Genomic DNA, 70,213 nt, shown 5'->3' on the forward strand with positions numbered 1-70,213 from the left:
TGATGAAGCACGGTCATAATAGGCCCATATTTATCAATGGTGAGGACACTCAAGATTTTTCTTACAACATCAGATGGTTGCATTTGAGTGAGTCCAAGCCCATTGACTTCCTCTACAAGAACATTCAAACGTGAGTATATCTCATTAGCACATTCTTTAGGAAGCATCTCAAAAGAGTTAAGCTTTTTCATGACAAGGTGATAACATTCCTCACGCTTACTCTTTGTTCCCTCATAGAACGCACAAACGTCCGACCATAGTCCATGGGCGTCCTTGTGGTTCCTCAACCTATTAAACACATCTTTGCAAAGGCCTCTAAAGATGGTGTTCCGAGCCTTTGCATTCCATTTCTCATAATTCATCTCATCGCCTTGTAGGTGTGTAGCATCCTGAGGTTTTGGGAAGCCTTGTGAGGCGGCTCTAAGTATTCTAACATCTAGAGCTTCTAAATACACCTCCATGCGGATTTTCCAATATGGAAAATCATCCCCCTCAAAGATAGGAGGGGGACCATCCCCGTGAGACATCTTTCTCTAGACGGTTAAGTCTAAAAACGTGAGCACGAGGCTCTGATATCAATTGAAAGGATCAAGATGCCCAAGAGAGGGGTGAATTGGGCTAATTTTAAATTCCTTTGCAATAATTAAGTACTACGGTTAGCCCAATTAACCTCTTGTGCCTAGAAAGTGTTTCTATTGATTTATCGCATAAAAGTTTAGCAACCTATGTTTCAATCCTACTCTAGCATAGTAATTCTATGAAAGTAAATGACAAGAATTGAATTGCTCAAAGTAAAGAGAGAAGGAAGAACGCGGTGATGTTTTGCCGAGGTATCGGAGAGTCGCCACTCCCCACTAGTCCTCGTTGGAGCACCTGCGTAAGGGTGTAGCTCCCCCTTGATCCGCGCAAGGATCAAGTGCTCTCTACGAGTTGATTCGTTGACACTCCATCGCGGTGAATCACCCACAACCGCTCACAACTTGAGTTGAGTCATCCACAAGCTCCGCCGGATGATCACCAAGCTCTCAATCACCACCAAGCCGTCTAGGTGATGGCGATCACCAAGAGTAACAAGCATGAACTCTCACTTGACCACAACAAGCCTAATGAGAAGGGTGGATGCACACTTTGCTACTCTTGCTTTCACTAATGAGGGCTCTCTTTGGGATTCTCAAATCTCAATCACCTCACTAGGACCTTGCTCTTCTTGGCACTCTCAAAGGTATTTCTCAGCTGTTGGAATGAGCAAAAGTACCCCCTCACACGAATGAAGGAAGTATTTATAACCTTGGTTGAAAAACAAACCGTTATGTGCCTCTGCGGGGTGACCGGACGCTCCGGTCATGTTGACCGGATGCTCCGGTCAGTTCTCCCTGATCTCTAGTGTTTAAGTTGTGACTGAACACTGGACAGCGTCCGGTCATGATTTTCCCTCTCTGGAACCTTACTGGAGTTGACCGGACGCTGGCACCCAGCGTCCGATCACTCACCTCTCAGCGTCCGATCGCGTCCAGACGATTTCACCTTGATCAAATGAACTGACTGGACTCTACGCCAGCGTCTGGTCAGTATTTGACCCTTCATTCACTTTCAACTCTCGATCATACGTGAATGAAGTTTGCTCCAATGGATCTAAGGGCTTTTTAGGAGCTATCTAGTGCTAGATTTAGCAAGTGTGCACCACACCTAACCCACTAGACTCACCTAGATCAAGCTACCCGTCCATACCCCCTTAATAGTATGGCCAAAGGAAAAACAAAGTCCTAAACTACTCTAAGTGTCTCTTCAACTCTAATCGATACTTAGAACTAGTCCATCCTTAACCTTGTCGTCCATCCTTTGAAAACCGAAGCGATTTCCATCGTAGGGGCATGACCACCATGATAACTCAATCGATCTCCATTACCGTGACCTAACTTAATTGCCTCTGCAAAACACACGTTAGTCACAATAATCACGTATTGTTATTAATCACCGAAACCCAACTAGGGGCCTAGATGCTTTCAAGTTGCATCGCCTATAAAAGCATCCAGGTTTCAGCCGATGCCCACCAATGCTATTTGGGGTGGCGAAGCCTCAAAGGGGGAGAAACCTCAAGAGGAAACAAGGAGATCTAAAGGAGGAGATCAAGGTCCCTACAGCCTAGCATATGATGAGGCAAAGCACTCAAATGAACTAGAGGACGACAGAGCAAGCCATTGACGGTGAGCACCTGACAACAAGCAGTGTGCACGAAAACCAAGGGGTAGGAGGGTAGTTAGACCGGTAACAGGATGGGGAAAGAGCAACCAGGGAGAGCATAAAGGACACGAACACGCCGAGCACGGACAGGAGTAGGTGTGGAGCAACTAGGGAGAGCACAAGGACAAGCCAGGCATGAACAGGAGCAGGTGTGATTGTATCGATGCCTTCAAGAAAGGAAGTGACGCCCACGGGCGCCACCATCGACGATCGGAGCAACAAGCTCGTAAGGGCTTTCGCCTCGAGACCTGCCTAGCAGATGCAGCTGGAAAGGCTTCCACGATAGCAGAAATTGAAATCTACAGCGACAACTCCAGAGAGGGATATGACGCCAAATTGCGCCATCGTCGCTGGCCTAGAGCAGCACCCGACATGGTTTTGACCCAGATTTCAAATGCGTGCGGGTCGTGAATCCGCGGGCTCTACCTCCAGCTGCAGGTGCGAGCCGCAGGGTCGTGCACACGTCGTCCAGCCTGCTGCGCGGAGGGGAGTCGAGGGGATGGCGAGGTGGCCCTTGGCCGTGACGCGCTGGTTGGACCGCCGGTCACCGCACCCGTACGGCTGCTGGCCCCGGTGGCGCTGGATCCGGGCCGGGGGACGCCGAATTTGGGCCCCGAGGACACAGATTCAGTGTGCCACCTCTACCTCCAGCTGCAGGGCCATGCACGCGTCGTCCAGCCTGCTGCGGGGAGGGGAGGCGAGGGGACGACGAGGTAGCTCTTGGCCGCGACGCACTGGTTGCCACTCCATTCGGGCCTAGAGGTCTCGGATTCGGTGCTACAGCTTGCCGCCAGCCATCCTGGTTGCCGGAATATTAGAGCTCTGGTAAGGAGGGGATGAGAGGAAGGGGGAGGAGGAGGTTGCTGCGGGTGGGCCTTTTGGTCACCACCGTTAGCCAGAGAGTGCGGTATCTCCACCCGAGTCGCCTGTAGACGACGCCGGTGTGTGTGCGCACGCGCAGAGTCTAATGAAACTTTTTTTTTGTTCATATATATAGAATCCAGTGAGTTCAATTGATGTAGCAATCCCTTTTTTTTTGCGCAAGGATGTAGCAACCCAACGAACTAGATAGAGGAAGTGCTAGATGCAGCAATTCTATTTCAGTTTCGAGTGGGCACAGGACAACTGAAGTGTCAAATGGAGGTAAAGCATCGAAACTAACTGGACATTTGCAAGACAAGGCGAGATTTAAAATACTCAGATTATACATTTTGGCATCTCTGGATTGAAATTCTTGTGTACGTCGCGAGGAACACAGAACTCCGTTGCGTTTGTGCTATCAGGCCTTACAGGCAGAGTGGACAACAAGAAAATGAGAAAAAGAATTATATATAGCAGGAGCACCGCACCAAGAAGGCCACCACACGGCACAGCTCGGCTCGCACAAGTCACAAGGGCTCGGGCTCAGGCTCAGGCGAGGGCTTCGGCACCGGCGACGATCTCGAGGATCTCCCCGGTGATCTTGGCCTGGCGCTGTCGGTTGTAGGCGATGGAGAGGTTCTTGGCGAGCTCGATGGCGTTGTCGGTGGCGCTGCTCATGGCGCTCATCCGGGCGGCGAGCTCGCTGGCGAGCGACTCCTGCAGGGCACGGAGGATCTGGCTGTTGAGGTAGAGCGGGAGCAGCGCGTCGAGGATCTGTACCGGGTCCTGCTCGAACTGCACCACGGGGGAGAAGGGCTGCGTCTCGATCTTCACCTTCTCGCGCTCCACGGTGAGCTTGCCCTCCTTCGTGGTGAGGCGGAAGAGCTCGTCTTCGGTGGCGTCCACGCAGACGCCGTTGATGTCGCAGATCTCGCCCTTGGGGGACATGGGGAGCAGCGTCTGGATGATGGGGTCGGAGCGCACGAGCGATACGAACTTGGAGTAGAGCAGCTCCACCTTGTCCACCTCCTCCGAGACGAAGAGCGAGTAGACGAGGTCGCAGATGGCCTGCGAGTCCTTGACGGTGGGCACGCCGTTCACCTCCAGGTCCCGCTCCAGCGGGATGTAGGGGCGGCGCTGGAAGTAGGCGTTGCCCTTCTTCCCCACGCTGATGACGCTGTACTGAAGACCCAGCTGCTTGAGCTCCTCGATGCGGGCCTCCGCCTTCTTGAGCACGTTGTTGTTGAAGCTCCCGCAGAGGCCGCGCTCGCCGGTCAGGACGACGAGCGCCACCTTCTTGACGGGGCGGGTGCGGGTGAGGGGCAGGTCGATGTCCTCCATCTGGATCTCCTGGTTCATGTTGTAGAGCACCTCCACCAGGGCCTCCGAGAAGGGGCGGGAGGAGACGACGGCCTCTTGCGCGCGCCGGACCTTGGCGGCGGCCACCAGCTTCATGGCCTCCGTGATCTTCTGCGTGTTCTTGACGGAGTCGATGCGGGTGCGGAGCTCGCGGAGGGAGCACCGCACCACGAGGCCCGAGCGCGGGGCGGAGCGCCCCCGGGTGGAGGAGGCGCTGCTGGCGAGCGCCGAGGAGGACCAGGCGGTGGAGAGGTGGGAGCACGACATGGCTGCTGCTGGTCCGCGGCGACGGGGATCACCAGCGTCGGCGCGCGGGGGGTGGAAGCGGAAGAGACAGGGGCGGGACGGGACGGGACGGGAGGGGAGGAAAATGGGTTTGGATGGATTGGGTTTGGGTGGAGAGCTGGCACGGTGGGGTATTCAAGCCGAGCTGAGTGGTGGAGGGGCAGTGACGGCGAGATGGGGAGGATCATGTGGCTCCGCCGAGCTGGCTGCACCCGCTTTGCAGCATGCCGCTGACGCTCCACACTTCATTTTTGGATTGTGGGGAATGAAAATCTGAATGAAAAACAAAAAATAATGCTCTGGCCTCTGGGGGGGAAAAAGGATAGTGGGATCCTGCTCAGGATATCCCACCGTAAACAACAGATACTCTACGACCACAGTTTGGAGGGAGGAGCTCTTGCCCATTTCTACAGGAAACGAATTGTTTCCAGTGAAATCCTGAATAATTTGTGTTCCAAAAGCAACCCAAGTTTAAGGCCTGTCCGGAACACATCAATTTCATCACAATTCCGAGTTAAAAACGGAACTTTGATGATTCAATCTGCTGAGTTGAAGTTCACTCGTATAAAAAACGGCTCACCTAAACTGATGCAAAATTCATGCCAAAAGAAGTAGAGAGATGAAACTGGTATTTCAAGATAAAGCAAGGTACTCGAACAAGCACACGGATTGAGAGATACATACAAGTACAAAATATCAGGTTTAAGGGGATGCAACCAATTCTGGGAAGTAAAACTTGAACCTCAGGGTACAACGACAGGAAAGGTACTGATGACATCCGCGTATAGCCTAATCCCTTGCAGATTGAGGATCTTTCCTTGGTGGCTTGTAGACACTGAAGTCACCGAAATCCCGCCGTCCACTGCACCACACAAGAGGACATACAGATAGCAGTAAATATCTAGTGATGAAAGGAAATCTGGACAAGAAACATCGCGACACAGAAAGATCTTTTAAGGTCACTGGTACGTGGCTAGAACTTCACATACAGCTTGGTGAATTCAAGAAAAGGCATATAATGAAAGGCAACTGACCTGTGGTTAATATTCCAGCCAGAAGGTAAATAACGGGGGTGAACAGCCTCAACAAAGATCTGCCTCCATCTTTGGCAAAAGTGGTTAATAGCTTCCTCCCCGTCATTGGAAAGCAAAAGTTCCACAACTTGTTTACCGTGATGCCCATGACCCAACAGGGAAATCTTCTTCTCAGCATTCTTGGAAATGACCTGGCTAGAATTGTCACGGATGGATAGTTCCCTGTCGAGATGGCTGTTTCCAGGAGTGCAGGCGCCTCTTGCTTGCTGATTGGTATCTGTCTCAAGTGTCGCAGTGTCATGATCAAAAGTGGTGTCCTCCATGCCGACTGGCAAACTTGAGCTTCCCTGGCTCAGGGTTAAATTCTCTAGCTGGTTTCGTTCCTCTGTCTCATCAAACTCTGGTTGACCATTACTCTCAGTTCCATCCTCAGAAAATCGCTCAGATAAGGCATGACAATTTTCTGATCCACGTCCACTGTCTTCTGAGATGGTATTGCTGCTGCTCTTTCTAATAATATTTTGAGCCTGAGCTCTAAACGAATAGCCCTTTTTCTTTTCAAGACGCCTTCGCTCATGAGGACTCATACCAACAAGTAATGCCATCTCGAGGTCTTCAGGAGTCACATCCCTACCACCATAGTATGATTTTACAATCTGCAAAGAATTGAATTGGTCCATAACAGAGATCTATAGCTAAGAACAAGTACATATTTAACAAGGAAAGCATATGGACGGATAGGATAAAACAGATATGTTAATACGTCAATGTCAGAGCTCCATAAACTGTTAAGTAGTCCATATTGAGCCAGAAATACAAAAAGGGTGTCATCACCTGCATTAGCTCTTCACATCTCTTCAACGGCATAGTGGATCCATGACGTAGAAGAGCCATGGCAGCAGTCCTCAGCTGCAATGGGGAGACACCTGTTCCATTCAATTTATCTTCAGATACTGATGTGTTGGTAATCAAACTTATATCACCCAAGTTCATTATCTTTTGCACAAAAAGGGGTATTCCAAATTCTTCTGCTATTCGCCTCTTGTATTTCTCAGCTGCTGAATGAGCTATTTCATGACAGTCTACACAAAGAAGTACAATATCATGTGAACGATGGCTCTTCAGATGTTCTGGAAAATGCATCCTGTAGCATGACGGTATTATTCTGTATCTAATATAATGGCTCTTTTCTCCACAGCCCACACAAATATTTTTCTTGCTCTGAATATAGAACTCATTATCTTCATCCTCTGGACGACCTTTAGGTTCAAAGAGAAGCATGATTGCTGGAGGACTATCTTCAATCAATTTCGCCAAATTACGTTGAACGTACCTGGGATAGAAAAGCTCATCAGTTTGACAAAATAATTCTTCATTCATGCTATATGCATGTAAATAGCTAATGGGAATATATTTAAGAAACAAACCATTCCAATTTTTGCGGTCACAGTAGCAAAGTAGTCTTCCATCACTAGCATAAATCCTGCAATTGTGATATACCGGGGACTTGCAGGAGAACTTTTTAATGAATAAATCCCGTGAAGCCTTTTTATTAGGCGGTGCTGTCAGCAACTTCTCTCCACTTGGAGCAAAGGAAAACATATTTGTTTGCTTCAAACTTAGGTGTGTTATAAAGTTGTAATTATAAACTGATAGTCGACATAATCCACTTGGATCTTTATACTTCTCTAGTAAACTTTTAAAGATGCCGCCCATGCTGGTAGTGATGTCATCCAGCAGATAACAGAGTTCTTTGACATGAGCCACAACAAGAGGTGACGGTGATGACAAGGAAGGGTACATACTTGAAATGCTTAGGTCAGTTTCTGCTATGACAGCAAACACCTCTGTTGGGCCTTTTGGAAGACTAACAGCAAGGGCAGCTATAGCTTGGTCAGACAGAACATATCGTAAGCTTTCATCATGCATCCGAGCCTGGAATGACCCAAAACCCAAGTTGTTAGGAGATATCAGAAAGGAAACAGACCCACCACAACTACATAACTGCAAATATGCATGATATCCTGGAAATGCATTTGCTTCAATGTGCCCATCGCTATACAACTTGCCCGAGTGACATCTGGTGATCACCCAGGATTCAAAGGTAGATAAAGAAGTTATACTACCTCCAGTCAAGAAAAGTTCATGTTTCGGACAAGGCACACTGTTAGCAATAGGCGCCCTAATGGGCTGTTATGGGCCGGTGCGGTTAAGCACCTTAGGGATTAAGATAGATTGATAAGGCAAGGATCACCGTTGATTGGGTGTTTCTATAAACCCTTAGGGATCCTTGCCTATATAATGTGCCCCTATACCCCTTTAATCAATCAATCAATCCCGAGGCTAATTGCTCTCATGGTATCACGCTTAGGTTTAGACTTCCGCTGCACCTTCCTCGCGCGCGCCGGCTGACTGCCGCGCCGCCCGCTTCCCCCCGCGCGCCGGCCCCTAGCCGCGCGCACCCTCGCGCGCCGGCCCTTGCTGCGCCGCACTGCCATGGCCTCTGCTCCGCCTTCTCCCAGAGACGACGCCACCGGCTCCGCCACCTCCCTCCAGGCCGATGAGGTGACCCGGCGGTTCGCCCAGGAGCAGGCGAATGAGGCCGCCGCCACCGCTCAGCGCCTGGAGCGCGAACGCATGGCCACGCGCGACGCCGCCCTGGCTCGCGCCCTTGAAGCCGAGCAGCAGGCCACGACCGCCGCCAAGGAGCGGGACGAGGCGGCACAGCGCGCCAGCGACGCCCTCGCGCGCGCCGCCATGGAGCGGGCAGCCGCCGACGCTGCCATCGCGCCCGAGTCTTCGGGAGGACCCACTGCGCCGCCTCCAGGAGGTCCTGCGCCGACCGACCTCCGCGCGGCCATGCTTCATCACGAGGCCGTGGCCCTGCTCCAACTCCACTCTCAGGCCGTCGCCGTCAGCAACATCCGGAACCACGTCACTACCATCCTTGACGTCGACTCCGGTAACTTCAAACGTTGGTGCGATCAGTTTCTACTCATCCTCGGCAAGTTTTCTCTCCAGAGCCATGTTCGCGAAGACCCTCCAGTCCCGATTTCTCCTGATTGGGCCCGGATGGACTGCGTCGTCAAGTCCTGGATCGTCACCACGCTCACGGATGATCTGGGCGAGATCATCAGTGCCCAGGGCTCCACAGCCCGGCACGCCTGGCTCGCTGTCGAGTCGCAGTTTCTCGGCAATCGGGAGGCTCGCTCCATTCAGCTAGAGACGCGGTTTCGCAACTTCGTCCAAGGCGACCTCTCCGTCACCGAGTACCGCCGCAAGCTGAAGAAGATGGCCGATGATCTCACGGCCCTCGGTGAGGTCATCACCGACCGCACCCTCGTCCTCAACGTCATCCGCGGCCTCAACGAGCGCTTCGCCCACGTCGGCACGCTTCTTCGCCGAGCCAAGCCCTTCCCCACGTTCCTCGAAGCCCGTGAGGACCTCATCCTTGAGGAACTCACCATGGCGAATCGCAAGGAGGCTCTCGCAGCTGCACTCACCGCCTTCACTACTCCCACCGCGGCACCTCCACCTTCTGCAGGCTCTGGAGGCGCTGGAGGGGGCTCCAAGGCTCCCAACAGCCGCCGCAGCAAGCGCGGTGGCGGCGGCAAAGGACAAGGCAGCAGCAGCGCTTCAGGACAGGGCTCCCGGCCCCCTGCCGACGCCACACAGCAGCAGCAAGCTGCTGGACAGCAGCAGCAGCCGGCTAGGGGGGGGGTGCCCTTGGCCCAGCTTCTACAATCCCTGGTCCGGCACTATCCAGATGTGGCCAGGAGCTCCTCGTCCGCCTCTGGCACCCATCCCGGTGCCCCCTCACCTCCAGGCACAGCAGTAGGCCCTGCTCGCTCAGCAGCAGCAGCAGGCGCTTGTTGCTCACCAGCAGCCCGCTGGACAGTGGGTCGCTCCGGGGTATTACAACCCTATGACCGGCCTCCCTTCCTGGGACCCGATGGATCTCGCCGACGCCTTCAGCACGACATCGCTGACCCCTCCTTCGACCAACGAGTGGTACTTCGACTCAGGTGCTACTTCACATATGACATCTCAGCCCTCCTCTCTTTCACATGTTCTTCTCCCGCGGTACCCTAACCCTTCATCTATTATTGTCGGTAATGGCTCCCTTATTCCTGTCACTGCCACTGGCTCCACAGAGTTATCATCCAATTTATGTCTTAATAATGTTCTTGTGTCGCCATAAATTATTAAGAATCTTATCTCTGTTCGCCAATTTACTATTGACAATAATTGCTCTGTTAAGTTTGACCCCGCTGGTTGTTCTGTGAAGGTTCTTCCATCTCGGAAAGAGATCGTCCGGTGTAATAGCTCCAGGCCATTGTACCCACTTCGCCTTCCACCAGCACTTTCCCTTGCCGCTCAGGGCTCCTCTCCACTGTGGCATCGGCGTCTTGGCCATCCTGGTCACGAGGCCTTGTCAAAGCTCGCGTCTAGTGTTTCATTCCCTATTCAGGATTGTTCCGATTTATGTCATGCTTGTCAGCTAGGGCGTCATGTTCGTCTACCCTTTCATGTGTCCACCTCTCGTGCGTCTAGCAAGTTTGATCTTATTCATTGTGATTTATGGACCTCTCTAGTTGTCAGCATTTCTGGTTATAAATACTATTTGGTCATTCTTGATGATTGCACTCACTATTTGTGGACATTTCCTTTACGACTTAAATCTGACACTTTCAGCACGCTTGCTCAATTCATCGCCCACGCCTCCACTCAATTTGGCGCCCGCGTCAAAGCCGTACAGTGTGACAACGGGAAAGAGTTTGACAACTCCAGCACCCGGCACTTCTTCCTCACCCAGGGCATTCACTTTCGCATGTCCTGCCCTTACACCTCGTCTCAGAACGGTAAAGCTGAACGCAGTATTCGCTCTATAAATAATGTTGCTCGCTCCCTGCTCTTTCAGGCGTCCATGCCTCCCTCCTACTGGGTGGAGGCTCTCTCCACGGCGACTGTCCTCCTCAACATATTGCCCACCAAGACTCTAGAGTTCTCCACACCTCATCTTGCCTTGTTTGGCAAGCCACCCACATATGATCATCTGCGAGTCTTCGGTTGCAAATGTTATCCCAACATGTCCGCCACTGCCATTCACAAGCTTGCCCCTAGGTCTGTCCTGTGCGTCTTCCTAGGCTATTCAGCTCATCATAAAGGGTACCGCTGCCTTGACCTATCATCCAATAGAGTCATCATCTCCCGGCACGTCATCTTCGATGAAACGGCCTTCCCTTTCGCTGAGCGTCATGGTCCTCGTACTCCAGCAGACCTCGAGTTTCTTGCCGATGACACTACTAATGCTGTGCCCGCTCCTATTGGACCGTCGCACAAGTGTTTGCCTGCAGGAACTCCTCCCAGTACCTCCGACGCCACCCGCGCCCCTGCCGGTCCCCGTGAGGCCGTGCCTGGGGCACCCCTGGAGCCTCCCGAGGATGCTGAGGATCCTCCGACGCCCGCGCTCTACGTCCCCCCTGCGCTGCGGGTGTCGGGGACATCCACCGCGCCACGCGCAGCCACCAGGAATCTCTCTTCCGCGCCACACGCGGCCCTGGAGCTGCCCGACGCGCTGCGTGCCGGCGCGCCATCCCCTGCGTCGTTCCCGGGCTCCCCAGCACCCCTGCAGGCGCCCCGCGGGCCACCACCAAGGTTCCCACCTCTCCGGCCAGCTCGCGACTTCACGTACGTCTACACGCGTCGACCGCGCGAGCCGCGCGAGCCACTGACCGCCCCGGCTGCTGCACCAGCCGCCTCAGCTGCTGCTCCGGCCGCTCCTGTTGCAACAGCAGCCCCGCTACCCAAGGGTGCGGTTGCTGTTCCTCCGGTGGCCAACCAGCACTCCATGGGCACCCGTTCGAAGAGCGGCTACAGGATGCCCGCTATCTACCATGTCGTGCCTCTATCTCCGGTGCCGAAGACCTTCCTAGCGCTCTTGCTGACCCCAATTGGCGAGCAGCTATGGAGGAAGAACATAGTGCTCTCTTGCAGAATCACACCTGGGATCTTGTGCCCCGTCCTCCTCGGGCCAATGTTGTCACTGGGAAGTGGATCTTCAAGCACAAGCTTCAGTCTGATGGCTCCCTCGAGCGGTACAAGGCACGTTGGGTTCTTCGTGGCTTTACCCAGTGGCCTGGTGTAGATTTTGATGAGACCTTCAGCCCTGTGGTGAAGCTTGCTATTGTTCGCACGGTGCTCTCCTTAGCACTCACTCGCCACTGGCCCATTCACCAGCTGGATGTTAAGAATGCCTTTCTTCATGGCAATTTGACTGAGACAGTGTACTGCCAGCAGTCGTCCGGGTTCGAAGATCCAGCTCATCTGGACTTTGTTTGCCTCTTGAAGAAGTCGCTCTATGGCCTAAAGCAGGCTCCTCGTGCTTGGTACAGTCGGATGGCCTCTTACTTGCTGTCTATTGGGTTTGTCGAAGCCAAGTCAGACACCTCACTCTTCATCTATCAGCGCGGATCAGACACAGCCTACCTATTGCTATATGTTGATGATATTGTCCTCACAGCCTCGTCGTCAGATTTTCTTCGGCGGATCATCTCAGCACTTCAGCGGGAGTTCGCCATGAAAGATCTTGGTGAACTACATCACTTCCTCGGTATGCATGTTCAGCGACGTGGTGATGGACTCCTGCTCTCACAGCGACAGTACATGCTGGATATCTTAGATCGCGCCGGGATGACCGAGTGCAAGCCGTGCTCTACACCAGTTGACACCAACTCTAAGGTTGCTGCAGCTGAGGGGCCCCCTGTGTCTGATGCTACAGACTTTCGCAGTCTTGCCGGAGCTCTTCAGTACTTGACGTTCACTCGCCCAGACATTGCATATGCTGTTCAGCAGGTCTGCCTCCACATGCATGACCCTCGAGAGCCTCACCTTGCTGCTCTGAAGCGGATCCTTCGCTATGTTCAGGGCACACTCCACCTCGGTCTCCTGCTGCGACCGACCACTTCGACTGATCTTGTTGTCTACACCGACGCTGATTGGGCTGGTTGTCCCGACACTCGCAGATCCACCTCGGGTTATGCAGTGTTCCTCGGTGACAATCTCGTTTCCTGGTCTTCCAAGCGCCATAATACAGTATCAAGATCAAGTGCTGAAGCCGAGTATCGCGCAGTGGCTAATGGAGTTGCAGAGGCGACCTGGCTACGTCAGCTTCTTTTGGAGCTACATGCCCCTCTTCGGCGCGCCACACTGGTGTACCGCGACAACATCAGTGCCGTCTACATGACCTCCAACCCGGTGCAACATCAGCGCACCAAGCACATTGAGATCGATCTTCACTTCGTCCAGGAGCGAGTCGCCATTGGTGATCTACGAGTTCTGCATGTTCCTACCTCCTCGCAGTATGCTGATATCTTCACCAAGGGACTGCCAGTGTTCACGGAGTTTAGGTCCAGTCTAAACGTGCAAAGTGGCTGACGTTTTGACTGTGGGGGAGTGTTAGCAATAGGCGCCCTAATGGGCTGTTATGGGCCGGTGTGGTTAAGCACCTTAGGGATTAAGATAGATTGATAAGGCAAGGATTACCGCTGATTGGGTGTTTCTATAAACCCTTAGGGATCCTTGCCTATATAATGTGCCCCTGTACCCCTTTAATCAATCAATCAATCCCAAGGCTAATTGCTCTCACACACAACTAGTTTACTGCTGCTTTCACTTGTCTGAACATCAAGTTTTGCTGACCGGAGGTAACAACAAATAAGCAATTAAAAAGATTTACTTTGCAGAAGGGGAGGGAGCTATTCTAAGGGAAATAGTTTTTTTTTTACTGACCATTAAGTCCCTCCATGCACAAAATTTCCAAACAAGATCCTGTGGATGCAGAAGATTAGAAATTCAGGAACAAAAAATACAAAATCGCTGGCTGGCAAGCTAACCAGAAGACATTCTACAATCAAAAAGTGAATACAGAAAAGAAGCACCTTCACTTCACTATACTTTTTGGAGTCGAACCCATGAGTTTGCAAATTTCGTGAGAGAATAGATGTTGCACTGGAAGCTCCAGGAGGAGATTCAATTTCTTTTGCATACAGTTGCATGCACACCATATTTGAGCGATGACTAGCCTCGAAGAAAAAATTGATTTTATCACTGGAAGTATCTGATTAGATATTACAGATGATCAAAGACTTGAGACATGTGATGAAGGCCAAGGGTACCACGGTACCGATATGTGATTTGATGTTGACAAGAAAAGAGAATATTTAGGATTATCCAAATCTTATGAGGGTTAAAGTATCAATTTCTGCAGTTCAGCAATAGGATATCATGAGTGCCTCATCACTGCCATCTGCTTTTCTTGGTCCCCCTTAATACTGCTTCCATTTCTTAACTACACATCAGGAATATATAGAGATGACACGTTGTGCTTACCATTCGAAAGCTTATGTTGACATTGTGAAAGATTTTTTGACACTCAATATTAAAAATAAGAATTAAGAAAATAGCCATCTAATTTTCCACAGGTGAATAGGATTGCATAAGTTTGTTAATGAAATACTCCCAGCTTACATAGCTCCATAGTGTACCATTCAAAAGTTCCTTTTCCATTGATAGAATAATAAATACTTCCTAGTTTTAATTGATTATTCACAGTTTACCAAATATTTCCCAAGTCATGCGGCCTGTTCGTTTAGGCTTGTTTGGCTTATAAGCCGTACTTTTTCAGCCAACGAACAGTATTTTTCTCTCACACCAAATCAGCCAACAGTACTTTCAGCCATGGCTTATCAGCCAAACAAGCCCAAACGAACAGGGCGATGGATCAAATAATGTAATCTTTGCAAATGACTCATCATTTCCAGGAATAGTGCATTTCATATTTCTGAAGCCTGGTACTAGCAAGAAATGTATCAGAGCTGCTAGTGTCTTCCACATGCAGAAAAAAGAATGACAAACAGAAACACCATCCAATTCAAGAACCAACAATCTAAAGAAATTTCGCTCTTCAGACCATGTGAAATTAGTTTAAAAACTTATACAACTATGACTTCTAAATTCTGAGATAGCAAATTCAAATATATTAGATAACTGTGAGGGTACTGAGCCAATGAACAAAAAAAAGCAAACAATAGGAAAGAAAAGGTTGATACAGCACTTAGAACATACCACAGGCTTTTGCAAGGAGCTCTGATGCCAAACAATTTGCGATGTACAACAGATAGTGAGCATCAGTGCGAGCATACTCAATCATTTCTGGAGTCAGAGGACGCACTCTCCAATCTTCACGCTGGGGTTTCAAAATCAAGGTAGGGAAACAAAATGAGAGCGGATATCAGGCAATTGCGACATTAGAATTTTTTAGTTTCAAACAAACTGAAATTTTGAATGCCAAAAGAAATATGCCTTACAACATGTATGCACTTGGTTATCATTTTCATAAGCATGTCATGTATTCAACACCAAACATAATGCTCAAAAGCAAGCAAATTCATCAAAATATCCTTTGTAAAGAAACTTATGAGGGTGATGATCATGATTTATCTTTGCTCAATCGAAGAAAAATTCAAAGGTGATGATCATGATTTATCTTTGCTTGAATTTAGTTGACTAGAACAGCATGGGAACTATGCATTCATAGATGCAGTAATGACTCTGCATGATTTAAGGATGTGACTACCAGGCTGTGAAGCATGTAAAGACCAGTTATTTGGAAACCTATCAAAGCTAACTGGGTATGTTGAAGCCAATGTATGGTGGATTATTGACCTTATAAGTTGTCATGGGTCATATAGTAAGCTACCTTACCTTGCTTATATTAAGATATAATAAATTGCAAGCCAGAGTACAAGATCAACATATGTAAGCTAAACATGCCTTAAGAGTATGTTTTAACACTCTGATGTTTTGAAGATCATTTATATTTCTAGTCAACAATTGAAAAAAAAAGAGAGGAGTAAATCATTCCCTGTAATAAACTCTAGTTCCATAGGGCAGCATGCAAAATAGACCCTCAATCTGCTTCTTTGTTTTGTTGTAATTTACCATGTGAAAACAAAACAAATAGTGTACTCATAAGTGATACACTTTTTAAAGCATTCTGCCTCATATTTCCCATGCTCTCATGGAAGTATCAGTGCATAAAATCAACTGGCATTGAACAAATGAGTGACTTCACTGAGCTCAGTACTTTTAAGCTGACACTGATCGATTACCTACCTGCATTGTCTTGTCTGTGGTCACTTCACAATATACTTCAAGCAAATATGTTTAGAGATGTTGCAAAGCTCACACATATGATGATGAAGGAGCTTATTGCACATGAGACATGACATTGAGTCATGTGATCAAGGTGGAGAAGATCAAGACAAGACTTGCCTTGATGGACCGGTTGCAAGCGTGAAGGGCAAGTTGGAGGCTTTGGAGCAATGGACCGCGTGGCGGTGAAGCTTAAGCAAGACTTGGCGTCGATGGACGAAGGCAACGGTGAAAAGCAAGTGAAGTCAAGATCGATGAACCAATATAATCACGTGATGATATGAAGTGGATCATATCATTGTTGATCGTGTTGGTGCATGTGTTACATCGACATTGGAGGAGATGGAATGGAATGCGTAAGGCAAAGGTATAACTTAGGGCATTTCGTTTCATCGGTCATAGGTGTGTGGAGAAGTTTATGACCGGGTTTAGGATAGATGGCCGTACTATCAATAGGGGCAAACTTATTTGCATATCGGTCATCTAGTGCCACTTGAGTGATCTAACTTTGCATCATCGCTAGGATTGAGTGGCGTGGCAAGTTGAGTGGCTAATCCTTTGAAAAATGATTGTGAAAATGCTAACACACATACATATAGTGGTGTACACTTGGTGGTGTTGGTACATTTATAAAGGAGATGAAGTTGGAGTTGATGTAGATCAACTCGGCGTTGGAACAGAGGTGAGAAGGGTTTGAAACTCCACCGGCGGAGTGTCCGCCCGTAGAGTGTAGACAGTCCGACGGTGCCACCGGTGCCCTGTTTCGAAAAGGTAGGGTCTCACAGAGTGGACCAAACACTGGTCACGTAGTGACCGGACGCTGGGTTCCTGCATTCGGTCAGTAGTGGCAGTCAGCGGGCAGGCGTCGGTCTTCGACCGGACGCTGGCGCTGGAAGTGACCGGATGCTGACAGGGTGCGTCCGATCAAGGTGACATGTGATGACGTAGGCAGAGCAGTGTTGTTGGAGGTGACTAGATGCTGGTACTACGTCTAATCGCGACCGACCAAACACGTCCAGTCATGTCTGGTACCTTACTGGAAACGACCGGACGCTAGGGTTGCTGCGTCCGGTCAGTTCAAGCTGCTGCGTTCGGTCATTAGATGATAGTTGAGATTGGATGAACAGCGTTTGAAGAAGGGGACACATGGCGTGCATCGCATGACCGGACGCTGAGGTCCAGCGTCCGGTCGATCGGACTGGAGCGTCCGGTTGTTCCGACTTTTGCCCAGTGAAGGGGTAATGGCTCTATTTGTTCGTGGGGTTATAAATAGAAGTCATGATTGGCCTTGAGCTAGTAGCTGAGCACACTAGAGCCTTGGTGGCTTATGTAGTAGTGCTTGGGAGCCCTCCATCTCACATATACTTGATAGTGATCATTTGATTGTGTGAGAGAGCAATTCTAGTGCGATTGCATCATGAGGTTGCATCGAGTGGCACTAGGTGATCGAGTTACAAGCCGGTGGTGCTTGTTACTCTTGGAGGTTGCCACCTCCTAGACGGCTTGGTGGTGGTCTCCGTTGAAGCCCGCAAGAAGCTTGTGCGGTGCTCCGGAGAAGAGCTTTGTGAAGGGCATTGTGCTCGCCCCGTGGGAGTCGCGAAGAGCAACTCTAGTTGAGCGTGTCATTGAGCTACCCTCACTTTCGGGGTAGGTTCTTGTGGTGCCCGACGTGCGGGCTTGGCGTGTGATGCCAATTAGCCACCGAACCACCAAGTGAGCGGTCAACACAACAGGGACGTAGCGTATTGGCATGCACGTGAACCTCGGGAGAAAAATTATTGTGTCAACCTTGTTCTTCCTGTTGGTTTGCACCCTCGTTACACAAGCTTGTAATTACTTTCATATACATTGTGCTTGTGTAGTTGCTCTTGTAACTAGTTAGCTTGTGTAGCTTACTAGTTCCCTTCTTGCTTGCGTGGCTAATTAGGTTTGTGTAACCTTGTTAGTCACTTTGCTTAGTTTGTATAGCTAAGTATTTGCGCTCTCTAATTTGGCATTGGTTGCCTTATTATTGAGCATTGCTAGTGAGCTTAGTTGGCTTTGTGCTTTTGCTTACTAGCATGTGTTGGAGCATCCTTATTGCTTAAAGTACTAGTGACATAGGTTTATGTGACCTTGCTCCTAGAATTGGTTAGGTGAGCTCTAGCTAGCCCGGCACCTTTGTTGCTTAATTAGTATCTTTGGAAGGTGCTATAGAACATAGATAGAGGGGTGTAGTCTTAGCTAGACTGATAGTTCTAATTCCGCACTTGTTTCGGTTAGCCGACGTGATTAATTTTAGAAAGGACTATTCATCCCCCCTCTAGTCCGCCATCTCGACCCTACACACTGCACTACACCGGTGTAGCCACTGTGCGGCCACGCTATGAGGCGCCGTCGTGGTGCGGTTATCACGTGCATCCACTGTCGCCGCGAGCATGCACCATCTTGACTATTGAGCCATGCGCGGGGCCGGGCTAAGGGCGTGGCCATTGTTGTTGTGCATACGTGGCATCCATCCTACCCTACGATTCAACTACCATGAGCCGTGCTATCACCGTCGCGTCTGGGTCAACTGACCCCAGTCATAGGGTGACGGTGATGCCTCTCTGCTCGCCCTGACTAGCTAGCCACCATGGGAGGTCCTTGCTCGAGTGGGTCCACTCCAATTCAAAAGCATCATGCCAAATCTCTTGCTCTCGTTGTCGGTGCACGTATGCTCATACTGCTGCCATCAATCGAGGCCGCCTTGTCATAATCCACTCGAGCTCACTCATGTGACCTCCCCACAACCACGCTTAGCATGGAGTCACCGCTCCTCCTTTTCACCTAGCGTTAGTGGCTTCGCCGTTCAATTCCTCACTCTAGCGGGTAGCTTAGGAAGTAGGCTAGCTATTTCCTTCCCCTCAAGCTCGGTTAAGCCCTACCGACCGACAATTTGGCCTTTTGCTCGTTGCTGGTCATGGATGCCGCCAAATCGGTAGGTTGGGAGGTAAGGCATATAGGAGTGGTAGCAGTTCGATTGCTCGTAACTCTGAGCTCGCCTTAACTCCCTCTATCTGATGCTCGCACCACTTTGCTAGTGCGCTTGCCGGAGTCATGGTGATGAATGGGTGTCCCTCCCGGGGCACCGTAGCCCTGGCGGCTCGCACGTGGCCAGACCGTTGTAGCGCTCCCCTGCTTCAATGGGCGTACACCATGGTGAGCCACTGATGCTTATCCGTCACTTCTACTCTACCGAGCATACGTAGGTTCATCGGAACAGGCACGCCACCGCCGCGGATAGCCACTCGCCACTGTAGCTCACGATAGTGCGCCTTCGAGTCACTAACCTCCACCCATCCTTACGCGTTCAGTTGTAGATGGTGGTCGGCTCCTTGCTCCCGTTGAGGCGAGCCCAGGTTGCCCGACGTAGCTGCCTTATGCCGTGGGCCGCCGCGTTGGTGCGCGCAGGGTTTTCAAGGATCTCTCCGTGGTAAAGGAAAAAATATCCGAGGGTTTGGTTACAAAGTTACTGACGGTAGGAATAATACGCATAGTAGTCGTATTAATATCTGAAAGCTCGGGAGCCTTTCTGCAAAATAGCCAACACGCGCGGGCGCCCCTGGCCTTCCACCGTACTGGGCCACCGTGACACGCGCGCATCCATGCCACGCTGGGTTGTCGGGCCAGAAGGAGTTGCTGCCGGTCCTTTCCTTTTTCTAATGCATTTTCTAATTTAATTTCTAAGGTAAACTTGTAAATTTAGTATAAAATTATGTAGTTAACCAAAAATTGTGAAACCAATTTTGTTAAATTTCTAAAATCATGATCTATCTGCTAGTATATTTTATTCATATAGTTTTATAATATTTTCAAGAGCTATCTAATTAATTTAAGATGCTTAATATTGTAAGATATAAACTTGTAGGAATTTTTATGATAAATTGGTGATGGTGTTGGCTCACTGTAATTTTTGTAGCTCCTGTAATTTGCTCACTATAATTTTTGTAGCTCCATAATAATTAGTTTGCTAAGGTAGCTAAATGAGGCCTAGTTCAAAAATATATGTTTAATCAATAAAATGTTGAAACACTTTGGGATTTTAAAACTAGAACATTTTTTCGGAGGCGAAGCCTTACTTGATGGCGTGGATACGTTGACTAGTACGTTAGTCATTTAAGCTAGCTCGTTAGCTTTCGGAGCATAATCGTATTTTTAAGAATTACGGTGACCGTTGATTAATTGTGTCTCTACGTTGCATCCACGTATATCATAATAGGAACAGCGATGGATCATGTAGTCGACCGAAGTAGCGGAAAAGATGGCACTTTAATGATCATGTCACCATGATGGAATGCTAACTTTTGGTTATATCTTACCCAGGCAAGCCCCGGTGCATAACCCCTATTATTCTATACTTTATTTTATGCTTGTGCCTTAAGTTTTAAGGAGTTGAATGAAACCACTTGCTATATATATATACTTATCCTATGAGTCCTACTAGTATGTCAGGATCATGTAGATTGCTATGCTATAGGATTCGGTAGAAGTCGAGTAATTAACTGTCACTCGCGAGAGACATGAAAGATATTATTGTTGTTATTACATTACTATCACATGGAATAGATATGAATGATAATTGGAGATCGGGCGGAATGGTACTTTAGATCTGAACTTAGTTAGGCATTAGAGCGAGGCTCGGATTACACTTGTTCCGCATGTGTCGATTGAGGACCGTCTATTGCTGTGGATGGTAGTCAGATCACGACTTATTATCCTGGGCACATACTTGTTTATGAGAGAGGGGAGGCTCGTTACGCTCTTGTCGTGGGTTTTGGCTCTTTTTGGACCGACTGATTGGAGGTGGGAAAAGGTGGAGGTCTAAGCATCATACTGAGACCGGGTCTCAAGTGTGGAGGCTTGGAGTCCAAGTTTAGACAGAGACCTGAACCCCGTGACAGGAGTGAAATGGGTTGGTCTTGTTTGTGCATATGGTACAAACAGGGCGTGTGTTTTAGGATACCCAGCTGGGATACATTGGTTCATGAATCGCTATTTCCGTGAGACGGTATGACTTGGCTATGGTCTAACACCATAGTAAGAACTAGAACTTGAAAGGTGATAAAATTGTTCTGATTGCTCACCACTTGCTTGAAAGTAGCATAGGTGCTTACATAGAATTATTAGTTAATGAACTAATGATGACTGCTAATAAAATTGACTATAAGGATGCACGTTTAGTAATGCTTCCTGCAGATGCAATAACCCACAAGCCAGCTAGCCTTGCATATCTTTGGAGTCTTTTATTTTTCTCCTGTCGGGTAAGTCTTGCTGAGTATACTTGAGTACTCAGAGTTTTATTCCCCCTATTGCAGGTGATCGAAGAATACTTAGAGCTGACTCTTGTGTATGGAAACTTCTGGTGGGCTCAGAGAGGATTTCTTTCACGCTACGACCGTAGTGTTTATTTATAACCCTCATAAGAAAAGATGTAAAATCTGCTAGCATCTCTTTATATAAAAATGTCCACTATATTAATGCTCCACCATGTCATTAAATTAATCATGCTTCCTTTGTAACTCTGATAACCTTGTTAATTTGTTATATTCCACTGTTATAATCAATTGAGGTAATATTCTGATACTATAATAAAGTGATGTAAGAAATGACTTAAGAATGTGGTAAGCTTTATTCTCTCATTTATGATCCTGATGGAAAAATATGGATTTTCGAGTTCTCTCTTGGTGTGTGCTCGACGGAACTGCGTAGTTTAGTGTCCTCTCTTGGGTACTTAGTGTCTAATGGAATACAAGTACTCCTGGAGGCATTAGATTAGGTGGTTCTACAACACAGATGACTATGTGGATTATTACTAAAATTGCCGCGCTTCATTTGACATCTTTCTTTATTTTCTTAACATACTTTTCTTTTATGCAATCAATGCATTGTTCTAAATCTAAAAATTCTAATGCCGGAAGAATTGATTTCTTAATCAATGGCTGTATTTTTTCTCTTAAAATATGGTCTAAACGACAGTGCCATAATTTCGATGATACATCATGAACTCTCTTCCACTTATTTCCTGCATTCATAGACGTGGAGGCATTCTCATTCTCAGTGCTCAACATTCACATTCTTAGAAAGTGATAACAAATAAAGCTTGTCTTGTCGGAAGACAAGACCAACACACTTATTATTAAACACAATCTGACATTTGCCATTACCAAAATGGCAATCATACCAGCTTCAACTCCATTTGCTACTTTAATTCTTCTTTTTCCTCTTTGCAGGGTCCTTCTCGTATGGAATCCCTGTAATGAATTTTCAACATAAATAGTTGCACCTAAGTCAATCCACCAAGTAGATTTTGAACAACTTAAATATAATGACTCATTTATGAATGTAATAATGTTCTCACCTCTTCAAAAGACTCTTCAGGAAATCTGGATAGTCCTTCTGATAATGTCCATACTTCTTGCACCATTTGCATTGATCCTTGTCAACTTGGACATTATTGTTCTTCTGATGGTGATCATTCTGAGGGGCTTTCCCTTGAGGTTTGGCATTCTTGTTAAAGTTCTTCTTTTTATAGTCCTTCACATGATTAGCAAAGTCACCATATGAGCTTTTAAGCCTCTCCTCTTCTTGCACACACATGGCAATGGGCTTCTCAATGTTCTATTTATCGGACTACATGTTGTAATTAACAACAAAAGTTTTATACTCTTTAGGCAAAGAAGCAAAAACCAAATGAATCAGGAACTCATCTTTGAGCCCCAAATCCATTGCTTGAGCTTGGATGCCGTGTTGCTCATCTTCAATATGTACTCTCTTATCCCTCCACCAGAGTATTTCTCATTAAATAACTTCTTAATCAGGGTGCTTGCATGAGCCTTTGAAGAGCAAGTAAACTGACTCTCCACTTTCTTGAGATACTCGGTGGCGGTGTCACAATCTGGGATTGATCCCCTTATTGCATCTGAAATAGTGGACTTAGCCACCATCAAACACTTGCGGTTCGAAATATCCCACTTCTTATGATCAAGATCGTATTTCATTCTCACTTCTGCATGATCTCGCTGCCGAGCAGTGAAATCATCATCGGTTTCATTCTCTACCCTCATCGGGTCCACTGGTTCAGTAGGACACAGAGAGGTAAGTGTTAGGTCATTCTCGGACAACGCAAGTGCCAACTTATACTTCTCTCGCCATACGCGATAGTTGCCCGCTTCAAGAGGCGAAATGTGCGAGATAAATGCCATAGGGTTGAGTCCTGAAAATATCATGAGAGAAAATGAGAAAACATGATATAATAATTGCATGGCTTAATTTAACATTGGTCAAAATAAAAACATACAATGTGCTTCTATATTAACTCTACATCACCGTTGGACAGAAATAGAACTAATGCATAGAACTCATAAATAAAAATTTATAATATTGCTATCATCAACTTTGGTCAGAAAATAGCAATATCATAAATACAACATTCTTCTACATTAATTCTATATCACCGTTGGACAGAAATAGAATTAATGCATGGAAAACAACTCATGAATAGACTTATAATCATAATATGACTACCCCTTCAATTAAAATTTTCATTTTGTCCAATTTAATTAGAGGGTGAACATAATCATAGCAATGGAAACGTGAAAAAGAATTTTGTCTACTTTTCAGAAGCATTCTACTATACTCATCTACTCTCTAAAAAAATTATTCCGTTGGTTCAAATTTAAACAGAGATGGAAAACTAGACCTAATTTATCAAAACTTGCTTCTGGAAAAAAAAACTCAAACTGTTCTTTGCTAGGAATTTGGCCCGACTCAGAATTAGTGGCCCACGGCCTAGCTAGCAACAGCAGCGCGCGCGGCCCAGCAAGCAACGCACGCAGCCCACGCCTACGCAGCCAAAGCCCAGCTCGCGCGCGCTCCCTCGCGCCCAGGTCGTAACCTGGGCCTAGGCTAGATTCAACCCGGTGAATCCTGAGCCGTTCATCTGCATCCAATGGCTGGGCACCGTTTTCGCAAGATCAAAACTGGCGCTGCCATCGGCTCCTAACCCTAATCCCCATTTCTCATTCTCACCCCTTCTCTCTTCTCTGAGCGACGCGATCTGAGCGACGTCGGCCGCGGGTGGCGACCGGAGGAAAAGGTGGCGGTGTCGCCTCGTCACCCCTCGCGTGGCGTCGTCGAGTGGCACCACGGTGGTGCTCGTTTGGGGCCCCGTGCTGATGCACACGGCGCGGCGGAGCGCCAGGGAGCAGACGTCTCTGCCTTTCCTTCCCGTGCGACGGCAGGAAAAAACCCAGGTAGGTTCTTTCCTCTCCGTTCTTCTTTCTTACTTAGGGCTAGGGTTTGCATGGGATTTGAGTTGAAATCGAAGATCAAATCATCTCCTTCTACTTGCTGAAACTTAAACTATCCCAAATTCTAGATCTACGCCTAGAACCAGCTTAACTGATACCATTGATAGACTTAGTGGATCACCAAGACATAGATCTAGCGGGTACAACCTTACATATGGGATGAAAACTTCCTAGAACATGATCTAGAGAGAGAGAGAGAGGAAGGGAGATAAGATGTCACCGACCATCCGCGGGCTTGAAGGAAGAGCTCAGCGTAGCCATGGCGAAGGTGATGCAGTCCGGGTCGGTGGAGTCGCGGTCACGGCGTTGAGGTCGGTCGCAGTGTAGTTGTGCGCAGAGGTGGCGGTGAAGACGTCAGTGGAGCTTTCCGTCGCTTCAGCGCCTCCCTCTTAGATCGGATTAGGGTTAGAACTGTAGGTGGGAGAAAGGCGGCTCAGGTGAACCTCATGACGCGAGCGCCGGCCTCCCACCTCCTTTATATTGCACTACGCGACGGGGACCCACCAATCATGGAACAGTTGGGCGCCCCCGATCAGGGCGTGGATCAAGGCCCCGACTCGGTCGTTGGACCGAGCCGGGATGAGATCAACCTAACAACACATATTCTTAGGAAGCATGGTGTTGTTGGCAAATTTGTTGAGTTTTATGGTACAACTTGTGTCAATTTTTATACAACTTCAAATTTTAATATTATCACTAATCTGTGGGTTTTGCAGGTAGGTGAGGGGATGAGTGAGTTAGCAGTTGCTAACAGGGCAACAATTGCTAACATGTCACCAGAATATGGTGAACAATTGCTAACATGTCACCAGAATATGGTGCAACAATGGGCTTCTTCCCTGTTGATCATGTGACCCTTGGATACCTGAAGCTGACAGGGAGAAGTGATGAAAAGGTTTGCTTCCATTTTTCACCTTAAAGTGCTTATTTGTTCTCAAAAAACATTTCGATGGATCCAATCTATTGTAGTCTGGACATTCCTTTTCTGTCCAATAGTTTCTTATGTTTTGATGTCCTTACAAATAGGTTGAGATGGTGGAGGCATATCTTCGAGCTAACAACATGTTTGTTGATTACAACGAGGTTAGCATCATTGGTACTAGTATCTCAGATATCAAAGGAAACATATGTCTAATACAGAACTATAGTTTCAGACTCAAACAGAAAGAGTTTACTCGTCTTACCTAGAGTTAGATCTAGCAGATGTTGAACCATGTGTTTCAGGCCCGAAAAGGTAACTTCCTTTGGTACCTATTGCGAACACAAGGTTGACAAGTACCCTTGTGTGTTCGTTTTGTGATGAGTGATTGTCAATGTGATCCACGAAGTAGGTTGAGTGGTGACTAACCCTACCATGGCGAAAGCTATGTGTGCGACATGTCTTTTGGCTTGTGTTGTGCAGGTGTGGAGCTCGGATGCGGTGGTCGACGGTGAGGTGAAGGTCAAGGAGGACGTGCCATGCCGACAGACCGGGAGCGGTGAAGGACGGACGTGAGGCTTGGACCGAGGGACCCAGAGGCCGGGTGACTAGCCACGGTGGCTGACACTTGGGACATCGACAAGTGCAAGAAGACATGGAGTGACGGTGTTGACCGGGTCAAGACGGTGGACACGTGAGTCGAGCGAGGCTCAGGAGGACTTGGTGGGCCGGCCGGTCGAGGACGGCGGTGACACGCGTCGGATGGCGGGGGACGCGTATGGAGTACGCTACTCGCGGACGGTTTGATGGTTTGGACCTCAAAACCATCGGATGGACGGTTTACGGATTTGGGCCTCAAAACCTGGGCGGAGGTTCCGAGGAGGGATGGACGGCACATGGCGGCATCGGGGAGTTCGCGTCGAGGCAAAGCTACCGGTGAGAAGGCACGGTGGCCGTCGGATCAAGATTACACCGGGTTGGACAACAACGCCCTTGGGCTTAGCGGTTCAACTCATTTGTATCCAGGGGCAAAACTGGGAATGTGTAATAGCCCTGTTAAATAGGATGAGGGAGCCCCCATCTCCCTCACCTCCTCCAGTTTTCATTTTCTCCTTTAGGGTTTCTTCCTCTAGTTTGCTTCCATATATGAGAGAGGTCCACAACTCAAATTATGACTTGGTTTTGAAGGAATCGGTGGCCGTAACCACCGTATGCCCTCCGGGATTCATGATTTAGTTGTGTTCTTGATGTGATTTTGGTGTTCTTCACGAGATCCTTTTGTCCCTTCTTGTTTCCCCTCTCGTTTCTTTGATTTGGGATGGTTTTGGTTCGTTCTTGTTGCCTTGGATCGATCAGTGACATGAGTAGAAGCTTTCCACCAAAGGAAATCCACTAATTCCTCACGAGATCGCAGATCCGGGCAATTTTAGTTCTTGACCTATTTTTTGGGGTTTTCTTCAATTCCTTTGATTCACGGAGTTAGAGTTTGTCTCGGGCTATGATCTTTTAGAGGTTGCCTTTCTACTCGCTTGTGAACTCTTGTGCAAAGTTTCAAGTCATTTGGAGTTGATTTGATCAAGTTATGGCTTGATTTAATTTTTCCCGAGAAACTGCTCGTTCATACCGAATGTGTCCGATATCATACCGGACGTGTCCGATATTTCTCACTTTGGAGTTTTGAGCTGAAATTTTGTGGAGATCTTCCCTTGGTGTCTAAAGAGCTATGGTTAAAATTTCATGATTTTTAGACACCGTTTGATGGGGTTTCGGATTTTTCTCTTTTGGTCAGCTTGCTGCTGAAAATCCCGGACGTGTCCGAGATCATACCGGACGTGTCCGAAAATACCGGACATGTCCGATATAATACCGGACGTGTCCGATATTTGCAGGAGCAGTGCTGTTTTATTTTGGGAGTTTGCTCGTTTGGGCCTCGATCTGTGATCCGTTTGCTCTGTGGTGATCCGCTGTGTTCTGAGGGAGCATCCACCCTTCTCTTGGGTCGTGGTCACCAACTCTTTTGTGTATGGTTTTTGGGGATTGATATTGGGACAGTGGTCGAAGATTTCGAAAGAAATTTGAGGCTCCCATTCACCCCCCCTCTGGTCGCCGTTTCCGGTCCTTCAATTGGTATCAGAGCCGGTTAAGGATCATTCCACCTTAATCGGTCCGTGATCCACGAAGGCGACATGGAGTGTGGTTCTGGCAAACCACCGCACTTCGATGGGTCAAACTATCCTTATTGGAAGATCCGCATGTCTGCGCATCTCCAGGGGATTGATTGGCTCGTCTGGGAAATTTGCGAGGATGCTACTTACGTTGTGCTCCCTACCGCGGCCTGTACCACCCAGGATCACAAGGATCAGCACAACGCAAATAGCAAAGCTCGCAGTGTGCTTTTCTCGAGTCTTTCGCTTTCTGAGTTCGAGCGTGTCTCCGATTGTACTACAGCTCGAGAGATCTGGGTGAGGCTTCAGAGCTATCACGAGGGGACCGCACAGGTCAAGACCAGACTCTACGAGACGTACAAGCGCGAGTACGAGAACTTCTCTCAGCTTGATGGCGAGTCCATCGATGCCATGTTTTCCTGCTTTCAGACTATCGTCAACAAAATGAAAGCGAACAAGGCCAACCTACCTTATAGTGATCATGAGAGGGCGCTCAAGCTTCTCTATGCCCTTGATCGAAAGGTATGGGATGTGAAGGTGTCGGCGATCATCGAGTCCGCCAACTACGACACCCTCACCGTTGACGAGCTTTTCAGCAAGCTCAAGTCCACAGAGATCGACTACCAAACCCAAGCCAAGCTCAAGAATCCCTCTGCACCAACCATGGCTTTGGTCTCAGGTAGTGGTTCAAGTTCATTGACTAACCCTTCACAAGCTTCTTTCTCTTTGTCGTGCTTGATGTCAGTCACAGAGGAGCAGCTGGAGTCTCTTGGGGATGATGAGTTGGCACTCGTCATCAGTCGGTTCTCTCGGTTTCACAACAACCGTTTGAATCGCCGACGCAGTGGTGGCCCGAAGGAGGGATGCTATGGATGTGGAGATCCGGACCACTTCGTCGTGCACTACCCTAAGAAGAAGCCTTTCATCAACAAGTACGACTCCGGCAAGCGCAAGGATAAGCGCGACTACACCTCTGGCAAGCACAAGGCCAAGGGCGGTTTCGACAAGGAGGTGATCAAGAAGGCGTACCGCAGGAAGGCCAAAGCTCAAGAACGCGCCTTCCTCGCCTCTCTCAGCGACCTCGACGACGACTCCGACGATGATCACTCTTCTTGTCCCTCGACCGACGATGAGTCCGAGAAGAAGTGCGAGGACAAGCTCAACGGTCTCTGCTTTATCACCGGTGCAAACCGTGGTGGGTTTTGCACTATGGCGGTTGACGGTGGAGCAAAGCTCAAAAAGGACGTCGACGTCGACGATGACAAAAACGAGGTACCGCCCACACTTGACTCACTTATGCTTGAGCTTGATACTATGAATGATACATTGATGAGCCAAGATAAGTTGCTTAAGCGTGCTGCCCGCAAGAGGAAAGAGTTTAAGGACCAGCTAGAGGTTGCTTTGAAGGAGTTGGAGCTTGCCAAGAGTGGTGTAGTGGTGTCAGAGGAGGAGGAGTGCGATGAGTGCGCTATACACATGTCTAACCTCTCTGACTTGCAATCCAAGTATGCTGTTTTGCTTGATGAATGTGATGAGTTGAAGTCTCGTTCTGGGTTGCTCGGTGCATGCAAGTCCTGCTCAGGCTTGCAATCTGAGTTGGCAGAGAAGGTTGCCAAACTTGCTGAGTTTGAGAAGGCCAACTTAGATAGCATCACCACTATATGTGTTCGATGTGAAGCTTTGGTGTTGGAGCTTGAGTCCTGCAGGCACGACAAGATGGGAACCGAGGAAGAAAACACACAACTTCGGTCCATCTTGAGCTGGGTGTCGTGTAGTGAGCCCCAGTTGGGCATGATGGTGAGCCAGTTCAGGCGGGGAACTGACTCATTGGGAGTAGGCTTTGCTATAGGTGGGAAGGGTGAGCATGTCTATGGCAAGGTTGGTGAACATAGTGGTTTGAACCCAAGTGAGAAACCCACCAACACTCCCAAATTGATCAAGATCCCTCCACCAGAGTCTACCAAGCCTATGATCAAAGATGGTGTGTTTGAAGAACCACCAAAAGCTCCACCATCCAAGCAAGTTTGGGTTCCCAAACCGAACCACTTTCGGAACTCACTCGATACTCTACCCAACATCTCTAGTGCACCCCTTCCTAAAGCCAAAAAGCCTCAGAGAGTGAACCACATCCACAAGAGAGTGAGTCAACCACCATCCAAGAGAGAGGTGAGGTACCACTGTGACTATTGCCATAGAGATGGTCATTTGGCTAAGTTTTGCTTTAGGAGGAAGAGAGATGAGCGGCACGAGTACGAGTTGAACAACCGAAATATGTACCGTCCTCCCCATGGCGTACATGTACCGCCTGTTCAGAGGCACAATGTTAGGCCTAGAGGTGCAATGCCTCAAGGTGCTAGGCCTCAGGTGGCAAGACCACGTGGTGGTCGTGCCCGGCGTGGCCCAAGTCATGATCTATATGACTCTGGACCTCACGACGGTGGCTTTCAGTCCCACACTCCTAGCGGACCACGTTTTCCCCCACGTGGTGATCGCTTCTCTCTAATGGGACATGGCATGTATGGTGTTTTTCCTAACACTTTTCTAGGGCAAATGACTCAACACTGGTATTCTCCTCATTTTACTAACCCCAGTGTTGTGCCATTTGCTCACCCCCTGTCTTTCTATTGATGCAGAGCGGAGGCCTGGAGAACACGTGGCTTGTTGATTCCGGCTGTTCGCGCCACATGATCGGAAGTTCCAAATGGTTCTCCAGCCTCGACCCCATGCAATACAAGGAGTACATCACATTTGGGGACAATAGCAAAGGTAAGGTGCTGTCTCGTGGGACCATTCGGGTCAATGAGTCTTTTATCTTGAAGGACGTTACTTTGGTTTCAAGCCTGCATTTTAATTTGCTCTCTGTTTCGCAACTCCTTCAAGATGGGTTTGAGGTGCGCTTTAAGACTGGACTTTCTCGTGTGCTCGATTCTCAGGGACATCTAGTTTGTCAGATCGTTCCTTTTGGCCGAGTTTTCAGAGCTAATTTCTCTCAGTCTTTCGGTTCTTCTCGTTGTTTGGTTGCCGGATCTTCTTCTGATTTGTGGAAGTGGCATAGGAGACTTGGTCACTTGAGCTTCGATCTCCTAGTGAGGTTGAGTTCTCTTGACATGATCCGAGGATTGCCCAAACTTAAATTTGAGAAGGATCTAGTATGCCATCCCTGTCGCCACGGAAAGATGGTGGCTGCTTCCCATCCTCCAGTGACTCAGGTCATGACCACGAGACCCGATGAGCTACTCCATATGGACACTGTTGGTCTGGCTCGGGTTCGGTCAGAGGGAGGGAAGTGGTACGTTCTAGTGATCGTGGATGATTTTTCTCGTTATTCTTGGGTGTTTTTCATGGAGGGCAAGGACGAAGCGTTTTCTCATGCTCGTGACTTGATCTTGAGGTTGCAAACTGAGTTACCAAAGAATGCCATACGAGCTATCCGCAGTGACAATGGCACTAAGTTCAAAAACTCTCAGTTTGACACCTTTTGTGCTTCCTTGGGTCTTGAACATCAGTTTTCTTCGCCCTATGTCCCTCAGCAGAATGGTGTTGTTGAGCGCAAAAATCGGACTTTGGTTGAAATGGCCAGGACGATGCTTGATGAGCATAGGACTCCTAGGCGTTACTGGGCCGAAGCCATCAACACCGCCTGCCATGTTTCAAACCACATTTTTCTTCGTGCTTTCTTAAAGAAGACATCCTACGAATTGCGGTTTGGGCGTCCACCCAAGGTGAGTCATTTTCGAGTCTTCGGTTGTAGGTGCTTCATTCTTAAGCAAGGTAATCTTGACAAGTTTGAATCTAGATCTTCGGACGGTATATTTCTCGGTTACGCTTCTCATTCACATGCGTACCGTGTGCTTAATCTTGAGACTAACCGTGTCGTAGAGACTTGTGAAGTCACCTTCAACGAAACCATGCCCTCTTCTATTTCGGTCTTTGAACGTGCAGGTGATGAAGAGATGGGTGATAGCATTTTTGTTGAGGATGACGATGACGTCGATTGGGATGATCCCAAGCCATCTCAACCAGCTGCCCCGATCGAGCCAGCTTTGACCACTTCGGCTCACGGCCCTGAGCCCTCCACCTCTACTTCATGGGGTCCGTGCGAGCCGCTTCCTCAATCGACTGAGGAGGCCCCAGCTGTGGATGAGGGGGAGGCGACTTTGTCTTTGGGTGCACCTCGACATATCCAGCGACGCCATCCTCCTCAGACCATGATCGGCGACATCGACGAAAGGGTAACACGTTCCAAGTCTTATCATATTTCCCATTTCGCTCATTCTGCTTTCGTAGCTTCCTTTGAGCCTCAAGATATTGGACACGCACTATCTAATGCCGATTGGGTTAATGCTATGCACGAGGAGTTAGAGAACTTTGAGCGGAACCAAGTGTGGGTTTTAGTTCCACCTCCACCAGAGTGCCACCCCATAGGTACAAAGTGGGTTTACAAGAACAAGCAGAGTGAGGATGGGGTGGTGGTGAGAAACAAGGCGAGATTAGTGGCTCAGGGTTTTTGCCAAAAAGAGGAAATAGACTATGAAGAAACCTTTGCTCCTGTTGCCCGTCTAGAAGCCATTAGGATTCTTTTAGCATTTGCAGCTTCGAAAGGGTTCAAGCTGTATCAGATGGATGTAAAGAGTGCCTTCTTGAATGGGTACATAGAGGAAGAGGTTTATGTGAGGCAACCCCCTGGCTTTGAAAATCCAAAGTACCCCAACCATGTTTTTAAACTCCATAAAGCCTTGTATGGTTTGAAACAAGCCCCGAGAGCCTGGTATGAGCGTTTGAAAGCTTTCTTGCTTGATAAGGGTTTTAGGATGGGTTCCGTAGATAAGACTCTGTTCCTCCTCAAGCAAGGCACAGACATCCTTTTGGTTCAGATATACGTGGATGATATAATCTTTGGTGGCTCTTCTCATGCTCTTGTTGCCAAGTTTTCAGATACTATGAGCAGGGAATTTGAGATGAGCATGATGGGCGAATTGACTTTCTTCCTTGGGCTGCAAATCAAGCAAACTCGTGAGGGGATGTTCGTGCACCAAGGCAAGTACACCAAGGACGTGCTCAAGAAATTTGATATGGGTGAGGCCAAGCCTCTTTCGACGCCCATGTCAACCACGACGGCCTTGGATGAGGACAAGGAGGGAGAAGTAGTGGACCAGAAGGAATACCGAAGCATGATCGGGTCCTTGCTGTACCTAACGGTGACGAGACCGAACATCCAATTCACAGTCTGCTTGTGCGTGCGTTTTCAGTCTTCTCCGCGCACGTCTCATCGTCAAGCCATCAAGCGGATCCTCAGGTACCTTCGTTTCACACCCGAGTTTGGTCTTTAGTTTTTAGCTTCCTCCTCTCTTTCTCTTTGTGGGTATTCTGATGCGGATTATGCTGGTTGTCGTGTTGAGAGGAAGTCCACTTCAGGGACTTGTCAGTTTCTTGGATCTTCTCTTGTGTCTTGGTCTTCTTGCAAGCAGTCTAGCGTCGCCCAATCCACCACAAAAGCTGAGTATGTTGCTGCTGCTGCTTGTTGTTCCCAGTTGCTTTGGATGATAGCTACTCTGAGAGACTTTGGGTTAGAGTTTAGGCGAGTGCCTTTGTTTTGTGATAGCACCAGCGCCATAAGTGTAGCCAAAAACCTAGTCCTTCACTCAAAGACAAAGCACATAGAAGTTCGCTTTCACTTCTTGCGTGACCACTATGAGAAAGGTGATATTGATCTGCACCACATTAATACCCAAAACCAGCTCGCAGATATCTTCACCAAACCACTTGACCAAGCCCAGTTTGCTCGCTTGCGAGGGGAGCTTGGAGTTTGTTTCCCTTTTTAGAGGAGGGGAACTTTGGTTGTTGTATTCTAGTTTTGCTTTTCTTTGTAGTTTAGTCTTTGTTTTTGTTTTTATATCATACTTGCATATCATATCATCATGTATCATATTGCATCCTGAGCTTCATCCTTATAGTAGCTAGATTGACACTATGCTCTTGTTGGGGATGTTATGGATATACATGATGTGCTTTTGGCTTAGGCTCCTCTTGATCAATTGATGCATGTTATGAGCTAAGCTTATTTTCCAAACTATGAACTTGATTAAAACTTGTTGAAACATGAAATGTGTTCACCACTACTTGTGGCACTAGCATGTGTAGAATGTGTTGAGATCTTTTTCTTGCTTCATGTATATGCTTAGTTGCTACGGCTCATACTTTGAGTTACACACTTGCTTGAGAAACTTGAATTTGTGCTAAAACTTGAAAATCAAACTAAGTGAATTGAAAAGATCGGGATGGGTCTGTACTATCCTATGTCAGAGTATCGAGACAGCGCCAAATTGCACTTATTGGTGAACTTGAGCTCTGTAATGGATACCGAGATCATTGTCTTAAGCTTCTGATTGCTTTTGGCATAGGCTTGACATGGTCGCTAAGTCAGGTTTTGGTGGTACAGATAACCTCCCGCACACACTTGTCTGACAAACTTTGGTAATAAGCTGCATAACTCTGATAAATTTCAATTGGTGTCTAAAATTTGATCAAACCACAAGTTTGTCTCATGACATGATGTGTGAACCTTGTTTGGGGTAGTTCACTTTGCATACATGTGTAGCACAAGGTCGATCTCCTGTCTATTTTTGCTATGTGCTCCTTTGGTGGTGAACCCTCTTTTAAAATTGCTCAAACTTGATCAAAATTGCTTAAATGCCATATTTCGTCTCATTTGGTCACTTTGAGCATTTGCTAGCACTTGTATGTGTTGCTATATATACATGACAGCATCAACTAGAGCCTCTTTTCAATCTACTTACTATAATCTTGAAGCTTCTGCATTCGTGCATTTCTGCATTCATAGCATAATTTGAGGGGAAGATGCAATCTTTGGGCTCTAGCTTGATAAGTGCATGTGTCAACAAGGGGGAGAAGTTTCCACACTCACAATGTCACCTAAAGTTGAGCGATATGCATTCATTTGAGAGAGATTGCACTTGTTCAGGGGGAGTTGCATTTGAGGTGTTTTGCTAGATGTGTTGAGCCTTTGCCTCTTCTGGAGGGTCTAGCAGTTTTGCATTTGAGGTGTTTTGCTAGATGTGTTGAGCCTTTGCCTCTTCTGCAGGGTCTAGCAGTTTTGCATTTGAGGTGTTTTGCTAGATGTGTTGAGCCTTTGCCTCTTCTGGAGGGTCTAGCAGTTTTTTGGCTTTTCGAGCTTTGCTAGTGGCGTTGAGCCCGTTGCCTCTTCTTGAGGGCTAGTTTTGTTTTACTTGGTTGCGTCGAGTCGTTGCCCATGTCTTTGGGGACCAAGTTTTGCTCACCTTCAAATGACCCAGTTTTTGGCTTTTGGTCATTTGGGTGAGTTCCTTCTTTTCTCTTCTTCTTCTTTTTCTTTTGCTCAAGCTGTTCGTGTATTGGTGTTGACAATGCACTCATCAAGGGGGAGATTGTGAACACAAGGTTGACAAGTACCCTTGTGTGTTCGTTTTGTGATGAGTGATTATCAATGTGATCCATGAAGTAGGTTGAGTGGTGACTAACCCTACCATGACGAAAGCTATGTGTGTGACATGTCTTTTGGCTTGTGTTGTGCAGGTGTGGAGCTCGGATACGGTGGTCGACGGCGAGGTGAAGGTCAAGGAGGACGTGCCGTGCCGACAGACCGGGAGCGGTGAAGGACGGACGTGAGGCTTGGACCGAGGGACCCAGAGGCCGGGTGACTAGCCACGGTGGCTGACACTTGGGACATCGACAAGTGCAAGAAGACATGGAGTGACGGTGTTGACCGGGTCAAGACGGCGGACGCGTGAGTCGAGCGAGGCTCAGGAGGACTTGGTGGGCCGGCCGGTCGAGGACGGCGGTGACACGCGTCGGATGGCGGGGGACGCGTATGGAGTACGCTACTCGCGGACGGTTTGATGGTTTGGACCTCAAAACCATCGGATGGACGGTTTACGGGTTTGGGCCTCAAAACCCGGGCGGAGGTTCCGAGGAGGGACGGACGGCACGTAGCGGCATCGGGGAGTTCGCGTCGAGGCGAAGCTACCGGTGAGAAGGCGCGGTGGCCGTCGGATCAAGATTACACCGGGTTGGACAACAACGTCCTTGGGCTTAGCGGTTCAACTCATTTGTATCCAGGGGCAAAACTGGGAATGTGTAATAGCCCTGTTAAATAGGATGAGGGAGCCCCCATCTCCCTCACCTCCTCCAGTTTTCATTTTCTCCTTTAGGGTTTCTTCCTCTAGTTTGCTTCCATGTATGAGAGAGGTCCACAACTCAAATTATGACTTGGTTTTGAAGGAATCGGTGGCCGTAACCACCGTATGCCCTCCGGGATTCATGATTTAGTTGTGTTCTTGATGTGATTTTGGTGTTCTTCACGAGATCATTTTGTCCCTTCTTGTTTCCCCTCTCGTTTCTTCGATTTGGGATGGTTTTGGTTCGTTCTTGTTGCCTTGGATCGATCAGTGACATGAGTAGAAGCTTTCCACCGAAGGAAATCCACTAATTCCTCATAAGATCGTAGATCCGGGCAATTTTAGTTCTTGACCTATTTTTTGGGTTTTTTTTCAATTCCTTCGATTCACGGAGTTAGAGTTTGTCTCGGGCTATGATCTTTTAGAGGTTGCCTTTCTACTCGCTTGTGAACTCTTGTGCAAAGTTTCAAGTCATTTGGAGTTGATTTGATCAAGTTATGGCTTGATTTATTTTTTCCCGAGAAACTGCTCGTTCATACCGGACGTGTCCGATATCATACCGGACGTGTCCGATATTTCTCACTTTGGAGTTTTGAGCTGAAATTTTGTGGAGATCTTCCCTTGGTGTCTAAAGAGCTATGGTTAAAATTTCATGATTTTTGGACACCGTTTGATGGGGTTTCGGATTTTTCTCTTTTGGTCAGCTTGCTGCTGAAAATCCCGGACGTGTCCGAGATCATACCGGACGTGTCCGAAAATACCGGACGTGTCCGATATAATACCGGACGTGTCCGATATTTGCAGGAGCAGTGCTGTTTTATTTTGGGAGTTTGCTCGTTTGGGCCTCGATCTGTGATCCGTTTGCTCTGTGGTGATCCGCTGTGTTCTGAGGGAGCATCCACCCTTCTCTTGGGTCGTGGTCACCAAGTCTTTCATGTATGGTTTTTGGGGATTGATATTGGGACAGTGGTCGAAGATTTCGAAAGAAATTTGAAGCTCCCATTCACCCCCCCTCTGGTCGCCGTTTCCGGTCCTTCACCTATGCTTATCTTGATCTTATCATGCTACACATAGTTTTTCTGAATATGATTGTACCTTATCATTGTTATGTATAATATAGACCTCATGACCGCGTTGCTCTGAAAGACATGAAAGCAGACTGGCGTGCCTGTTTCGGTAATAAAATTGGTTTTAAGGTAAGAGTACTAAACTAACTTGAATGTTGCCAGCATCCATGATAGTGAAATAGCCTATCCTTTACACAATTTCTGTGGTGCCCAACAGAACAGTAATTTATTTGTTGTCTACAATTTTTGTTTGGGTTACTTCAGGGCTTTGGCATACCTAAAGAGCAACAAGATAAACTTGTCAAGTTCACCTTCCATGGACAACCTGCAGAGATTAGACACGGTAGCATTGTGATTGCTGCCATAACAAGTTGCACAAATACCTCGAATCCAAGTGTCATGCTTGGTGCTGACCTTGTTGCAAAGAAGGCGTGTGAGCTTGGCCTTGAGGTGAGTCTTCATTGCCAAAATTACTTCTCAACACAGCATGCTTTGGTAACTTTGGTCTATTGACAGGTTAATCCATGGATTAAAACTAGTCTTGCGCCAGGATCTGGGGCAGTGACCAAATATCTGCTGAAAAGGTAGTATTTCCGCCCCTCCCTAGTAGTTTTAAACCTGAAAATTTGTTTATCTTCAAATCCTGACTTTCGCAAAATCAGTGGCTTGCAAAAGTATTTAGATCATCTAGGTTTCAACTTAATTGGATATGGCTGCACAACATGCATTGGTAACTCCGGGGAGCTTGATGAAGATGTTGCTAAGGCAGTTACTGACAACGGTAACTTCATACTTATTAACTAGTCACATTTGCCTGATTTTTCTCATGCTCGATTGTACTTCAGAAAATGAAATACCATATTCTCGGCATGGCTTTGTCAGATATCATTGCTGCTGCAGTACTCTCTGGTAACAGGAACTTCGAAGGGCGAATTCATGCATTGGTTCGGGCCAATTATCTTGCCTCCCCTCCTCTGGTTGTGGCCTATGCCCTTGCTGGCACTGTAAGCAGTGGGTTTACCCCTCATTGATTCTTTTTTTTTTCTGGAGTCGCCACCATGGATAAATTCTCTGATTTTATCCCATCAATATGTACACATTTTCATCAGGTTGATATTGATTTTGAGACGGAACCAATTGGGAAAGGAAAAGATGGAAAAGATGTGTACTTCAAGGACATATGGCCATCAAATGAAGAAATTGCAGAGGTAAGTTCAAAATTGCCGCATTCTTCTAAATTGCTCAGTATGCATTTATAATATATAGAATGCACTTATCACGCCATAAGGTTGGATTTTAACATTTACCAGGTTGAGCAATCAAGTGTGCTGCCTGACATGTTCAGGAGCACCTATGAAGCAATCACACAAGGCAACCCAATGTGGAACCAGCTGTCAGTTCCCAAGGCAAAGCGCTTCCCATGGGACCCCAGTTCCACCTACATTCATGATCCTCCGTTCTTCAAGGATATTACACCGACTCCGCCAGGTCCACGCAGCGTAGAGAATGCCTATTGCCTGCTGAAGTTCGGTGACAGCATCACGACTGACCACATCTCACCAGCTGGGAGCATCCCCAGGGACAGCCCTGCTGGCAAGTACCTGCTTGAGCGCGGTGTGCAGCCAAAGGATTTCAATTCTTATGGAAGCCGTCGGGGCAACGATGAAGTGATGGCACGAGGAACCTTTGCAATATCAGGATTGTGAATAGGCTGTTAAATGGAGAAGTTGGACCGAAGACGATTCACGTCCCTACAAGCGAGAAGCTTTTCGTGTTTGGTGCTGCAATAGTCAGTTCTTCTTCACCAAGCTACGTTTCCGTCAAGATACTATTCAGCATTATATTATATTAAGAAACAAAAAGGCACTCAATTCGCCTTGTGGGCCAACTGAGCTAGGCTCGGTGCATTGAATTAATTATGCAGTGTCCTTTTACTTTAGCCCGTGTTTAGTTCCAAAATAACTTTCCAAAAAGTGCTACAGTATCCATCATATCGAATCTTGCGATACGTGCATGGAGTATTAAATGTAAACAAAAAAAACTAATTACACAGTTTAGTGGGAAATTACGAGATGAACGTTTTGAGCCTACTTAGTCCATGATTGAACACTAATTGTCAAATAAAAACGAAAGTGCTACAATAGCCAAATTCCAAAATTCCCTCCAACTAAACACGCGCTTATACTAACTAGACTTTACATTTGAACAAATAACCTTAGATGGTAGTCAAAGGTGAGTACACCACGTCACCAAAGTATATGCTTGACCTGTTTTGTAGCCAACCTGACTTTCAAAATGCATCTGACTTTCAGAGATACAAAGCTGATGGGCATCACACCATAGTGTTGGCTGGAGAGGAATAAGGCAGTGGAAGTTCTCGGGATTGGGCTGCCAAGGGACCAATGTTATTGGTATATGCAAATCATACAACTGCCATTTCTTTGCTGGCTACCGGAAACTAGGAACATTTCTTTGACAGAACTATGTTATCAGGGGGTCAAAGCAGTGATCGCCGAGAGTTTTGATAGGATCCACCGCAGCAACCTCGTGGGAATGGGAGTGTTACCACTGTGCTTCAAACCTGGTGAGGATGCTGATTCTCTGGGGCTCACTGGTCATGAGCGCTACACGATAAGGCTCCCTACCAATGTGAGTGAGATACAACCGGGCCAAGATGTCCAAGTGGTCACTGACACTGGGAAGTCATTCACCTGCAAGCTCCGGATTGATACCATGGTAAGTTCTCGGGTAAAAGGATGTGGAACTGGTAATTCCAGAAATGTTCACAGCACAGTGTCAGTACAACTGAATTACTGCGATAAAGTTTCTGGGCATTACATTTCATGATTGCAAGCACATACACCACTTAGATTTTTGTTCATCCTGTGAGATGAAACAATGCCTTTTCAAATACTAACCTACAAGCTTAGCAGTTAGCGCCAATCAAACTGTATGATTTTTTTTTTCGCGAACGAAAACTGTATTGATTTTAAAGTAGTATGAATTGTGTAACGAATAACAGAAAAAACGTGTTTTGTAGGTGGAGCTGGCTGGCTTTGATCATGGCGGGATCCTTCACTACGTTCTGAGGAACCTGGTGAAGCAGCAACAGCAGCAGTAAAACTCTAAAAATACATGAAAATCTGTGAATATCAGGAATAAAATTACTCCTGCAGTTTGTAAAGTCAAGCCGATGTAAATGTTCATGAGCTCAGCTGTGCTGTTTTATATATCGTTTTTTATATTAAAATTTCCTCTGCTAATAAATAAAGGTGTTATTGGTATGTTGGCATCTGTCACCTGAAGGTTGAAGTTTCTTTCTCCCATGAAGATGTGGCAGCAGCTGCTCTGCGACAGTTGTGATATATCTACATTGATTCGGAAAAAAAAGAAATATTATTTGCTGCTCGGAATTTTATTGCTCTTTTGTTTGTTGGGAAACACCAAGAAAGTAATGGGCATAAGCGAAGTGCTCGTAAGCCAAGACTGAAATTGAGAAGATAGACGAAATAATCGTACGCTTCAGGTTTTTTTTACATCATTTTATTCACCATCCGTTGTTTGGTGTTAACCGTGTAGGTTCGCGAATTTACCTACCAAGATTTAAACCTTGGTGCACAAATTTTAAGATGATAAAATGGCAATGGACGATGCTGATTGCTGAGCCTCTATATTACATTTTTTTTTAGAGAAACGGACGTAGAGAATGAGGGAAGAGGAAAAAAAAGAGGCAAGAGTGACTAAATTTTATGAATCTTGTTAACTGGGAAGCCTGGCCTGTTTGGGTATAATTTTGGCTTCTTCTCCTGCTCTTATGCCAACTGCTCTAGTGGAGCAAAAACAGTACTCCCTCCATTTCAAATTATAAGTCATTTAAGAATTGGAGAGTCAAAGTATCTTAAGTTTGATCAAAATTATAGAAAAAATTACAAAAATTTATAACATCAAATAGCTACACTATAAAAATATAATTAATAAAGAATCTAATGATACTTAATTGGTATCATAAATATTATTATCTTATCATATAAAATTGGTCAAACTTGAGATCCTTTGGTTCTCTAGGATTTTTGGAATGACTTATAATTTTGGATGGAGGAAGTAGGTGAAATCACTTGGTAAATTGGCTGCCTATATTATACATGAAAAATAGATTGTACCGGAATTACCAATACCCTTAATACATTTTTTCATGTACAATCCTATCATAAAAATAAAACAGAGATAAGAGATCAAACTACTGCAAAATCATTGAACAACACTGCGCGAGAGATCCGAATGAGACCATGTTAACACTTCCTTTGAGTTGTACCATAAGCCGCACGATCCCGATTCAACGGTGTAATAGCTGTCTTGTAAATTTCGCTTATTCTCCTCCTCGCCTGTCCACGGGCACGGCAGTCGGCAGAGCGCCCTCGTCCGCCTTCTGCTACTCGCCCAGCGCCCATCTCCCGCCGCCACCGCCGCCGCCAGCGCCAGGGCGGGCAACGGAACCACTCCCGGACCCGCCACCGCCGGATGCTACTCCGCCGCGCCGCCGCCGCCGCAGCAGCGAAGCTCTCCACCTCTTTGACCTCTGAGCGAGCCCTTCGTCACGTGGGCGCCGCCGGCCGCGGCCACGGCCACGGCCACGCCACCACCTCGTCTTCGAACCCACGCCGCCGCGGCCACCGTCGTGCGCCTACGGCTGAGTCCGAGCCCCTCACTTCCACCGCCGCGCCCCGTCCGTTCCCGGACTACCACCCTCCCCGACCTGACTCGCCGGACGACGACGCCCTCGCGCGCCGCCTCGCCGCCGCGGTGCTCGCCTCGCCTCACCCCACCTCCCTTCCTCCGCTCCCCTTCCTGCCCCTCCTCCGCCCAATCCACCTCCTTCTCGGGCTCCCTCTCCTCGCCTCCCACCCGCACCTTGCCGACCTCCTTCTCCCTCTCCTCCTCCTCTTCCCCTCCCTCCCTCAGCAGCACCCGCACCCGCACCTGCTCCGCTGCTTCGCTGTCGCTGCTCACCTCGCCGTAGTACGCGGCGCCGGCGCCGCACGCGCCATCCTCGTGCGCGCAGTCCGCTTCCCCTCCCCTCATAGGCATTTCGTCGAGCACTACATCTGCACCTACAAGGCTTTCTCCTCGGACCCCGCCTCCTTCGACCTCCTCCTCTTGTGCCTCCCCTCCGCGCCCCTACTGCGCCGCCTCCGCCAGTACGGCATCTCCCCGTCCCTGGAGGCCTGCAACGCCGTGCTCTCCCGCCTCCCTCTTGATGAAGCCATCGAGTTGTTTCAAGAACTCCCGGACAAGAACGTTTGCTCCTACAATATACTACTCAAGGCGCTCTGTGGTGCTGGCCGCGTGAAGGATGCACGCCAGCTGTTCGATGAAATGGCTTCACCGCCCGATGTTGTCACGTATGGGATTCTTATCCATGGATACTGTGCTCTTGGTGAGCTGGAGAATGCGGTGAAGCTGTTGGATGACATGGTGGCAAGAGGGGTGGAGCCAAATGCAACTGTGTATACTAGTGTTGTTGCATTATTGTGTGACAAAGGGCGGGTTTCAGATGCTTTGAGAGTTGTGGAGGATATGTTCCAGCATAAGGTGGTATTGGATGAGGCTGTGTATACGACTGTCTTGAGTGGTTTTTGTAATAAAGGGGATTTGGTATCTGCAAGAAGGTGGTTTGATGAGATGCAGACAAAAGGTTTGGCAACTGATGGGGTGACATACACAACACTGATCAATGGGCTTTGCCGGGCTGGTGAACTGAAAGAGGCAGAGAAAGTGCTTCAGGAAATGTTTGCCAGGCGGTTTGATGTTGATGAAGTAACATACACTGTGCTTATTGATGGGTACTGCAAGAGAGGGAAGATGGCGGAGGCCTTTCAGGTGCATAATGCAATGGTTCAGAGAGGAGTGACTCCAAATGTAGTGACATATACAGCTTTGTCAGATGGACTATGCAAGAAAGGGGATGTCCAGGCCGCTAATGAGCTATTGCATGAGATGTCTAACAAGGGGCTTGAGCTTAATGTTTGCACATACAACTCCCTGATCAATGGCCTATGCAAGGCAGGCTATCTGGAGCAGGCCATGAGGACTATGGCAGACATGGATGCAGCGGGTCTTAAACCGGATGTTTACACCTATACAACTCTTATTGATTCACTCTGCAAGTCAGGGGAGCTTGACAGGGCTCACGACCTCTTGCAAGAGATGTTAGATAAAGGAATTAAGCCTACTATAGTGACTTACAATGTTTTGATGAATGGTTTTTGCATGTCAGGTAGGGTAGAAGGAGGAAAGAGGCTGCTTGAGTGGATGCTGGAGAAGAACATCCATCCAAATGCTGCAACTTACAATTCTCTTATGAAGCAGTACTGCATTGGCAATAACATGAAATCTACCACTGAGATCTATAAGGGGATGTGTTCTCGGAATGTGGAGCCAAATGAGAATACATACAATATATTGGTCAAGGGGCACTGCAAGGCAAGGAATATGAAAGAGGCACTATATTTCCACTACGAAATGATAGAGAAGGGTTTCAGACTTACTGCAACCTCATACAGTGCTCTTATAAGATTGCTGAATAAAAAGAAGAGATTTGTTGAGGCAAGAAAACTATTTGATGATATGAGGAAGGAAGGTTTGACAGCTGAACCAGATGTATACAATTTTTATATTGATTTCAATTTTAATGAGGACAATTTGGAGTCAACCCTTGTTCTTTGTGATGAACTCGTGGAAGCCAGTATCGTGAAATCGAAAGCTGAAATGGATCAAGATGTTGTAAAAGAACATATACATTAGGAACATGATTTTGGCTGGTTATATCATGCTAGCTTCTTCAGGATTGTGTTTGCATGCAATGGTGAATACAAGGTCCAGAGATAGTGCTGTCCCTTTTCACCATGTTAAAACTGGCAGTTGAGGTAAAAACAGTTTCTTCTAAGTATTTAAATTGGTTACAGATAATAGTTGTGTGTTCCCTGGCATTTTCTGATGGTTGATGATATTATCCTTTAATTACAGCCTTCAACGGGTCAATCCAGAATATGTTCAGACGTGTAGATAGAATGAACATTGTGGTGTTGGTGTGATTTGCAAGGTGGAAGACAATAATATGCATTGTGAACTCATTTCTTTTCTTTCCAAGTATTACGTCTGGTCCTTGTTCCTGTGTTTTTCTACATCAAGTTTAATGATTTATCCATTTGTTAGTTTGATACTTGCAAAATAAATATGAATTAGCATTGCTAGATGTGCGTATTTATTGTCTCACTCATATCCTGCATCTGACTTCCACTCATGCTTCTTATGTTGCAACTGACATGAAGTTGAAATTAGAGGGGTTTGGCTCTTTCATCGCATCGATCCAGTGCTTCTTCAGAGCTACTCTTGTTTCAGTGTTATTTTCTGTAAAAATATATAAACTAGATCTACTTTGCTTGGATTTAGTCCTTTCCCCCCAGATTAAGGGTTACTCTACTAAGATATACTTTTAGCTATATTTTTTTGGAGTTGCAATGAACTCAAGCTGACCTTTAATCTGCTGACTTGCAGGACAAGAAGTCTTTTGGTTAATAAATTGTCAGGCCTTGAACTAGTGAATTAGTTGTCTTTACGAGTAGTAGTAAGGGCCTAAGCTGCTGCATGTGATGCTGATGAGTACAGGAAGAACATGGCAAAATCACTGGTGAAACAGGAGAGAACTAAAGAGGCAATGAGGCTTATGCCTGTGAATGGAAGGATTAACTAGAAAATTTTCATGAACAACAGTGGAAGATAGCATTCATTAAGAACTGATGTTTGATCTTCATTCGGAATTTTGAGAAAAATAGATGGTATGCTCTGTTTGCAGACATCATTCCTTCCTCAATGTTACAGCACCCAGCTCAGCTTCATCGTTCACTGACTTGGACCTTCGTTTGTACATAGGTGAACTCAGCTTCTTGGAGATTCATAAAGTGCTGCACCAGATTCGGTTAGCTGTTAGAATTAGGACACATCACAACACATCCATATGGGAAACATACAGCTTCGAATGAACATATTGATATAGACAGAGGATACAATTGTACTGTAGTCTGTAGGAATTTTGAGAAACAATATGCAAAGTTCTAAGCTCATTTTTTTTTATCGGTGGATGCGACATGCATTAATTGTTTTCTTGCAATTTTAGATTGCACGCCTACATTTATGGTGAGGGGTCACTGTGTTTGTATTGGCAACTGTGTGCTGTAATTGTATTGGCAGAAATAGATCACTGCACCCTGCATCAGAGTGGACGTCCTGGACGGTAAGGCCCGTCTGAATTTGGGGAATTTTATCTCCCAATAATTCTTGTAAATTTTACGAAGAGTTACTAGCGTTCCAAACAGGTCATAGTACAGTCCTCAAAGCATTTGACTACCAGTATGTTTTTAGTGTAGTAGATTCTTTATCACGTGTGTCACTGTTTTGAAATAAATCACCCCATATACTACTTCATGTCATATACGTTGTAAAGTATATTTTGACAGTTAAGTTTTCTTACTATATGTTGCTATTTGCTTAAGGAAAATATTATTTCAAAGGCACTTTCAATACAAATATATTAATATACAAGTTTTATGTCATGAATAATTATGGTTAAAGTTTGTAAAATTTTCCATGGTCCTATTCGTTTGTCTTATAATCGGTATTTTTTAGCTTGTTTTTTGCCGGAACAGTATTTTGGCTTTTTTCAGCGAAGCGAACGGGGCCTATTTCTAGACAATATAATGATCAATTCCGGGACAAAGAAGTGCTATTGAATTGAATCATTATGTATATATGGTAACAAAAATACCGTAGCAAGTGTAGCGGTGCTATTTTTACTATTGCAGCGAGTGCCATCTCTGTGCAGAGTAGAGGGAATTACTCTTGCATGGGCTCATATGAAAGGCCCAATCTCCAAGGTTCTCCACTGCACCAAAACCTGGCAAAAACCCAACCCAAACCCTAGCACCTCGCGAAATCTCCCCGCGAAAGCCAGCCTCCCGGTCACATGGATTTCGGTCGCCGGAAGGTGGCGGCGCTGGCTGCGCTCTCCTCGCCGACGCCGGACAAGTCCCCGAAGGGCGGCGTCGACGCCCCCATCGCCCCGCTCCTCGAAGCCCTCAACTCCCACCCGGACCTCTTCACCACCTCCTCCTGCTCCGGTCGCGTCTCCGTCCTCGCGCAGCCTCCGCCGCCGCATGAGGGCCAGGGCGATGGCGCCCCCAAGCCGAAGAAGAAGGCGCGGGGCGGCGGGTGGGTATACGTATCGCACGACCCTGCCGATCCGGACGCCGTGGTGGAGCAGCTGTTTGGCGGGAGCGGGTCGGGAGGGGCGGGGGACGAGCTGGTGTTTAGGTTCGAGCCGATGATCGTGGCGGTGGAGTGCAGGGACGCCGCCGCAGCTGCGGAGCTCGTCGCGGCCGCGATTGGTGCGGGGTTCCGGGAATCAGGTGAGTTGTGTGATTGTGTGTAGCGTGCCTCCTTCAACCCTGTGTTTAGAGTTATGCTGAGATGTTGGATAAGGCTTCGATTTCCATGAACAACTCAGCAGTGTATCCTTACCATCAGTGTTATTGTACAGTATTTCAATACATGGAGATGTGGAACGATTTGTGAATCCATCTATCATTGATCACAGGCGCAGGGTTCATTATAGTCAGTTTTGCATATATAGTTTTAGAGAAGTATGATTTTTTTGTTCATGCTTTTGGCTGAAATGATAAATTGACTCTCAAGTGAAGGTTTGTACGATGAGAGATGGATTCATTGGATTGTAATGTGTATTGCTGAGTTTTCTTATTTATAGGAATATCAGATTAAGTTTGTTTAAAAATTGATTAATCTGGTTTTTAGGTATCACAAGCTTGCAGAAACGTGCAATGGTAGCAATAAGATGCTCAATTCGCATGGAAGTACCACTGGGGCAGATTAACGAACTTGTTGTTTCTCCGGAGTATGTCCGATACCTTGTTAGAATTGCCAACAGTAAAATGGAGGCAAATAAAAGGCGAATGGATGGATTTCTGGATCTCTTGCAGACTAAGGTATTGAGCTATGTTTGTCTTACTGTATTCCAACTTTTTATTAGTGTGCATGACATACATGTTTGGAAACTTTGGATAAGTCCAAAAATGTTTCCTTTGAATGTTCATTAAGCTGGGGTGGAGAGTAAACTAAGTATTTCTTTTAATAGATAATAATCTATAGGAAGTTTCTGTTTGTAAAACTACTTAATGAGTTGAGCAAGATTTTTCAAGCAGATGGCAATAGTTACTTCTTGATTTACTACCACTTGTCAGATACTACCTCCGATCTTTTTAAATTGACGCTGGTAGTTCAAAACGGAACTAGCCAGCGTCATTTTAAAAAGATCAAAGGGTGTAAGTTTATCTTCATTTATCCATAGTATATATCCTGAACATTTGTGTGTTCTAAAAAAAAATTACTTTGACCACCAATTCATTTACAAATATGTATGTACATTCTACAACAACTTAGTTGATTTAGTGTCGGAATGACCTTTATTATTACTATTTTCTCTCTCTCTCTCTCTCTCTTTTCTTTTAACATGTTGGTTCCAATCAAATTGCCAGGGTTTGTCATACTCATCGGGGTTGTCAAACAACTGTAATGGAAGTGGTGGTCAGTCTGTTGATTATGAGGCTTCCGTGGGTCCTGAAGCTAAGATACCATTAGATAAATGTGCCAAAACAAATGATGAGCACTTAGTTACAAAAAGGAGAAACAGTGGACGTAGTTGTGATGATGATACAGGTTCAATAGAAGCACAGTATTTTGGAAATCAAGACTCTGCATGGAGCGAGGGTGTCAAGCATGGTTTTGGTAATGCTAAACGGCATGTTCTCTTATCTCTTTTGTCTCATCTTGTTCCTACTTTTCATTTTTCTTAGACTAGCATGTAAATTTATTGGTTTGATGGGGCCTGAAATGGATATTTGATATCATTTGGTTGTTTCAAAGAGGTACATCACAGTACATGGTTGTTTGGCATGTTGGACCCATTGACTTAGTTGTTAATTGTCCATGTTGTTTATATATGTAAATTTTATAAGCAGTGTTTCCGTAAATGCTTAAAAGGTTGTCAACTTTGTTTATCCTTGTTGGACTACGCAGCCTATTAGTCAGATTACATGTCCGTTTAGCGAACACTGGTTTTAAGAAACTTTTTGTTGAACATTAGCTGGACACAGTGAGAAACTAAATTCCATCTGGTTTTGATTAAAAATAATTTTCTTTTTTCTTGTAGCAGATAGGTGATCGTTTTGTGTTATTAAGCCATGATTTTTGAAGTGATGGTCCTGCACCTATTTAGGTGACCACTCTGTTATTCCATAATAATTCTGATAATTGTACTTTTAGTCTTCTTACTCACAAAGTGACAATCCAGTAGCTCGGAGCCTTTGATTGAACCCTTTTCATCTTTTCTGTTGTATTGTATGTAGATTATTAATGCAGGAGAAGTTGTCAGAAAACAAAAATCATCTCCCTACCACAACATTGGAGATTAGCGGTGAACCAATTGAGAAGCTCTTCTTATGGGGCCAAGCCTCTTGTGTGTTTACTGTTGGAGAAGAGCAGCAGGTCCTAACTTTTGGTGGTTTTGGAGGACCAGGAAGACATGCAAGGAGAAACTATTCCCTTCTGCTCAATCACAAATCTGGTTTGTTGACAGAAATGATCTTCAAAGCATTTCCTTCACCACGGATGGGGCATACAGTTACTGCAGTTGGTAGTAGCACTTATCTAATTGGAGGTAGAGGTGCCCCTTCAGAAATTCTTGATGATGTCTGGGTTTTGCTAAGCACTGGGAATACGTGGTCAAAAGTGGAGTGCTGTGGAGATCTGTTCCAACCAAGGTACTGTTTAGATGAAATTATTACCCCCCTTTGCCTGTTCTCGATTTTCTTATGGACGTTCTGTCTCTCTTTATGCAGGCACCGACATGCATCTGCTGCAGTAGCTTCAAAAATTTATGTATTTGGCGGACTCAGTAATGAAGGAATATATTCTTGTATGAATGTATTGGACACAAAAAATATGCAATGGAGTGTACTTGCTGCTTCAGGCGAATGGCCATGTGCTCGACATTCACATTCTATGGTGTCGTATGGTACTAATCTATTCATGTTCGGAGGTCATGATGGCCAACGGGCACTGAAGGACTTCTACAGTTTTGATACAACAACACTTAAGTGGAACAAGGAAAACTCAAATGGGGGATCTCCGTCACCTAGGTTTTCACACTGCATGTTCATCTACAAAAATTATCTTGGGATACTTGGTGGCTGCCCTATTACCGAAAACAACCAAGAAGTTACATTGCTGAACTTAAAGCATCGAGTCTGGTTTTGTGTTTCCGTTCCATTGCTGAGCCAGTCCCTCTGTGTCCGTAGTTCATCGGTTGTAATTAAAGATGATCTTGTTATTTTAGGTGGTGGTGCATCTTGTTATGCATTTGGAACCAAATTCAGTCAACCAATAGTTCTTGATCTGCATTCAGTGGAGTCTATGTTTAAATATGATAGGAACAAAGATGACACAGTTCAAAGTCATGATGCAATATCTGCTGTTGACTTGCCAAAAGATGAGCAAAATGGCATCTTTGATCATGATACAAAATCAGAAGATGCTTGTTCTGGTGGTTTGACAGATTCAAGCCCTTTGGTTCTTCAAGTGGAAAAGACATATGCCAAATTAGCAAAGGACATTCTGAAAAAGTTTGCATGGTTGGATCTTTCTAGAAAAGTTCGAGTCAGCCATGATAATGGCCATGTTCTTTTTCCTATTAATGAAGCTTTCCGTGTCCTAAATGCTGAAGAGCATATCAAGATGACACATGATGATTCATGTACCTTTGGGGAATCATTAGTGTTTACTGAAAAGAAACTTGTAGGAGAGAACCTATCTCTTCAGGATGCATTAAAAATTTTGTCATCTTGCAATGGTTCCTTTATGAAAGATGAACTGGCCATCAGCCGAAAGCCTTCCAAGTCTCCTCAAACCATCATGAAAGAACTTGTATCTTCTCTACTGGAAAGTAAAGGGATGCCCCCTCAGTTGTTGGAGCAGCTTCCAGCTAGGTTTGTTTCTCTGATGAAAATATCTATTGTTATTACAACTATAGCTGCTCTTGCTTGCTTAAATGTCATTCTGATGTGTAGGTGGGAGACACTTGGTGATATCCTCATACTTCCGAAGACATGTTTTAAGAATCCGTTGTGGGAATCAGTTAGCGAGGAACTTTGGCCACTAGTTGCCAAGTCACTTGGTGCACAACGTCTTGCACGCCAAGTAAGTATTGGATGAACTCTTATTAGTGAACCTAGAACATCTATTTGGGCTGCTATTACTCTTGAAGTCAATACCTTGTATGTTCATGTGGTCTCCCATCCTCAATTGAATTTCCATGTTAAGTATTTTTATTCTTATAATTTGTGACTTGTGGCATGCATTTGGTTACCCTACCAAGCATTTATTTCTGTTGGGGATGCCCTTTTCAATATGATTCATTCAATTTGTCCTTTTTTCGCAGGGTAAAATCATGCCAAATGGTACAAGAGATAGTACACTGGAACTTCTTCTGGGTGATAATGGATGGGTTACCAATTATGAAAATGGCATCTGCTGTTCACTTGATGCAACAAAATGCATGTTTTCTTCTGGTAATCATTCAGAGAAACTTCGCATGGGACAGCTAAACTGCAGAGATGAGGTCGTCGTGGATTTGTTTGCTGGAATTGGATACTTTGTTCTTCCGTTTCTTGTGAAGTACGTTCTCTGATAGCCCTTGATTCAAACACAGAGATTCTGATATTATCCCCCCCCCACCACCACCACAACCAAAAAAAAAAGTTCTTAATCTCGTACTATTGCAGGGCTAATGCCAAGCTAGTTTATGCATGTGAATGGAATCCACATGCTCTGGAGGCTCTTCGGCGCAATGTTAGTGACAACAGTGTGGAGGATCGATGTATTATACTTGAAGGAGATAACCGGGTGACTGCACCCAAAGTATATACTGGACAAATATCATCTTTTTGTCTAACACATGAATTACGATGGCTGCTGATCTTTATTTCTTACTGGACTTGAATTAGGGTGTTGCTGATCGAGTCTGTCTTGGATTGTTACCCTCAAGTGAATGTAGCTGGGCCACTGCTGTTGAAACTTTAAGGTGATCTGTCTGCATCACCGCCTGAGTTGTTTCAGTTATGCTTATTTCATTCTAGGTTTCTTGTAGTGTTCAAAGAAGATTTTATATAGAGAGGTCTAACTACTTAGGTAAGCTTTGTCTTGGCCTTCTATAGTTGGACCTCTTCTGTTGCACAAGTAGCTGCATGCTTCAGTGATTAAGATGATTTCTTAGTATTGTTTGAGTTGGTTTTACTAAGGAGTTTGGTTGTGTTAGGGAGTCAGTTGGGAATGTGCCTATCTTTTGAAAGTCGTGTGCAAATCTTTTAGAGTTGGTTAGTTCATAATAATGGGTTAGGTCAGATTCCACACACATACACACTCATATAGTCATATATAATTGCATTATACCCTGTCACGGTTAAGCATTACAATTGTTATTCTCAACCCTTCTAATTTCTCTCTTCTACCCCTGCTTCCCTTCTCTAATCACCAACCACATCCAGGGTTTCATATCCCTACAACCAATCGCAAAGGTGTACACGACAGCAGCAAAATGTTGTTTCAGAATAAGAGAATATTCTAAATGTTCTTTTAAAACTCTGCTTATCAACATATTGATCTTAGTAGTGCTAGTCACATATCCCAAAAGACATCCTGCCAAGTCTTTTTTAGAACCAACAAAGCGCAATTGAGTTTACATTTAGCAGAGCGTATTCGAGGCGCGCCTGCCAAAATCTGGGATGCTAAATATTCCCTGACTGAAGTTCATTTCATGTGGAAAGATCATTTTATTGCTATCATCCTCCGACTCATGCTGAAGTATCGTCTCACCTGATATGGCCAAACTGGAGTTGCTGGAGACCGCCGTCCCAATCCTTCCATTTACATGCTGCCAAATTTCGTTGTCTGACACTGAAAATGCCTGCATGGTGGTGCTTTCAGTGTGTAGGGCATGGAACACGTTGGGCTGCCTGATGGAATGTGTGGTCTCACTTGGAAACGAGTTTTCTATAATGTTTGAATGCCATGTTTGAATTTGGTCAATTTGCTGGATCCACAACAAACCTCTGATGCTAATATTTTACTCTATTACTATGTGTAGGGTTGGCGGTGGTGTATTGCATATACACAGGAATGTCAATGACTCTGATGAGACACGCTGGTTGGACAATGTTGTTGAATCCATCAGTAATATCGCCAAAAACCATGGTAAAAATGGTGCATTTATGCTTTGATCTGTTGCGATGCATTTTTGCCCTCAAGAGTTAAAATTCCGCCATTTTGTGTCGCAGGACTATGTTGGAACGTGTCAGTGGAGCATGTTGAACGTGTCAAATGGTATGGACCGCATATTCGCCACCTTGTAGTTGATGTTAGATGCCGGCAAATCTAACAAAGCAGACGCCTTCAGAGAATACTTGTGCACTGCCAGGCCTGGGATTCTTGGATAGTTGGACGCATATAATACATTTCAGAATGTAATGTTCAACAGTTTGCTTCGGTTGTGTTTTAGTCCCGAGTGTATTCCATTGCTCCTAGTCATCATGGAGCCTCTGTTGTGACCTTGAAGGCATGTTCAGGTTCTTGACAACATTTCGCAACTGCATAGCTGCAGTAAAGTCGTCTTCTTGTACCGAGTATTTTATGTATCTTCTTTCTTATATAAGATAATTTATTACGTTGTCTGATTACCAGTTTTTGCATTGGCTCATGGCACAGCACGCTAGGCTTTGCATTGATTCAGTGATTACGGTGAAGCAGGAAAGTCATGGGGAAGTAAAAAAAATCATTTTGTTTTGAGAAGGAAAACACGTATTTGGTATGTATTGACCGAATATCTGGGCACATTTTAAGCATTAACCGAACGTACTTGCTGACACATTCTACAGTATCTGAAGACTGGGGCAAATATACGTATCTGTAGAATGATGCCGAACGTCAAGGTTGTGTTTGGTTGGAGGTATCTCTTGAGATGGAACAATTTCATTCTAGTTTTTTTTTATGTAGTTGCGTAATGAATTCACAACAACAACAAAGCCTTTAAGTCCCAAACAAGTTGAGGTAGGCTAGAGTTGAAACCCATTAGAAGCAATCAAGGTTCAGGCACGTGAATAACTGTCTTCCAAGCACTCCTATCTAAGGCTAAGTCTTTGTGTATATTCCATCCTTTCAAGTCTCATTTTATTGCCTCTACCCAAGTCAACTTCGATTTTTCTCTACCTCTCTTCACGTTACTATCCTGACTTATGATTCCACTACGCACCGGTACATCTGGAGGTCTCCGTCGCACATGTCCAAACTATCTCAACCGGTGTTGGACAAGCTTTTCTTCAATTGGCGCTATCCCTAATCTCTCACGTATATCATCGTCCCGAACTCGATCCCTTCTTGTATGACCACAAATCCAACGCAACATACGCATTTCCGCAACACTTAGCTGTTAAACATGTTGTCTTTTCGTAGGCCAACATTCTGCACCATACAACATAGCAGGTCTAATCGCCGTCCTATAAAACTTGACTTTTAGCTTCTGTGGTACCCTTTTGTCACATAGGACACCAGACGCTTGCCGCCACTTCATCCACCCTGCTTTGATTCTATGACTAACATCTTCATCAATATCCCCGTCCCTCTGTAGCATTGATCCTAAATATCGAAAGGTATTCTTCCTAGGCACTACTTGACCTTCCAAACTAACATCTTCTTCCTCCCGAGTAGTAGTGCCGAAGTCACATCTCATATACTCAGTTTTAGTTCTACTGAGTCTAAAACCTTTGGACTCCAAAGTCTCCCGCCATAACTCCAGTTTCTGATTCACTCCTGTCCGCCTTTCATCAACTGGCACTACATCGTCCGCGAAAAGCATACACCAAGGGATCTCCCCTTGTAGGTTCCTTGTGAGTTGCGTAATGAATTCATAAAAAAAAATGTTTTTCCTGAGGTGCTGCATCATCCGTCCCCATTCTAGTTTCTCAAGCTTTTATTTAGTTGCAGGATGAATTCATTCAAAAAGGAAATATCTTCCATAAGATGTTGTACCATACCACCCCGTCCCAATCCTTGGATGTGTGATCATTTTCTTACACCATCTCTCTCCCATTTACTTGTACCTGCCAGGGGCGGCGGTGCACGCTAACGGCGGCTAGAGCGTACTTGCACGGTGAACTGCTAGTGACCATGGGAAGGGAAGGGAAGGGAGATGAGGGGACGATGGCATGGCATAGTTTGACAGGCGAGACCTATAGGGCGTGGTTGCGCAGCAGAAAGCCATGGGAAGGCAGGGGAGGTGAGAGAACGATGTCATAGCTTGACTGACAAGCCACCTACACTAGGGAGGTCTAATAGTCCATGTAAAATCTCTTTTAACTAGAAGCATGCCCCAAGCGTTACCGTAAGGTTTTCTTAAAAATAAATCTTTTATATATAGTATTACGAGTTAAATGCATCGTAGGTTCTTGAACTTGTCTTGGGGTGTTACTTAGGTCCACAAACTCTCAAATCGTACTTCTGGCACCCTAATGTTGTTTAAGTATGCCACTTAGGTCAATAATTCATCGGAAGCAAGGTTTTGGCCGATATGGCGTGGACAGCGTGGCGCTGACTGTGTCCAAGCGCACATAAGCCGCGCGTGAACCTGGCTTGGGGCGTGCAAATAAGCAGAGAGGCCACCCTGTTCGCTTGTCTTATGAGTCATACTATTTCAGCTAACGAACAGTGTTTTTCTCTCACAACAAATCAGCGAACAGTACTTTCAGCCATGACTTTTCAGCAAAGCGAATATGGCCTATATTCTCGAATGGAGCGAGAAATTAGTGTTGTAGGACCACTAATGAAATTTTAGGTAGTATTTGGTTGGAGGGATCATGTGGGACGGGATAGGACGGACCCAGCTCTATTGGTGTTTTGTTCAGAGTCAGAAAAATAAGTTAATTTTGTCCCTAAAACTAAAGACAGGACCATCTCACCTTACCTTTTCTCTCAAAGAAACGCGAGGCAATAGAATTATTAAGGAATCCTGGTTACGTACTTGTAAATAGACCTTTTTCCTATTACTAATTACCCAACTGGAAGCTAGATTTTAACAGTACAAAGTGAGAGGCAAAATGCACTTTTTATTAGTTGTATTTGCATAAACAAACTTATAAAAGGAAGGGACGTTCAAGATACTACAATACAATGCAACAAACACGAGCAAAAAAGAAAAAGATATACACAAACATCTCTCAACAATGCAAAAGCAACGCCCATTGTAAGCTTTATCCGGCTACCAAGTACCGAACATGAAGGAAAAAAGAGTGAAAACAGTAACTAATGGACGCCATTTCTACTAAGGGTACAGGCTACTTGAGCCTCATTGGCTGCTGCATCCCTCCTCTCATCATTGCACAAAACTCCTCATAGTTAATCCTCCCATCCTGTGGCAGGCAAATGACCAACATCAAGAAGATGAAACGAATAAACAAAACACAGCTGAAAAGACAATTGTCCGTGTCAACTTCTGATAACGTCCAAACAAGACCTTAAAGTTATCCCAAACACCTCGGAACTCAATGTTCTTATTTCTACTATGGCAGAAACTACAGTATTCCCTCAACTAGAAAAAAAATATTTGCATTCGAATAGGCTCTTAGCGCATGAAAATTATATAAATTTGTATCTTATTTCATGCCATATTGGCCTTATCGTGCATATATAAATAATGTATTTTGTGGTAATATAGTCCAACTTCTTTTTTGAATATATAATCAAATATCATACACAAGCTGAATATAGTCCAATGGAGTGTCAAGCTGTATTCTTGAATGGAGTGTAGTATCGTGGGACCACTAAAGAATTTTTAGCTCATACACATTGTATTCTTGAATGGAGTGTAGTATCGTGAGACCACTAAAGAAATTTTAGCAGAAGGATTGGTAAGGAATCTTGGTTACGTAATTGAAAATAGACCTTTCTCCTATTACTATCCCAACTGAAAGCTAGATTTTAACAGTACAAAGTGAGAGGCAAAATGCACTTTTTATTAGATGTACTTGTATAAACAAACTTACAAAAGGTAGGGACGTTCAATATACTACAATGCAACAAACACGAGCAAAAAAACAAAAAGATATACACAACCATCTTTCAACAATGCAAAAGCAACGCCACTGTAAGCTTCATCCGTCTACCGAGTACCAAACATGAAGAAAAAAGAGTGAAGAACAGTAACTAATGGTAAACCATTTCTACTAAGGGAACATGCTACTTGAGCCTCATTGGCTGCTGCATCCCTCCTCTCATCATTGCACAAAACTCCTCATAGTTAATCCTCCCATCCTGTGGCAGGCAAAATGACCAACATCAAGAAGATGAAAGGAACAAACAACACAGCTGAAAAGACAATGGCGTGAATACTGAATAGCTTACATTGTCCGTGTCAACTTCTGATATGATCTCCTTTATTGTACTCGTGTCGCCCATCTCATGCTCGATCAAAGCAGATTCCAGTTCATCTCTTGTGATGAAGCTGCAAAAAATCAATGTAATCTCCATGTTAAACAAAACAGATTCTGCTTTTGAGAAAACAAAAACAGTTTATGCATGGGACATACTTTGGAAGAAAGTCAGTGCCAATAAATGTGAACCTAGATACCTTTACAGGCAAAAAGGAGGTCATTCCCCCAGGGGGGAGTTTTTTTTTTACATAATCGATAGTGTAGACATGTTTTGGTGGGATAAAAAGTGTGGCATGTTATGTTAGCATTTGAGATATCAATTTGAAGTACTCACCCGCTGTTATCTTTATCGAAGTACTGGAATGCCTTAAACAAATGCTCGTCTCTTTCAAGCTTGTGTCTATGCATTGTGGCAGTGATGAACTCAACATAGTCAATGGATCCATTCCCATCAACATCAGCCTGGAATAGGTCAAAAGGTAAGCATGTCAGCCAAGAACATGATTCTAATAATGGTATTGTAATATAGATTATAGATTAGAACATACGGCCTCCATCAACTGCTTTACTTCAGCTTCTGACAGCTTTGATCCAAGTTTGGCTAATCCTGCTTTGAGTTCTTCATATGTGATTGTGCCACTATTGTCTGTGTCCATGTTCATGAACATTTGCTTTAGCCCCTTGATCTCTTCCTCGTTAAGGTTTGAAGCAATAACCTGCACATATATTTGCTAAAAATCATTAGATAAAGAAAAACAAGCCAAGTAAGCATTAATATGAAGACAATAACCTTTAGGGCCATCTTTTTCAGCTTATTCATTGCTCTGAACTGCTTCATTCTAGAAAGAACAGCACTGTCGATAGGCTTATCAGATGCATCCCCACCTTCTCTGAGCCATGGATGTTCTGATCGAGGGTTTAATACACATATTATTATTATTTTTAAAAGTTCTAAAGTTTGAAATTATTAATCCCTGAGAAGCTTACGAAGAACTTGAGCTGAAGTCAGTCTTTTCTTTGGATCTCGTGTCAACATCTTTCTAACCAAGTCTTTAGCACTCTCAGAAATTGATGGCCAAGGTTGACTTTCAAAGTCAATCTCCTCATGCAGAATAGCATCAAATATCCCCTTTTCAGTTTCTACACAGCAGAAACAGAGGATAAACAACAACAAAAAGGACGATGTTGCTGCTTAATAGTATACATCAATTCAAAAGCTGAAGCGGTTCTTAGAGGTCAATATACCAGCCCAAAATGGAGGCACGCCACTGAGAAGAATGTACAAAATAACACCAGCACTCCAAACATCTATTTCTTTTCCATAGCTCCGCCTAAGGACTTCAGGAGCAACATAATAAGCACTTCCAACAATGTCCCTGTACATCTTTCCTGTTATGCAGTACAGAAATAATGAAACCCCAAATCTCGAAATTTAGGATCTAATCTAATGGTATTAATCACCAACAAGTTACTACAGTTCTGACAGCAAATTCTCTTTGATTAGGAATCATAGAAAAAAAAAACAATATTGGGGATGACTGATGAAAATGTACGAGGAAAAAAAAAACAGAAGAATGGTTTGCCTCCCAATAATAAGCAATTGTCATATATTCTGCAGTTGCTATTACCATCCACAACAATATTAATATATATCTCAGATATAAGAATTTCCACTAAGAGGGCAATAAAATGATACAGCATTTCATATCTTAATGTGATTGCGACTGGGCTTCAAACCAGTCAAACATAAAAAGCCATTGAACTATCATTACTAGTGGGTTCCCACTACTAACTGACATAGAAACAGCTGCTAATAATTAGCTCCTTTGGATCCAAACGGGTCCAGCTAGTAGTCTAGCTAATTGTTAGCTGAATACTCAACTATTAACTATCTCACTAGTTTGGCCAAACCAGCTAATAGTTAGCTAGCTAATATTAGCTATGAGCTATTAGCTAGCTAACTATTAGCAGCTAATGGATCCAAACAGGTCCTAGCCAACATAGAAACAGCTGTGCAGTTTTCAGTGCATTCCCCTCAAAGTGAACATGGCAAAGATCACCAGTTTTTGGCTGGTTCTCTATGAAGATAGGAAGGAACAAAAGCTTTTCAAGTTACTAAAAGTAATATGGTATGTTATACAGTATACACTTTGCAGGGACAAAAAAAATTGCTTGAACATGTCCAAAATGCCATGAACTATCCACAGGTTCGAGGTTCCCCAATTGCTTGGATTAAGAAGCACCATATGTTCCCATAACCCAAAATGAGATTATATATGAAATACTAGCCTTAGCAGGGTCATTCAGAAATATGATAAAAGATAAATTGAAAATTACAACCAACCATGAACCTCAACAGATCAAAGTTAAGAAATATATGTCTAACTGCTATTTATATTCAGCTAACAATATAACTCCAAGTGTCCACAGAGCATAATATTCACATTACCTTCTTCAATGAAGACGGAAAGCCCAAAATCAGTGGCCTTGAGCATTGCATTCTCCTCCTTGGTCGCAAGTAAGAAGTTCTCTGGTTTCAGGTCACGATGCATCACACCCATGAAGTGGCAAATGTTGACAACATTCACAACTGCTCTGCAGATTGTAGCAGCTGCACGTTCTGTGTAGTGCCCCTTTGCAATGATGCGATCGAAGAGCTCCCCGCCTGCACAGAGCTCCATCACCACATGGACATTGCTCTTGTCCTCGTATGCTCCCCGGAACTCAACAATGTTTGGCTGTCCAGACAGGTGCTGCATGATCTGGATCTCCCTTCGAATGTCCTCCCTGTCTGCCTTCCTGGTGAGCTTGCGCTTGGAGATGGACTTGCAGGCGTACTGCCTACCAGAGGCAATCTCTGTGCAGAGGTATGTCACCCCGAACTGGCCCCGGCCAAGCTCCTTCCCGAGGGAGTAGACAGAGCGCACATCCTCGTACTGCTTGCCAAGAATCGTGTCCGCCGTGGGCTTCGGTGGCACAGCCACAGGTGGGACTACCGGAGCGTTCATCGCCGGCGGCGTGTACCTCACCTCGGCCGCCTGCTGAGGAGGGTTGTAACTCGGAGGTGCTTGTGCTGGCTTTGCCTGGTTGGAATAGCCATAACCATTGGTGCCTCCCCGTCCAGAGTCCGGGGCCGTAGCTCGGCTGCAACACTGCCCCATTTCTCTAGTCAAATTATTCCTTCCAGCTCTAAGCCTGCAACCCAACTGATGGGTCGATGAGACAAATCAAGAACTGAACCTGCAGGGAAATCCCAAAGAGTAGAACGTGTTAAGACAAAGCAAGGAACGTTTATATTGGAATTCATAAGCTCATGATTCAAGACACGGTATCCAAAACTGGATCTGCAAGCAAAACCCAAACAACAGGACGAAAGAAACAACTCTAATCCCCAAACAGAGTCACATCATAACATGCCTCTGGATCCAGGAAGGAAGAGACGCTGTATAGTGAAAGAAGAAAAAGTTTCCAACCTCAGAGCCCGCAAAGCAACCGCCTCTCTACCGATCTAGTAGAGCTGAAGAACTCGAGTTTCCTTTTCAGCAAGAAGGGCTGCGGAGGCTAAGGAATCGGGTGTGAAACAAATCTTGGAGAGAGGACAGAGCAAGAACAGCTCGGCGAGGCGACCGCGGGGAGTGGATTGTAGGTGGTGGCCACCGCAATTGGCGCCCCGCCTCGATCGTGACAGCGACTAATCCACACGGGGTCCGGAGCTAAAGATCTCGCGGGCCGAATTTTCTCAAAGAAAAAAGGTTGACAGGGGGGAAGAAACGGCGACGGCGCGTTTTTTGAGAAAAAGCCTAAGCTTTGCTTCGCTGTCGATTGTTTCCTCCTCCTAGACTTTCTATTACATCCGATATTTGATACATACGTAAATTATTAAATATAAACTAATTATGAAATTAAATATATAGATTGAGACTAATTTACTAGATAAAATTTTTAAACCTAATTAGTCCAAGATTTAACAATGTGGTGCTACAGTAAGCATACGCTAATAACAGATTAAATAGGCTTCCTAAATTCGTCTCGCGAATTACGGAGGACTTATATAATTTATTTTATTATTATTATCCGAACAATTACATATGACACCTTCGTATGACACCTAACGTGACACCGCTAAACTTTAACCCCTGAATTTGAACACTCCTCGGCTTTACCGGAAGATAAGACAAATGGAGTGGCAGTTTTGCGAAAGAAACCTCTTGTGTTTTCTGTATTAATTAGGGATCTACGTGTCTGGTTACACAATTACAAATTTTAAACAGTTTAAACAGGCGATTGCCGAAAAGGTTCTGATGCGTTCTTTTCCCTTCAACTTATTTCATTGAACAAAAAAATACGTGTACCACATTCGTTCCTATAAGCGAATGCACCTAAACTCACCTATACGAGCACATCCAAAATTAAAAATACTGAAAAACTGAGAAAATGACCACATACACTTCGTTGTTGATGAGCGTATCATCATTACTAAAAGATTAGTGCCATTGAATCCTAAGATAAATCTAAAAGCATGAATACCTACATCAAATCGAGAACTTAAAGGTATTCTACTCTATAGAGATTAGGGAATCTAATGAGTTAATCTTCGATAATTTCTCATTTTGTCAATTGCTTCCTGGGCACCAATGATGGCTAGATTACTGCTCGGGCCATTTCACAGCAGGAGTGGATCTATACTCACAACAATGGGTGCCGCACCCATGCAAAAATTTAAAAACAATATAAGAGCTAAATTTTCATCGTATTTACACCTCCATATCATAAAAACTTACACCATAAGATAAGTCCAATTTGGATCCTCTAGGGATTAAAAGAATCCATATAGTAGATACTCCATCCTTCTCAAAATAGATGACCTTATAACATCCAAATTTTATCGCAAAATACTTGACATTCACACTTCATAATGTACATTTCTCTTTTTTCAATACACTTTTCTTTTTTCCGAATACGTCTCTATCTCTATTCCTTGAGGGACGTTTTAGACTTTTTGGCTTCAACGTGCTTGCCATGAGAGATTCTAAAACATCATCTAATATCGGATGGAGGGAGTGGTGATTTTGAGAATCTAGATTTTTCCAGATTATACTCTAGATAGTGGATGCATTGTACAAGCTAAATTACTATACCCTTCAAATGGTTTTGTGGATAAGGTTGAAGTGGGGCAAAATTGTTTTTCCCACCCTAGAATTCCCAAGAAGCTCATAGAGAAGAGATATTAGATTGTAGCCTTGGATTCCTCAAATACATATCAGAATCCCCTAGAAGCCTTTTTGTTTGGACCGAATTTTTTTTTTTTTTGCTACACTGTAAAATCCTATCCTGATCTAAACCACCACTAAGTATACCTCGTCGGATTTGCTCTAGTTTGTTTCATCGTCATTGGCCACTGTTTCACCGTCATTGTCGATTTTTCCACTTTCAGGCGTTAACCTTTGAATTTGAAGTTGAGTGAAACCTCGTGGAACAAAAGGAATCAATACAATAAGCAGATGGTCTTTTATGCTGGCTGTACGTAGTAATGTAGTAGAACATTCTTGGACTCCCTTTTTTATTTGTTCCCCGCGTTGTTTTTCTACGCGCTTTCAGAATCTAACTGTCGTAGTACCGTGCGTAAACTATACTCTGACAGCTGTGAGATTAAGGATAAACAATTAATTACGTGGACTTCTTGTTTACGATTAGTTGTACGTGACTGTAAGCTTTGATAATTTAAATTAACGACTGTGCTAGTTGACTAGGTGCGATCGAGGATGTCTTATACCTGATCACGCAGAGGCAGAGATTCGTGATGGCCAATGTTACTGCTTGTTGGCACGAGGTTCTTTTTCCTTTTTGAAAATATGGATATCATCGTTATAAGCGCATGCAGTATGAAAATATATAGTCAACCAGTAAGAGCTAAGAGTCATCTCTGTCATCAGCTACACCTTCGGTAAACCGGCTAGCATGCGCTCCAAATATAACATGTGTCATCAGCAACACCTTCAGTTTTTTAGATATTTATGAAAAATTTTGTGTATTAAATTTACATATTGATAAATATTTATATGTATTAAAATATTTATCTACACTTTATTGGATTTTTTTATAAAAAAAGAAGTTTTGAAATTATCATAAATTAAACTTTGGTACCAAAAGTTCTCTATCCAAGTTCGTTCTAACAGTTCAAAATTTTTGAATTTCAAAATATGATAACTTCAAAAAAAAAATTGACACCGTAAATGATTTTAAATAAAAAAATCATCACCTACAAAGATGTATATCTCAGCGATATAGACAAGTTTGGTTCTGTTCATTCCCTCCGAGTTTGTTCAGACAAATAAAAAAAATTGAATTTCAAAATATAAGAATTCCAAACATAATTTTGGGTTCGTAAGTGACTTTAAATGAAATAACATCAACTACAAAGTTATATATCACATCGAGATTTACGAGTTTGGTTTTGGTTATTTCTCTATCCGAGCTCGTTTGAATAATTAAAAAACTAAATTTCAAAGTATAAGAACTTTAAACAGAATTTTGGGATCATAAATGATTTGAAATGAAGAAGTCGTCAACTACAAAGTTGTATATCTCATTGAGATCAACTACAAAGCTGTATTTCTTCATCCAAATTCATTCAAACAATTCAAAAAAAATTGAATTTCAAAATATAAGAACTTCAAACATATAGACCATATTTTAAATAAATTATTCGTATTTAGAACAATAAATTCAATATATAAAAAACCAAAAAAGTGTAGATAAATATTTATCAGTAAGCAAATTTAGATATTTAATTTTTCATAAATATCTAAAAAAACTAAGGGCCTGTTTGGAACGTAGGAATTTCACAGGAATCACACAGGAATTTCACATGAATCAATTCAATTTCACAGAAAAAACGCAGGATTAGAGAAAAAATCCCGCATTCCAAACAGGCCCTAAAGTACTTGATTAAGTCCATTTTTTTTGCCCCTCAACTCTTGCCTTTGTCAAACTTTAGCACCCCAGCTGTCAGAACCATTCATTTTTTATCCTTGAGGTGGTTTTGAGATGGCTTTAGGGTCAAAATTAAACGCTTTTGATAGTTGAGGTGCTAAAGTTCGACGATTTTTATAGTTGTGTGTCAAAATTAGACAAAAGCAAAAGTTAAGAGGTCACAAGTAGACTTAATCTATTTTTTTAGAGTTGTGGACGTGTAAGTGTAATGCATTTTACCCAGCCTCCATACATAGCTTAAATTTGTGATTCTGTAGTGTTTGTTTGGCATAAATGCTAACATCATTGATTAGTTAAATCGTTGTGCGTGGATGTTTGGAGCCAGGGTGCGTGGGATGGAGAGCGAGGGGGTGAGAAGCCTGGCGCAGAGGGTGAGAAGCCTGCCATCCACGTCGAACCGTGACCATTGGATTTGGTTTAGTTGTTTTATTAGACTTGATTTTAATGTAGACGAATTTATGTTTGTATTTTTCTGGGTGTATAATGGTTGGAGGTTCTCAGCGGGAGATGTTTTTCTGAGAGACCTAGTATAATTTTGATTGATCCATTATAGTAGATATGATATCCTATTTAGAGGCAATATGTTGTAATTTTTGTTTGTGCTAGCATAGTAGACCCTCTCTCACGATGGGTTAGTATGAAGGTGGGCATTATATCTAACAATGATGGAAATGTGGAATTTGAAGGTGGTGAGATTTTTGAGAGGTCACAAGATGATAACTTTGATGAAAGATGAGTAGTCATGGATGTCTAGAGACAATATGGCCATATTTGGTGTGGCTCCAACGACAACTTCAGTAGAGGAACCGTACCAAAAGTCCAAAGAGGAGCCATTTTTGTGGTACGAAAGAGAAGTTGGGAGTTTTTAGTGTACGGAGGAGCTGCAATTTAAGGCTCCTTCGTTCGGTTCTAGTGGAGGAGCTCCTGTGCGAACCCTAACCGTTGATCCCGCCGACCGCCGCCTCCCGGATCCGCCAGACCGAGCCGGCCATGAGCGTCGAGAGCCTCGCCGCGTCTCCCTTCACAGGCGTGCTCCCTTCTCAGGGCAGCCGCTATTGGCCCGGCTAGACCGCGTCCACGAGGCCTGGCTCCCTGAGGCGCCAGTCGCCATCGTTCCGTGCATCCCAGCTAGGCCGTGCGGACGCAACGCTGCCCCGCCTGGCTGCCTGGCGTCGACATCCTTCCTCTCCTGGCGGCTGCGGAAGCTTCATGCAGCAACCGAGCAGACTAGCGTGGCCCTCGCGGCGGCGGCGCATGCTCCTCCTCCTGCTTGCTGTTGTCGCCGCAGCCCGCCCGGCCGCGGGGCTAGGGTTGCGCGGGGCGGCGGCGACGTCTCGGCACGGTCGAGAGCCCCCAGGGCGATGTCTGCACACGTGAGATTTGTGGAGGGAGAGAGACCAGGCAGCTGCTCCTCCGCTCGGCGGCGGTGGCTACAAGGGGAGCCATCGATTGCTAACCTGCTTCTGCCACCGTCTCGCCTGCATGTCTGAAATCTGAATCTCCACCAAGGATTGACGAGAGGTATTGTATTCCTGCCTTCTGGATGTCTGATGGCCTATTCCTGTGTTTTCCTAGAGATTGCTGGTCCATTTAATTAATTATAAAATATATTTTATATAAAATATATTTGGGGCTCTTGTGTTCTTGCCCCTACTTTGTTGTGAAATTATGATTTTGCCCTCGTTTTTCTAACTTTGTGATTTTACCCTTAACTATTCACGAGTCAACGCGATTTTGCCCCTGGTCAACGGTAAAAACAGGGGCAAATTCGCGTTGACCAGGGGCAAAATCGCGTTGACCTGTGAACAGTTAAGGGCAAAATCACAAAGTTAGAAAAACGAGGACAAAATCACAATTGCACATCTGTGTAAGGGGCAAGAACACCATTTTCCCAATATATTTATAGCAAACCGAGTTGGAGACATAAATGCTAACATCATTGATTATAAACTTGGTTAAAGTTAATTAAGCTAATTTGATTGGCACAAATCTGAGTGTCGGTAGTACATAGATGCTTAATTCCAATATAATGTTGGCACTATAATAACGCTTGCAACTTTAACCCTCATCGATGTAGCCACGATAATCACGTTTTACAACTTTTTCTCTTTCAGCCAAGAGCGTGCGCGGTCACTAAAATTAGAAGTTGTTCGAATGGCCACGTCCGAGCGTGGCACCAGACCATGGCTGTTCCTAGTAGTGGGAGTAGAGACATGGCGATGACGCGACAAAAGGCCGCGATTTGGACGCTGGTGTGGTGACGCGCACATGCCTGATGTTGTTGTTTACTCGGCGGCCACGACGATGATTTGACAATGACGGGGACGGATCGGAGGGAGATGGAGGGATAATTATATGTTTGCTTGAGCTTATTTAAAATTATTTTTTAATTATGTAATAATGTTTTTTTCTCACAATATTTTAGTACCAGCATCAGCATAAATCAAATTTCAGCATCAACTAACAGGATGAATATCTCCAACCAACTCAACCGGCGGAGGAGCTTGACGATTATCCAAGTGCCACTAGGCCCGCCCATCAATGCGCATGGAGCGGTGGCATAAATGATCATTGGATCTGCTTCTATATCTGCCATATACTGAGATACTAATTTCTTTGATACGGATCCATTCACTTCGCTGAAAAAATAAGCCGAAATATTATTCCGGCTGATTTGTTGTGAGAAAAAAAAACACTATCCCAGCTAAAAAAATAAGTTGAAACGTACGAATTATAAGAGAAACGAACATGGCCACTAGCAGATGTCCATGCGTTGGTACGGGAGCTTCAATATTTTCAACGCAACAAGAGTATGGTAAACAAATACCAGTCAAAATCAACAGACAAATATTAGAGCCTCCCATCTCAGAAGTGCAGAATTCAACAACCCAGAAACAAAGGATTACATAATTATTGTCAAATCACGACTTGGAGGATCAAACATGATCTAGTAAAGAGAGATGATGATGATAATATAGAATCCAATTTCTAGTTTTTTGCTTTGTTCTGGCTCAGCTAATTTCTAATTTCATAAATCATGCCACAAGCTGCAATTTCCCACTATCTTGGGTAAGTTGTTTCTTCTCCTCCTTTCCAAAGCTCTGCACAAAAAGAAAAATGGAAGCCGTGAGCTAACTAACATTGCAACATAAAAAGTATTTGTGTTGCTTTTGCAGCTTTGACATTAATAATAATTGGATGTGGTGGAAGTGTAAGATTCTACGAGAGAGGGAGCAGCATGGAAAATGGAGTAATAAGAGAATAATTAGAAAAGTCACAACTGAACATTTTTGCTTGATCTGAGAAGAGTAAATGCCACCATATGTTAGGTAAATTTAACATTAGGAAATTAGAAGCCTAAGCAAGTCTGACTGGTATTGAGGAAAGCATCAGTCTCAAGATATGCAGGGCAAGCAAGAAGAATAGCAGTTCCAACTATTAGAGAGAATGTATAAGTATGAAGTAATAGCTTCATCACGATAAAATTGGAATTTCATTACTCATCATGTTATTCATATAAGTAAGCAATGCAATAGCTCCAGACAGCACAAAAACATTGCATCAGTTACCTCATCTCCTTTGGATAAAATAAATCTTGATTCCTGCATGCCTAGCTACAGGTGCAAAATCTGTAGAAAACATGAACTTTTTAGCTAGCATACAGAATCAACATAGCAATCCCATCTTCTCCATTTTCTGCCAAAGCTTTGTTGTTACCCTTTAAAACTGGTCTTAGTAACATGAACTGTATCAGAGTTGGGAATTTTGGTACGAGCTCTTTGTATAAAAAAAGAATGGTCCATCGTGTGTCATGGTAGTGCTGGACATTTGTCTTACATTGAATAAATTTATTATCTCTTATGTTGCAAATGAACCAACTACACTCAAAAATTTATCCAAAGAACGAACTACATTGGTAGGTGAGTCGCACTATAAAACATGTGAATTAAAAAAACGAACTACTGGAAAATGGCAAAGATTGGAAAGCCTTATGCATTACATACCTACATAACCATTTCCAATAATTAAAAGTCACCGTGAGAGCATGAAGAATTTGAATAAACAATGGTGATTTATTGATTTACAATAACCTGATCTTTATTCTAACAGATATTAATGTTGTCGGGTTTCTAACCAACATCTGACATGATTTGAGCTCATAGATATTTCATTGAACATCTTGTAAGCAATAAATTTACACCATAATTTTTTTTAAAGAAACACTCGCCTGTTTAGCTAATTAATAAGAAACACAGAAGCAGCAGCGATGTCTTACTTACAGATGGGTCGATTATTTAGACAAAGCAAAGCAATAGGCCAATAGCTCAGTTCCATGGTGTCTGAAGAGGTGTTGGTGTTTCGAGTTATCATCAACGAGTAAATTTATAGTATTACACGTCTAGTTTGGATGGTGTGTTTAGAGGACACGAGGTTTATACTGGTTTGGGCAGAATGTCCCTACGTCCAGCTCGTCGCTGCTGCTCGTGTTACCAGCACTGAAAGTTTGCAGTAGGGGTTACAAATGGGCGAGAGAGGGACATGTCACAAGTCTCTGGTGAAAGGAGTGAACGGGTGCTAAGAGCTTGATTGCTGCTTAGCCGAGTGCTCGTATCGTGTTCTGATTGGTTCGGGGTGATTCGATCGGTTATCTGGTGCCCCCCATGGGACGCCCTGCTTTCCCTTTTATAGGCCAAGAGAAAGCGTGTGTTACAGCGGAGGAAGGGAGGAGAACCAGAGAGAGAGAGAGAGAGAGAGAGAGAAGAAGAAGCAGTATTTCAGGATCGCTGGGTCCTCCTTCTCCTTCATGCGGGTCTCGCCGACCCTGTAGATGTCAACAGGGACAGCTCCACATCGCGGTCCTGTCCGTCACTAGCGCCATGCGCAGGCGTCGCATGCCGGTCATGGCGTTCCATTACATCGCAGTGGACGTCGTGGTGAGCTGACGCGACTGTTAGCATTCGTACGGGGGTTAGGCAGAACAGTGCCGATGCACCCGACACTGTTCCTGATGTGAATCCCTAGGTATGACCCGTCATGACCACGGGTTATATCGAGGCGTGTCGGTCTCTTCCTTGGCGTTAGAGTTTTGACCCAGGCCCATACTCTTGGACCTGGAGTGGTTAGCGGTGGTATGGGACCCTATCGGGCGAGACGGAGCCCACACTCAAGGGGTCGGGTGAGGCGGAGTTCACGGCCTTGGGGTCGGGGGAGGCGGAGCCCGTGACCTCGGTGTCGAGCGAGGCAGGGCCCTCTCCCAGAGGTCAGGCGAGGCGGAGTTGCCCCCAGAGGTTGGGCGAGGCGGAGCCCACGGCCTCGGTGTCGGGCGAGGCGGAGTCCTATCCCAGAGGTCGGGCGAGGCAGAGTTCGCCCCCAGAGGTCGGGCGAGGTGGAGCCCACGACCTCGGTGTCGAGCGAGGCGGAGTTCACGACTAGAGGTCTGGCGAGGTGGAGCCCATGGCCTCGGTGTAGGGCGAGGTGGAGCTCGCCCCTAGAGGTCAGGCGAGGCGGATCGCATGGCCTTAGGGTCGGCGAGGCGGAGCCCATGGCCTCAGTGTCGGGCAAGGCAGAGCCCTCCCCCAGAGGTCGAGCGAGGCGGAGCCCACGGCCTTGGTGTCGAGCGAGGCGGGGCCTGCCCTCAAAGGTCGGGCAAGGCGGATCGCATGGCCTTGGGGTCAGGTGAGGCGGAGCCCTCCCCTAGAGGTCGGGCTAGGCGAGGTTCGTGTACCTAGGGTCGGTTGGAGCTGTAGTTGTGCTCTTGACTGCTTGGAGGAATTAATGTTGATGACCATTAGCCCCTCCTCTTCGGGTACCCTAGTATTGGTCCCCGACAATAGCCCCCGAGCCTATGGAGGAGTAGAATACTCCTTCGGAGGTTTCTCCAAATAGGAGGACTCTGATGGCCTTGGCCTTCTTTTGTTGCCCATGGCATGTCCTAGGGACAGCGATTCCCTTTTGTCATGATCGGACCCCTTGGGGATATAGCCGTGAGGTTTGGTGGGTCAGAAAAGGTCTTCCCTGATTTCAACCTCGGCGGGGGTCTGTCGTTCTGCGACCATGCGTTCGGTCTCCTCGCGAGTCCAACTTTCCTCGAGCCCCCGCGCGTAGCGGGGGTTTGGTCGAGGGTCGGCTCATATTTGTGATCGTCACCCCATCCATGGTTTCCGCAACCGGAGGGGTTGAACCGTGCCATGATTTTCCTCCATGGACGAGCCATGGTGCTCGATGAGCTATTAGCTGGCTAGTCCGAGTGGCGCCCCGGCATCCCATTCGTAGGGATTTGGCTTGGGTCAGCTGGTGACTGACTCCATGTTCTCAGCGGTCAATCCATATAGTTCTTGGTTCCGTTCGACCGGTTCCGAGGGCTCTCTACCTTTCTTCGAGGAAAAACCATGGATCGTATCTGACCAAGACTTGAACGTGGGCCAGGATGCCCGCGGCGCTCGTGCGCCCAGGTGCTGTCCGCTACGGGCCCATCCCATTCCACCCCTCGCTCTTAGGGTGCCCGGAGCGGTTGTGGAACCCATTGGTGGGCCAACCTTCGAACTCCTGGGCCTAGATGGGTCGTAGGAGCATTTTTAGCTCTGTATCCCTTTTACCTATGACGGGTCGTGGTCCGTTTAGGAAGGCAAAATGTCCGGCGTGTTTTCTGAGGGAACGGACACAGGTTATGTGCGCACGCCCCATGGTGAGATGTGGTGGTAGATCGTGGCAGGCGCAAAGATCTAGGCGGGCGGTTGGTTTCCTCGCACCTGTCGCCCCTATCAAACCAAAGGGTTGGCCCCCTGGGTTTTATACGCATGCCTGCATCCTTGCCTCTGTAGCCACGACCTCCACCACCAATCACTTAGGTTGCCTACCTCTACATCTCTGCTGTCATTGAGCTCTCAACCATCTGCCCCCATCTCCATTGGATCCATGGTGTCATTCTGACATCACCTTCCAGCGCATGGAGGGCCTTGTCCGTCACAG

The 70,213-nt window shown here is 45.5% G+C and overlaps 5 protein-coding genes and 2 pseudogenes across 9 annotated transcripts; 4 read left to right on the plus strand and 3 right to left on the minus strand.

Moving 5' to 3' along the window:
- Positions 1-3,409: 3,409 nt before the first annotated feature.
- Positions 3,410-4,847, minus strand: LOC136550214 (ATP synthase subunit gamma, chloroplastic). The gene has a single exon (XM_066541702.1). It carries the CDS (start codon positions 4,726-4,728, stop codon positions 3,652-3,654), a length of 1,077 nt encoding a protein of 358 aa, XP_066397799.1. The 5' UTR covers positions 4,729-4,847; the 3' UTR covers positions 3,410-3,651.
- A 133-nt stretch (positions 4,848-4,980) lies between these two features.
- LOC136550213 (protein RRP6-like 3) lies at positions 4,981-16,000 on the minus strand. 2 transcript variants are annotated; one of them, XM_066541700.1, is made up of 8 exons: positions 15,957-16,000; positions 14,907-15,027; positions 13,721-13,899; positions 13,572-13,610; positions 6,615-7,715; positions 5,781-6,436; positions 5,431-5,608; positions 4,981-5,331 (listed from the first exon to the last, which is right to left on the minus strand). In XM_066541700.1, the coding sequence occupies exons 1-7, from the start codon at positions 15,960-15,962 to the stop codon at positions 5,536-5,538; spliced, it is 2,175 nt and encodes a 724-aa protein (XP_066397797.1). In that variant the 5' UTR covers positions 15,963-16,000; the 3' UTR covers positions 4,981-5,331; positions 5,431-5,535. The 2 variants fall into 2 exon arrangements, with proteins under 2 accessions (XP_066397797.1, XP_066397798.1); XM_066541701.1 differs by lacking the exon at positions 15,957-16,000 and having other exon boundaries at positions 13,721-14,130; positions 14,907-15,030.
- LOC136552426 (uncharacterized mitochondrial protein AtMg00810-like) lies at positions 12,180-13,026 on the plus strand (annotated as a pseudogene).
- An 8,771-nt stretch (positions 16,001-24,771) lies between the features above and the next one.
- On the plus strand, positions 24,772-39,771 carry LOC136548983 (aconitate hydratase, cytoplasmic-like; annotated as a pseudogene).
- A 1,248-nt stretch (positions 39,772-41,019) lies between these two features.
- LOC136552427 (pentatricopeptide repeat-containing protein At1g05670, mitochondrial) lies at positions 41,020-45,114 on the plus strand. Of its 4 annotated transcripts, none has more exons than XM_066543988.1 (4): positions 41,020-43,573; positions 43,674-43,796; positions 44,205-44,485; positions 44,580-45,114. In XM_066543988.1, exon 1 carries the CDS (start codon positions 41,169-41,171, stop codon positions 43,449-43,451), a length of 2,283 nt encoding a protein of 760 aa, XP_066400085.1. In that variant the 5' UTR covers positions 41,020-41,168; the 3' UTR covers positions 43,452-43,573; positions 43,674-43,796; positions 44,205-44,485; positions 44,580-45,114. The 4 variants fall into 4 exon arrangements, with proteins under 4 accessions (XP_066400085.1, XP_066400086.1, XP_066400084.1 ...); XM_066543989.1 differs by having other exon boundaries at positions 43,674-43,749; XM_066543987.1 differs by having other exon boundaries at positions 43,674-44,485.
- A 425-nt stretch (positions 45,115-45,539) lies between these two features.
- LOC136552428 (tRNA wybutosine-synthesizing protein 2/3/4) lies at positions 45,540-52,510 on the plus strand. Its single transcript, XM_066543992.1, has 11 exons — positions 45,540-46,111; positions 46,515-46,705; positions 47,255-47,517; positions 48,125-48,538; positions 48,617-49,762; positions 49,844-49,973; positions 50,215-50,450; positions 50,558-50,693; positions 50,780-50,856; positions 51,919-52,025; positions 52,109-52,510. Exons 1-11 carry the CDS (start codon positions 45,670-45,672, stop codon positions 52,207-52,209), a joined length of 3,243 nt encoding a protein of 1,080 aa, XP_066400089.1. The 5' UTR covers positions 45,540-45,669; the 3' UTR covers positions 52,210-52,510.
- Positions 52,511-55,813: 3,303 nt separating this feature from the next.
- LOC136550216 (calcium-dependent protein kinase 2-like) lies at positions 55,814-60,035 on the minus strand. The gene is made up of 9 exons (XM_066541703.1): positions 59,725-60,035; positions 58,701-59,491; positions 57,497-57,640; positions 57,239-57,391; positions 57,042-57,157; positions 56,800-56,967; positions 56,586-56,713; positions 56,223-56,322; positions 55,814-56,132 (listed from the first exon to the last, which is right to left on the minus strand). The coding sequence occupies exons 2-9, from the start codon at positions 59,410-59,412 to the stop codon at positions 56,058-56,060; spliced, it is 1,596 nt and encodes a 531-aa protein (XP_066397800.1). The 5' UTR covers positions 59,413-59,491; positions 59,725-60,035; the 3' UTR covers positions 55,814-56,057.
- Positions 60,036-70,213: the final 10,178 nt, after the last annotated feature.

The sequence above is a fragment of the Miscanthus floridulus genome, chromosome 4 (assembly GCF_019320115.1).
Source record: "Miscanthus floridulus cultivar M001 chromosome 4, ASM1932011v1, whole genome shotgun sequence".
Taxonomy (NCBI): Eukaryota; Viridiplantae; Streptophyta; class Magnoliopsida; order Poales; family Poaceae; genus Miscanthus; species Miscanthus floridulus.

Excerpts from the sequence above, each read along its gene's own strand:
- LOC136550214 (XM_066541702.1), bottom strand. The coding sequence starts at position 4,728 with ATGTCGTGCTCCCACCTCTCCACCGCCTGGTCCTCCTCGGCGCTCGCC.
- LOC136550213 (XM_066541700.1), bottom strand. Across the intron at positions 6,437-6,614 it reads GATGTGAAGAGCTAATGCAG|ATTGTAAAATCATACTATGG; the intron begins GTGATGACACCC and ends AATTCTTTGCAG. Across the intron at positions 5,609-5,780 it reads GGCTGGAATATTAACCACAG|TGGACGGCGGGATTTCGGTG; the intron begins GTCAGTTGCCTT and ends TGTGTGGTGCAG.
- LOC136552427 (XM_066543987.1), top strand. The coding sequence starts at position 41,169 with ATGCTACTCCGCCGCGCCGCCGCCGCCGCAGCAGCGAAGCTCTCCACC.
- LOC136552428 (XM_066543992.1), top strand. The coding sequence starts at position 45,670 with ATGGATTTCGGTCGCCGGAAGGTGGCGGCGCTGGCTGCGCTCTCCTCG. Across the intron at positions 47,518-48,124 it reads GGTTTTGGTAATGCTAAACG|ATTATTAATGCAGGAGAAGT; the intron begins GCATGTTCTCTT and ends TATTGTATGTAG. Across the intron at positions 49,763-49,843 it reads TTGGAGCAGCTTCCAGCTAG|GTGGGAGACACTTGGTGATA; the intron begins GTTTGTTTCTCT and ends TCTGATGTGTAG.
- LOC136550216 (XM_066541703.1), bottom strand. The coding sequence starts at position 59,412 with ATGGGGCAGTGTTGCAGCCGAGCTACGGCCCCGGACTCTGGACGGGGA. Across the intron at positions 56,714-56,799 it reads TAAAGCAGTTGATGGAGGCC|GCTGATGTTGATGGGAATGG; the intron begins GTATGTTCTAAT and ends GACCTATTCCAG. Across the intron at positions 56,323-56,585 it reads TTCGATAAAGATAACAGCGG|CTTCATCACAAGAGATGAAC; the intron begins GTGAGTACTTCA and ends GATTTTTTGCAG.